Source organism: Nicotiana sylvestris, chromosome 2 (genome assembly GCF_000393655.2).
Source record: "Nicotiana sylvestris chromosome 2, ASM39365v2, whole genome shotgun sequence".
NCBI lineage: Eukaryota > Viridiplantae > Streptophyta > Magnoliopsida > Solanales > Solanaceae > Nicotiana > Nicotiana sylvestris.
The window spans coordinates 55,688,301-55,759,908 of NC_091058.1; the positions used below are offsets into that span (position 1 = coordinate 55,688,301).

General features: G+C 37.1%; 2 protein-coding genes across 3 annotated transcripts; one reads left to right on the forward strand and one right to left on the reverse strand.

Moving 5' to 3' along the window:
• The first annotated feature begins 20,514 nt into the window (after positions 1-20,514).
• LOC104218492 (transcription factor JUNGBRUNNEN 1-like) lies at positions 20,515-24,227 on the forward strand. The gene is made up of 3 exons (XM_009768990.2): positions 20,515-20,758; positions 21,369-21,655; positions 23,611-24,227. The coding sequence occupies exons 1-3, from the start codon at positions 20,533-20,535 to the stop codon at positions 24,025-24,027; spliced, it is 930 nt and encodes a 309-aa protein (XP_009767292.1). The 5' UTR covers positions 20,515-20,532; the 3' UTR covers positions 24,028-24,227.
• Positions 24,228-25,604: 1,377 nt separating this feature from the next.
• LOC104218491 (KRR1 small subunit processome component) lies at positions 25,605-34,862 on the reverse strand. 2 transcript variants are annotated; one of them, XM_009768987.2, is made up of 14 exons: positions 34,774-34,862; positions 34,565-34,630; positions 33,750-33,959; positions 33,127-33,203; positions 31,561-31,671; positions 30,714-30,782; positions 28,409-28,465; positions 27,474-27,512; positions 27,206-27,310; positions 27,007-27,089; positions 26,823-26,904; positions 26,334-26,477; positions 26,168-26,242; positions 25,605-26,051 (listed from the first exon to the last, which is right to left on the reverse strand). In XM_009768987.2, the coding sequence occupies exons 2-14, from the start codon at positions 34,575-34,577 to the stop codon at positions 25,941-25,943; spliced, it is 1,176 nt and encodes a 391-aa protein (XP_009767289.1). In that variant the 5' UTR covers positions 34,578-34,630; positions 34,774-34,862; the 3' UTR covers positions 25,605-25,940. The 2 variants fall into 2 exon arrangements, with proteins under 2 accessions (XP_009767289.1, XP_070023998.1); XM_070167897.1 differs by lacking the exon at positions 34,565-34,630 and having other exon boundaries at positions 34,774-34,853.
• Positions 34,863-71,608: the final 36,746 nt, after the last annotated feature.

Genomic DNA, 71,608 nt, shown 5'->3' on the forward strand with positions numbered 1-71,608 from the left:
CATAATGACCACAGCCATAAAATAGCAGATTGCAGATTGTTACAAGGTGAGGTAGAGCATTTGTTAAAACAAGGTTATTTAACTGACTTGTTCAGTGAGAAAGGTAAGCAATCATATATGAAGAATAGACAAGAGCCTCCAAAACCTTCATCACCAAAAAGGACAGTTAATGTGATAAACGAGGGAGAAGAGGTCAATGGTGTGATGTATACAGCTGCAAAAAAGACATCAAAAGTCATGGTTACGCATGGGAAGCGAGTTCGCCAAGTTTTGGAAAAAGATAGTATAATGTTTGATGATGTAGATGCAGATGGCGTGATAATCCCTCACAACGATGCAGTGGTAATATCTTTACTTGTACATGATATTAATGTGAAACGAGTTTTGATTGATCCAGGTAGCTCCTTAAATATCATTCTTCTGAGGGTGGTAAACGATATGCAAGCTGATGACAAGATGGTGCCCAAAGCACGCACCTTATTTGGATTCGACAATTCAAATGTTGTCACAAAAGGGAAAATAGTGCTTACTACATTTGCAGAAGGAGTTGTCAAGGATACGAAATTCCAGGTGATAGATACGGACATGGCTTATAACATGATTCTTGGCAGGCCTTGGATTCATGATATGGATGTTGTACCATCTACTTTATATCAAGTTATTAAGGCTCCTTCGCAATGGGGGATTCGACAAATCCGTGGGGATCAGCAAGCTTCTAAAAGTATCAATTCAGTTGTGAATTCGAGCATAGCGAACGATGATTCAAATAAGAAATAGAAACTATAGAATTCAGTTGAGGATATAACAACACAAACCTCAGTTGAAAATGGATTAATGGACGTAAATTCAAGACCTAATGTCATTCAAGAGCCAGAAGAGAATGAAAATATCAAAACAATAATTGAAGAACTGGAGGCTATCACACTTTCCGAGCAGTGGCTAGATAGAAAAGTTTATATTTGAATGAAGCTAAGCACCGGAATGAAAGGTAAACTTGTCAAATTTTTACTAGCTAATGCAGATTGCCTTGCTTGGTCGCATTCAAATATGATAGGTATACCACCGGAGGTGATGACCCACAAGCTGAATGAAGATCCATCGTATCCACATGTCAAACAGAAGAAAAGGAAGCAAGGATCCTTCAAAAATCATGTGATCCAGGATGAGGTATAATTATTTTTAAAAAATTGGGTCTATACGATAGGTAAAATATCTTAACTGGCTAGCTAATACTGTAGTAGTATCAAAAAAGAATGGAAAATGGCGAGTTTGTGTAGATTATACTGACTTAAATAAAGTTTGTCCTAAAGATTTACTCTCTTTACCGCACATAGATCAACTAATTGGTTCTACTGCAGGCCATGAGTTGTTGAGTTTTTTAGATGCCTATTCAGAATATAATCAGATAAAGATGGACCCTTTAGATGAGGAAAAAACTATCTTTATCACAGACAGGGGGACTTACTGTTATAAAGTAATGCATTTCGGAATAAACAATACTGGAGCCACGTACCAAAGATTGGTAACAAAAATGTTTAAAGAACACAAGGGAAAGACTATGGAAGTCTACATCGATGACATGCTAGTCAAGTTGGCACAGGCGGGAGATCATATCCAACAGTTGTCAGATACTTTTCAGATTCTCCGCAAGTTCATATGAAGTTAAATCCTGAAAAATGTGCCTTTGGTGTGGCGTCAGGTAAGTTTTAGGTTTTCTTGTTTCTAACCGGGGTATTGAAATAAACCCTGCACAGATCAAAGCCATTGAGGAGATACCAAACATACTCATGAGCAAAAAGGAAGTGCAGAGGTTGACAGGTAGGATAGGAGCTTTGGGAAGATTTATTTCCAAATCCTCGAGAAAAGTTTTAAGTTCTTTTCAGTGTTGAAAAGGCAAAATCAATTTGAGTGGACTGATGAATGTCGACAAGAACTCAAAAATCTAAAAGCATACTTGTCAAATGCACCGCTACTGGCTAAACCGAAGGATGGATAAAGGCTACTCATTTATCTCGCTGTATTAGAAATGGTGGTAAGTGCAGTATTGGTTCGTGAAGACAAAGGTAAACAATCTCCAATTTTTTATGTTAGCAAATCTTTATTGGACGTTGAAACTCGATATCCTCACTTATAAAAACTTGCTTTAGCATTAATTATGGCATCTAGAAAGTTGAGGCCTTATTTCAATATCACCCTATCTCTGTAGTGACCGTTTATCCCTTAAGGAATATATTGCATAAGCAAGAACTGTCAGGTAGGTTAGGCAAATGGGCTATAGAACTCAGTGAATATGATATTGTATACCAACCTAGAACTATAATAAAATCTCAAGTTTTAGCAGATTTTGTGGTAGATTTCAGCGCAGGGATAGTTCCTGCAACAAAAAAAGAACTGCACATATTCACCGGATCTAATCCGATTACTTGGAGCCTATTTACTGATGGCTCCTTGAATGTTAAAGGAGCGGGTTTAGGTATTGTTCTAATCCCACCTTCAGGAGAAACCATAAGGCAAGCAATAAAGTGTCATCTCATTACGAACAATGAAGCAAAATACGAGGCTATAATTGTAGATCTGGAATTGTCATGGGAACTCAAAAAAGAGTATATTATAATCAAAAGTGATTCGCAACTGGTAGTTAATCAAATGCATAGGACTTATATAGCTAGAGAGGTGCAGATGCAACAATATTTGAAAAAGGCAGGGGAATTAATCAGACAATTCCAATCGTGGAAAATCGTGCAAATGCCGAGGGACGAAAATGCGGAAGCAGACATACTGGCTAATCTCGCATTTGTCGCAGAAGTAATGAATGAGGAAATGCTACCGTAATTCATTTGTTTCATTCGGAACTCAATCAAGATAAAAATAAGGTAAATTCAATAATTTAACTTGGGATTGGAGAAACAAATTTGTTAATTTTCTGCAATACGAAATTCTACCTGAAGACAAGAAAAAGGCTCAGTCACTTCGACGAAAAGCTACCCGTTACTGTTTGGTTTGTGGAAACCTGTATCGAAAGATGTTTGGAGGGCCTTTAGCAAAATGTCTCGGACCTTCTCAAATAGAATATGTGATGAGAGAAGTACATGAGGAACGCTGTGGAAATCACGCATGAAGAAGATCCTTGGTAAAAACTCTAATTAGAGCAGGATATTATTGGGCAAAAATGGAAGAAGATACGGAAAGTTTTATGTCCAAATGTGACAAATGCCAACGATATGGCAATAACATGCATCGCCCAGTGGAGCTATTACATCCGGTTATTTCACCATGACCTTTTATGAAATGGGGGATGGATATCGTGGGACCACTACCACAAGCTAAAGAAAAGGTAGGGTTTTTATTAGTATTAATGGATTATTTTACCAAGTGGGTAGAAGCAGGTGCCTTCAAACAGGTGCAGGAGAAAGAAGTCAGGGACTTTATTTGGCGAAACATTATATGTCGGTTCGGAGTTCCAAAAAAAATCGTGTGTGACAATGGCCCGCAATTTATATGCACGAAAATCACAGACTTTTTTCAGAGTTGGCAGATTAAAAGGATAACTTCAACACCTTACCACCCTGTGACTAATGGACAAGCCGAATCGACAAAAAAAGTTATTATTAGTAACTTGAAGAAAGATTAGAGGAGTCAAAAGGTAAGTGGCTTGAAGTGTTACCAGGAGTGTATGGGCTTATCGAACGACAGCAAAAACAGGTATGGGAGAGACTCCATTCTCACTTGTTTATGGTGCTGAAGCCTTAATTCCAGTTGAAATAGGTGAACCAAGTGCAAGATATACCCAAGCAACTGAGTAATCAAATGAGGAAGAGATGCGAATAAATCTAGATTTGCTTGAAGAAGGGAGAGAAGCGGATCTAATAAGAATGTCAGCTCAGAAACAAATTATTGAGCGATACTGCAACCGGAAAGCTCATCTTAGATACTTCAAAATTGAGGACTTCATCCTCAAAAAGGTTTTTCAATCAACAAAAGCAGCCAATGCAGGGAAGTTGAGTCCAAATTGGGAAGGACCCTATAGAATTCGAAGCATTGCTGGAAAGGGTGCATACGAGTGGGAAACAATGAAGGCAAAGTACTCCCATAAAATTGGAATGTTGTTCATTTAAAGAAGTATTACTTCTAAGCACAGGTTTTGAACCCTCGGTCAGGTATCATTCACGTATGATTTAGTTTTTTCTTTTTCAATTATACTAATCATTTTAGATGATAGACAAAAAGCTAACCCTTACTAAATGATGATATTAGACCCTAAAGACACGAGGAATGCTGAATTATTCCCGGTCTAGGTTACAACCCTTTCTGATGGAGAAAAAGGTTAAGCAGTCATCATCTAAATGTATACTTCTGAGTCCCGTGTGTATTTTTCTTTTTAGGGAATGGACCAAAGGAAGAAACAATCCAGTGCTCGAGATTTCATACTTTAAAGCTCTAACATATATATATATATATATATATATATATATATATATATATATATATATGAAGATGCAAAGAAGAAAAAAAGTCAGAATCAAGCCTGAATCAGCCAAAGAGCCAAAAATCAAGCCTTCGAAAATCTTTGAAGAAACTCAAAAAAAGGACACAAGATGGATACAAGATATACTCCAAGTTCTTATGAGTTTTTAGGTTAAGGTCAATAATTAGTCACGAGATTACAAACCCGGAATTCTGAAACCTGTTATAAATAAAGCAGTTGTGAAAGGGTTGTAAATGTTGTATTACATAAACAAATAATGACGTACAAAATTTAAAAGTTCAAAGCATAAAACTTCCTCAAATTATTTCTTTTTTCTACTTCTTTCATATATTTACACCAATATGAAGATGAGACGTCATCTTCATTAGTGTCACTTATAAAAGAACCCTCTTTCATTAAAATTCTGTATCTATCAGAATCACGGAATATTAAAGGATTTTTAATGCAAAAATTAAATGTCAAAGAGTGAAACAAAAACTCAAACGTCAAAATAGGCGGAAAGGAAAATCGAGATTTATGTATTAAACTTTGCAAAAAAATAAGGCATATATTTGCCATCAAAACCCAAAACAAGATAGTGGTAAACCAATAACTATTCCAAAAAGAAGAAAAAAGACTTCCCATCAACAAGTTCTAAACAAAACCATCAAATAACAGAAAAAACTAGGAGGCATCATCCACTGGAACATCAGCAACATGAGCATCATTGACGGAGGTAGAGGGATCAGCTTGAGAAGAAGAGGCTTGAATATTGGCTTCACCAGGAGCAAGTTCATCATCCTCGGGAATACCATCTTCAGGCGAAGGAAAGCTTTGATTTTGTTGAGTTGTTTCGATTGCCTCTTTAGCTTTAGAAATCTCAGTGTTATGGTCAAAACCCTCCTGGATGGCTTCCATTAGAGTCAAAATCTGCCTTCAAAGGAGTAAGGGAACTTTCCAAGAACTTAACCAACTCTCCTCAATAAGCCTTTTTCTGGTTAAGGAGTTCCCTTAAACTCCTTATATCCTCGGTTGCCTTTGAAAGCTGCTCAGCAAATGAGGACTCAAGGATATCCTTATCCTTACCAACTTGTCTTGAAGAAGCTTTTTCAATTGCTAATTCAGCAGCGATCATATGCATTTGTTTCTCTAAGGCATCCTTCTCCTCTGCCAACACTTCCTTCTCTAGCTAAAGACTTTCAAATTGCTCTTTCTAATTGTCAACTTCGGTACGATAATCAGCAATTTGTTGGTCAGCATGAACGATTCTTTTCATGAGTTTCGTACCTATCAAGTTGATCTATAAAGAAAGAAAAGAGGTTATGGATAGAACGAAAAGAGAAGAAAAAAGGAGTAAAATCAAACTCGAACCTTCAGAGATGAATTAACAATATCATTCGTCCAAGTCAATGAACTGTGACTCTCTAACTTTTCCTTCTCCATAGGGCCTAGTAAAGGCTTCAACCATACATCGGCTTGACCCGATTTCTTTAATAAGTTCCCGCCTTCAGGAACCTCAACAACAACTTTATTCATTTTCTTCTTGCTACTGGAGGGATCAACTTCCATGTGAGAAGTAGTAGTAGTTGAAATGGTAGATGAAGTGAACGTATTCACGGGGGGAGCATCAGCAACAACTTCAGGTAAGAGAACTTGAGGATAATCGGGAATTGACGGTGGAAAAGAGATAAGGGAAAACTCTTCATAAACGGGCTCAAAGGCTTCCTCACTTTCGAAGCCATGGACAAATAGTTGTTCAGCAGAAGCAGGGGTGATCATTCACTTCTTCATTAGAAATCACTAACGGAGTATTTTCTGGTTCATCCAAAGGTCTGGAAGGAACTGAGCTTGATGTAGGGGTAGTTTCATCGTCGGAAATAACACACCTCCTGACTCAAGGCCTACGAACTAAAGATCCATCCTCTAGTTCTCTTTCTCCCTCAAAGCCACGAGCTCCGTCAACCTTCCTTTTTGAAGAAGAGCTCAAAATTCTTTCTTGAGCAAGACTCACTGTAAGTCTTGTGGATGAAATAGAAGCAGGACTAACACCACGAATAGGAAATCCTAACAAAAGAAAAGAGGCATGGTAAGAAACTCTTAAGTTAGAAAAAGAGAAAAAGAAAAAGACTAAGCGGGAAAAAGTACCGTGTGTCTTAACTTTCCAACCAAATCTCTGTGAGAGATACTTCCTGGATCTTCTCTCCATAGGGGCAACAGATAGCAACTTCTCTAACCAAGCACGGAAGTTAGGGATCTCCTCAAAAACTTCCATACTTGCTGAAAAAGCAGACACGAGTATATATGAGAATCATTTTTGAGAAAGGAAAAAGATAAGGTGCAAATACTTACGTGCAAAATTTCATTTTTCTGGAAAAGACATATTTTCTTCACCTATTAAAGCACTACTGGGAGCAGCAACGAAGTGGGCATACCAGCCTCGATCTTTGTCATCTTCAAGGCTAACTAATACTCTCTTACTTTTGGCCACAAGGTAAAAAACTCCTTCACAAAATAGTTTAGGGGAGTAAATATGAAGTAGATGAAGGAAAGTAAAAGGTATAGAAGCCAAGTTTGACAAATAACGGAGGCATACAACAGCTCTCCAAATAATAGGACCAATATGTCCTAAGCATATATTGAAGTAACGGTAGAACTCAATAATCACTATATTAATAGGAGTTTTAAAGCCTAGGGTAAAAGGATATATGTATACGAAGGAATAACCAGTTTGATATGAAGTTATTCTTTGGTTGGCACCAGGAACTAAAATTGGGAAGTCAGGTTTCCAATAACATTCCCTTCGAACGAGAGCGACAAGACCAATAGTAATCAAAGTTGGGTAACGATCAACAAGATCAATGGAAGCAGCCATGGAAGAAACTTAACTCTTCATGGATTCACTATCAGTCACAAGGGATAGCTCTTGAGGAACAATTTCATCGACAGTGGGTTCACGTAAAGATTCAGTTGAATCTTTATCTCTAGAAGAAGATCTTGGGGTTACAGAAGCCCTAGGTCTAGAAAAAGATAGATTGACAGCACTGCTTTGAGAAGGGGAACCACGGTTAGAAATAGAACCGAGACTGCGTAGCCTACCATCTCTTCTACTTCTAGTAGGTAAATTGGAGGAAGCAAACTCGTCGACAATTACGACATTGCAAGGTTTAGGGAAAGACATGATTAACTAAAGAAGAACAAGGAAAAAATGCAGAAAGGAGTAAGACAAGAAGACGAAGTAGGGAAGGCTTCAGAAAATCAAAAAGGGTGAAGTATTTATAAGAAGACACGACTATTGAGATCATTATGAAGCGTCATAATGGAACCGTCACTTTGTGAATGATGCGGTTGTAGAAAAACCCTAAAAGACACTGAAGAACTGAAGGACCAATTAATAAAAGCCACGTGGCATGATTATTAAATGAAAGTGATGAATGCCGCATCAGTTCAGAAAAGGATATGATTACATTCGAAAAAATGGCGGCAGAGAATTCCCGTCATAAAAACTTTCCACTTCCCCGAATATTCAGTAGAGAATATTCAGGAAAGCGGGGGACTATCTATATTGGTGGTGAAAAAGCGTTACACCTGGAGTACTAGACTGCTGACATGGCATGACGCGTGGGACAATTATATAGCGACACGTGGTTATCTTAATTGTTAAGGAAGAAAAGGCACGGGAAGAATACTCATGAGACGGTACTGGGCCTAACAGTTAGCAAGAAATGAATAAATAATAAAAAGAATGAAAGATAAGTGAACCGGAAGGAAATTAGGAAGGAGAATCGGAACAGATAAGAGACATTTATAGCAATAAATATGTTAGTTATAGATGTCCAAAATAATGGGCAATCAATACCATTAATGCCCATAATTAACCTAAATTATGGGGAAAAAATCGTTATTATGGTATATTCCTATATAAGGGCACAAAATTCTATTTGTAAAGACAGATCAGAGACAATATTGAAATATACTCTTTACTTTTCTGTTTTCTCGAAATTATCTACCTTGACTTTGCAATCAATTATTTTCTTAGTTATTCTTATTATTTTCCTTTGATATTGTTGAGAGAGTGAAGTAAAACTTAGTTATCAGTAACCCATTTTCTTCTAAAATTAGATTTTGATCAAAAGACATATTTTTGATTAAACAATTCTCCCTGACCAAAAAGATAGAAACACAAATAAAGTTAAGGCATCTAGTCTTGGCTTGGAGCAATTCTTCGATACACTACTAGAAATCCAAAAAAAAGTGACCAACAATTTGCGACCAAAATTGGTCTGTCAAGAAAAGCGACCAAAGTTGGTCACTAAATTGAAGAAAATTATTAAATAATTATTCTAAATACATTAGTGACCAAGGTTGGTCGCTTTTTGGTCGATAATGTGGTCAAAATGTTGACCGAACTGGTTAGACTTGCTTGGTCAAAGAAATATTGAAATTAGCGACCAACTTTGGTCGCTAAAGTAGGACCCAGTTAAAAATTTTTAATATTTATATTATTATTTAAAAAAAATTATAAAATATAAATAAATATAATTTAAAATTAGCGACCAAAGGGGAAGCAGATAGAGACCAACTTTGGTCATTAATCTGGGACCCAGTTATAAAATTTTAATAAATATATTATTATTTAAAAAAATTATAAAATATAAATAAATATAATTTAAAATTAGAGACCAAAGTTGGTCGCTTACGAAAGGGAAAGCAGATAGAGACCAACTTTGGTCGCTAATCTAGGACCCAGTTCTAACGTTTAACAATTATATTATTATTTTAAATATTATATAGAATATAAATAAATCTGATTTAAATTTAGCGACCAACTTTGGTCGCTAATTTTAATTTCTGGATAATTAGCGACCAAAGTTGGCCTCTTTTCAGGTCAACATTGGTCAAAATTAAAATCACTTTTATATTTACTATCTAAATAATATAAATGTAATCCGTTAACACTTTTGTAATACAAGAGATGAATATACTAAAATATACTCTACATGCTATATATGTAGTTAAAATTATACAACAAAGCGTGTTATATATATATATATATATATATATATATATAAGTCGAAACGTTTTGTTTTTAATATTCAATGATGCATCTGAGTAGGTTATAAGAAGATGAATCAATTTACAAGTGTATAAATCCATAAATAACCTGACCCTGTGTTACTAGAGCTTCATGTATATATATATATATATATATATATATGAGAGCATGAAGCGCTAGGAATATATGGTCGGGTTATTTTAGGGATTGATACATATATACGGATATCAAAGTGTGTGTGTATATATATATATATATATAAGAGGGAGAGAGATACACACACACACACACAGAGAGAGAAGGATGACACATAACACCAGGTGGTCTTCTTGGAAGCTTAGAAGCACTTTGATAGGACATATCCAGCTTTTGCTAGTGAACCAAGGAACATTCGGTTAGGTCTGTGTGCGGATGGCTTCACGCCTTTTGTGTATCTGCGACACCATATTCATGTTGGACTGTCTTTCTTACACCTTATAATCTACTGCCCGAGTTGTGCATGACTAGTCCATATATATTCTTAAATTGTATTATCCCCGGTCCACGTAATCCGAAAATTTTGATAGATGTATATTTGCAACCTTTGATTGATGAGCTAAAACAATTGTGGTACGATGGTGTTGAAACATATGACATATCAACCAAGAAGAATTTCAATTTGCGTGCTAATTTAATGTGGACAACTAACAATTTTCCTGCATATGGAATGTTGTCTGGGTGGATGACTGCTGGGAAGATAGCTTGTCCTTACTGCATGGAAAATAGTAAAGCGTTCATTTTGAAACATGGCCGAAAGCAATCATGGTTTGATTGTCATCGTCAATTCTTGCCTCCTGATCATGAGTTTAAAAGTATAAAAAATGCAATCAAAAAGAATAAAATGGAATATGATTCTCCACCTCTAATACTTTCAGGTGAGGAAATTTGGGAGAGGTTCCAGAACTTCAGTAAAGTTACTGAAGCTCCACCTTATAGATTCCCCGAATACGGTGTTACTCATAATTGGACGAAATAGAATATATTTTGGGAGTTGCCTTATTGGAAGGATAATCTTCTCCGTCACAACCTTGATGTCATGCATATTGAGAAAAATTATTTTGACAATTTGTTCAACACAGTGATGGATGTTAAAGGTAATACAAAGGATAACCCGAAGGCTAGAATGGACTTACAAGAATAGTGCAGGCAGCCTGAATTATACTTGCAGACAAAAAACAATGGTAAGATATTCAAGCCCAAATCAAGTTACACATTCACTTTGGAGGAAAGACGGCAAATTTGTGATTGAGTAACGAAATTGAAGATGCCTGAGGGTTATGCACCGAATCTTGGAAAAAAAGTTGATATGGAGGTAGGGAAGTTGAGCCATTTGAAAAGTCATGACTGTCATGTTTTCATGGAGACCTTAGTGCCTATTGTATTTTGTGGTTTGCCTGAAAGAATCTGGAAACCCATCATAGAGATTAGTTTGTTTTTCAAAGACTTGTGTTCTTGGGAAGAAAACCTACTCCGGATGGATCAGAACATTCGCGTAACTTCTACTAAGATGGAAAAGATATTTCCATGTGGTTTTTTTGATGTGATGGAACACTTTCCAATCCACCTTGTACACGAGGCACGACTTGGAGGGCCTGTTCAATGCACATGGATGTATCCTTTTGAGAGGTAATATTATAAGTTTGATGTAATTTTCTGTTTTATTTGAATGTTCTTGGCTAACCTGAAATTATGTAGCATAATTGGAAAATGCAAACAATTTGTTAAGCAGAGGAATAGGATTGAAGGATCTATATGTGAAGTTTATCTTGCAAGGTAAACTGCTCATTTTTGTTATTATTATTTTTAGAGTAATGTGCCATGTGCTAGGAATAGGCCCAATAGGCACACGGTCGAATGTGTGAATGATCCATTATATCCGGCTATGTCCATATTCAATCAACCAGGCTGATGTTCTAAGGATGTTAGAAAGAGAAGTTTGAGTGATATGGAGTACAAGTCAGTTACACTTCATGTGTTGCTAAATTGTCCCGAAGTTGTACCATTTCTCAAGTAAGTATTGATTTAGTAGTTATCAAAATATAAATTTATTGTGACTACATCTCAATGCAACAACTAAAAATATTTGATGTATCACAGTCACTTCGTGGGTCAATTTATCCATGATGTTGTATATACGAGATTTGATACGTGGTTCAAATAATTTGTAAGTTTATCCTTATAATATTCTAACACTATGTAGGTAAACAATGTTTGGAAGTTATGCTAACTTATGAATTTTTTTAACAATATGTAGGTAAATGATCCAAATAATGGTGTAAATTCAATTTTTGAAAGATATATCTTGGGGACCTGGGCTTCAGGTCACAACAATGTCTAAGTACGTTGTGATTGGTTATAAGTTTCATACAGAGGATTGCTCTAAAAATAAAAATAACAACAACAACGGGGTGTGGGTTCAAGGTGGTGATGGCAACCAAGTTAGAGATATTGATTATTATGGTGTGCTCAAAGAAATAATAGAACTAGAATATACAAGTTGTCCATTTAAGAAATTGATACTCTTTAGATGCAAGTGGTTTGACCCAAATCCAACAAGAGGTACAAGAGTACACAATCAATACAACATAATTGAGGTTAATCATACGAGGGAGTATGATCGCTGTGATCCTTTCATAATTGCACATAATGTTAGGCAAGCGTAACGCTCCTTATCCATTGCGGCGGAATAAGCCCGATTGGCGGGTTGTAATAAAAACTAAGCATGTAGGTAGGGTGGAAGTCGAGAATGTGTTAGATGTTATCAAAACAACATCTCCAATGTTCACCAAATAGTGGACGAACTTTTAGAAAATGATTTGGAACATCCTGAACACATATTGGAAGAAGTTGATATAAATGAAGTAAGAATTATAGAAAATGAGGAAGAAGAATCAACTGATGAAGCTCAAACTAGTGAGGAAGAAGAATTCTCGGACGAGGAACAATACGTCAATGAGCTTTAAAAAGTTGGTTTCTTTAATAACTCTCGTTTTATAGCTAGTTTCTTATATGTTTCAATATAAATATGTATTATATTATGCAGATGACAGGCAAGGGTCGAGGTAACAATGACTCTACTGGTTCTCGGGGTTGAGAAAAGTCTAGGAAGGCAAAGAAAAGGGTAGACGATAATACTGCATCTTTTCCACCCTCTTCAGAGATGCCTATGCCTATGCCTAGGTCTTATCCTCCACCCCAGGGCTATTCTAAGCTGCCACAGCATCACGATCCCTACATCTTCATGCAGACACCAGGTCTTTCATCACAGGGGCCATAGGACTATACGTCTGGCATACAGTCCAGCTGCCTCACGACCACGTGGATCGCAGCCATCTGCATCGCATGGATCTAGTCCATCCATGTCACATCCACATGGATCACATCCATCCGTGTCACAGTCACTCGGGTCACAGACATCAGTATCACAGCCACTTGCGGTCCATCAAGCTATGTCGCAATCATAGGGATCGCAGCCATCTTTATCAGCGACTCCATCTATTTCAGGCCTTCACCTGTGAGATAATAGCTCTGACCCCCCCCTCCCCTACACCTTCCACACATGCCTCTGATATACATGCTTCAGACGGTGATGCTGATGATGACGAGGAGGTACATTATGATCAATATGGCAGGATCATCATAGTCCCTGAGGGTGATGGGTAAGAGTTATTTGTTATTTTTACGTTTATTATTTTGTACAGTTTGTACTAAGATATTAATGTGTTTTTTTATTAAATTGCAGGTTCATCCTGAGTAATATTACTATGAGGATAATCACCAAAGCCACCAGAAAGCTTTATGATGGCACTTATGCGACTTGGAGTGAATTCTCATTCTTGCTGAAGGAGCAAATTTTCAATCAATTTAAGGTACAAATGTTCTTTTAAGCAGAATAATTATTTATATTTATGATATTTCCATATAATATTTAACTTTTGAAATACAGAGCAAGTGTGTATGGAAACACTGGTATAGCGCGGAAGTGGCTGCAAATTTTTATCACAAAGCTCGCAAGCGGTTGTCGCATAGTTTCTCCAAAGCTAGAAAGTTGAACCAGAAGCCTGACTGGTTGCTTCAGAATTTATGGGAGGATTTGCAAAGGCAATGACTTACCACAAAGTTCTTAGAGAAGAGCGAAAAAGGAAAGAAAGCTCGCGCATCTGAGAAGGGAGGATCCTTGCACACTGGAGGTGCAATCAGCCTAAGGACAATAAAAAGAAGATTGGTATGTAATTGCTTAATTTATTTTAATTTTCAAAATATATCTATTCTGTTTATTAACTAAAATTTATGAGTTTTCAGGAAAAGAAGTTGGGGCGTCCAATGAACCATGATGAGCTATTCAAGGAGACTCAAATTGTAAAGAAGAAGAAAGAGACAGATCAAGAAAGGTGGGTCGAGGGCCGAGCCTCGACTGTACATGTAAGTTCTCACTTTTTATTAAGTATTTTGATTTACTTTTATATAAATTTTGAAATACTAATTCAATGTAATTTTTCTTATAGGGTCGCTTCACAGCAGACGTGGAGAAATTCATACGCAGTCAGCCACCTAATGAGTCGGGTGACCCAATTCAACCTTCGGACGAGGATGCTGAAAGAATATGGACAGAGGCTGCTGGCGGTCCAAAATGGGGGAAGGTATACGCAGTGGCGGATCCAGAATTTTAAAGTCGTGGGTGCTTACTGATAAAAATTTTGAAAGAGGAGGAAAAAATTTTTAGTTATGGGTGCTCACTCAATATTTATCTAAATATTTTTATAATTACCTATACAAAATTTATTAAATTTTGTCAAAGATAATGGGTGCTTGAGCACCCAAAAATTGCATGTAGATCCGACGTTGGGTATACGGGTTTCCTACTAAGAAATTCCATCGCTATAAGTGTGGAATGCAAGGAATAGGGACTTCCTCGCAAGGCGAGCAACTTGATGGGGAGAGCCTCTCCGCTATGCGGGAGATTGTGACAAAGCTCACATCCGAGCTAGAAGCGGCCAAGGAAAGAGAAAAACTTAGAGATGCTCGGTACATTAGCATGCAAGCTCAGTACCAGGGCATGCAAGAGCAGCTCAAATCTCTCCTAGCTTCTGGAGGTTTCCGATTCCCCGGTCTCGTGAGTCATCGCCAGAGGCTTGACTTGGACGTGAGTGTTCCTTCCGTCCTCCCCGTGTTCGTTCCTCTCATCCTCCCCGTGATCGTTCCTTCCGTCCTCGACAAGTAGACCCTTCTGTATACCGTCTTGGTGATGAAAGTTCATCAGACGGTGATGATAATGATGTTGTACAAAACACTCCTTGACTTTTATATACTTTGAACTAGACAAATAGAACCGGTTTTGAACTAAGTGTAATAAGCGTTAACTTAGTTTAATTTGTTAGTTCTATTAAACTTTAATTTGTTGGTTTTAATGTGTTTTTTGAATTGTGTTGTTGTTGGTGTTGTGGTGTTGGTGTTGTGGTGGTGTTGTTGTTGTTGGGTTATTGTGGAGATTTTGATATTGAAATTATAGTTTATGAATTGAATTATATTGTAATTTAGGGAATTTGCTATGCTAGCAGGAGGTGTAGCTGCCAAAACAGGCAATTTCTGCCAAAATTATACCCAGAAAAGCTACCAACTTTGGTCGCTTTTCTATTTTAAAAAAATATTTTCTGGGCAATAGCGGCCAAGGTTCGTCGCTAATTAACCCAGATTTCCTAAAAAGCGACCAACTTTGGTCGCTATTCTATTAAAACAATTCTTGAAATTAGCGACCAATTTTGGTCGCTTATGTTTAAAAAAATTAAAAAAAAGCGGCCAACTTTGGTCGCTATTTTCCAGATTTTAAAATATAATATTTGGTTTACAGATAAAAGTTGGTCGCTATATTTTGAATAATAATAAATAAATAACGTAATTTAAATATAGAGACCAACTTTGGTCGCTAAATTTATATTATTAAAATATTAAAGCGACCAAAGTTGGTCGGTATATTATTTACTAGCGACCAGCTTTGGTCTCTAAGGTAAAGCGACTAACAAAATAGCGACCAAGCCAGTTTGGTTGTTTTTTGGTCGCTTTGTGACTTGTAAGCGACCAACTTTGGTCGCTTTTTTCCAGATTTCTAGTAGTGATACAAAATTTTCGCTATTGTTAACAGGTACACAATCAATACAGGGGCGGATCTAGTATAATAACTACGGGTTTCCGTGAGCAGTAGTTTTTGTCTAGATTCTGTATTTGTATTGAAAAATCTATTAAATGTATAGGAATATTTAGCTTGAAACCATGTCCGTTAATCCAATTATTGTTATATATTAACTTGAGATTTTTTTAGGAACCCATAAACTTAAAATTCTGGATCCGCCTCTGAATCAATATCCATGTTACTGATAAATCTACAGTTATATATATATATATATATATATATATATATATATATATCCGTGGAGTCCTCATCTTCTTCTCAATATGAGATTCATGGCTAGAATGTAGGGAGCAGCTTTCAATCTGGTCAAAGTATCCGCCTTTTGGAATCTACCTAAAAGTCATATATATGGGTTAATGGAAATAAGAAACCGAAGAAGTTTTTTAATTTCATAAATGATGATGCATGGCTACTAGAAGACTAAAGACTTCTACCATTTAAAAAAAAAAAAAAATCTCTCAGCTCTGAAACGTTAAAGTCAACTATCCCATGACTTTGACTAAAACGACACTACACCAAGTCATAAACTTATCAAACAGACGGCCCCTACAAATTAAATTATTATCTCATACTGTCTTTTATTTTCCATTTTTTCAACTTGGTGTTCCTTTTCCATAAAATTAATTAAAGCAATATTAGGTTTCGTATGTTTTGATTTATTTGTATACTTTTCAATGGTTGCGGCTGTTATTAGTCTCCTCCAGGAATAAAGAAGTTTCTAATAGTTTGTCCTTGTGTTATGAAATTCCAAGAGTGAGTGATCATCTTGCATTGTGTTGAGGTTTGAAACTTGAGAGGTTACAATGCTTCAGATGATGATAAAGTCCCACACACCTTATAAATATCTGAATGGCCTAGCTAATTGGTGCCTGTTAAATATAAATACTATGATAAAGACCATAATTTCAAACTCGTCCTCCAATCTGATCGATGTTTACCAAACATAACAAATTAAGATTTTCAGATCTGCCTGGTTAAAAATTAAGTACTACTTAATAGTAACGATACGATGTAACATTTCGATCGTCGAGTACCTTAATTATTTTAGATGTAATTTGAAGCATATCATATTAAACTTGTCATATATAGGAAATGTTGTTTTAATAACTGAATGAGTGCTTGGAAGTAAGAAAGCCTGGAAATAAAGTTAACAGCAAGAAAATATACATGGATATGATATATGAGACTCAGTTTTAAAAAGGTATCAATATTATTTAATCTAGAAATAATAATAATATCACGATCTGAAATTGGAGGATAATAATCGGTCGGCATGCACTTACCAATATTTATCTTCCACTTAACGAATCCTGGACATATATATATGGCTTCATTTTGAACAAGATTCTCTCTCTCCTCATTATAATGATTCACTTAGTTAGGTTTACTTGACACTAATTTTAATTATTTTTTTTCCAATGTAGAGGGGAGATAAAGAGGAAGGTTCCTTCACATAGATGATATTTCTACAAAGGAAAAAGTCTTTATCCTCTTCAGGGTCGACCTGACGAGTTTTGTGGCCTAAAGCCGAACTTTTTAATTTTCTTATAGTCAATAACTCCTAATAATTCTTTATTAAGTGACAATATAGCTAATCCATTTAACTTTTCTTGAGAAATTATTGATCTTAGGTAAGATTTTATCAATTTTAATTTTGGAAACTTCTTTCTACTGAAGCGACAATAACATGAGTTATTAACATTATTCCATAAGCAATATAGGCATTGAAAAAAGAATCAAATCTTTTTATTTGATCGAGTGTATCGGTTAAAATGTTATCTTCTAATTGTACTATTTTCCTTAATACTTTTAATTCTGAAAATAAATCTAAACCATCAATATCGAATTGATTATTATGATTTAAAGAACCTTCAAGATTAAGGCAAATTTCTTCAAATTTTCATCATCGAGTGATCTTAATTTTTACCGCTAAATAGAAAACCAAAAAAAAAAATCATATGCTTCGAATTGTTCAAATCTATTTTGAAGTGAAAACATAGCCTTGTCTACTATGTATATAATCAACTCCAAAGGACTCTTCGAAGATTTTGAGATGTTATTATCAGCATCCTCATCAAATTGTTACTTCCTTTATATTACATGTTTCTTATGAAATTCGAGTTCGATATTCATTTCAAGTGTAATTTTCTTGGCAGAAATTATAGCGGTTGCAAATCCTTCTTTTTTTATACTTCTTAAAGAAAGAAATCAAACTTTTTCACTTCGCATAACCTTTTTTTAAACTTATACATAGCATATTAGATGTAATAAAAAATAGGACCCCTACAAATGTGGGGCCTAAAATAGTTGATTTACTTGCTTCGACCGCCCTGATACTCTTCTATAAGTAATATACTAATTAAATAGACCTTTTTGGGTTTTCCTGTATTTTAAGTCAAGGGGTGATCACTCAAATATACAAAGACTCCGTCCATTCAAAGACCTTTTGCCCCTGAAACAACAAAGTCAATCTTCATGATTTTGACCAAATTAAAGGAACGAACACACAGAGTCTTGAGCCTCCTTAATTAACTTACATCATCTTCTTTATATAAGTATTCAACTCTAGCAAGAGACCACCAGTAATTTATTATCTTTCAGAAAGAAATAAAGAAGAAGAAAATCAATGATGGTCTGAGTTAGTCTTAGTTCTTGAACTAATAGCAGCAACTAGAACACCATTATCACTAGCATATCATAAAAATACTACATTGTTCTTCAAACCACTAGCATCACCAAAGCCAACTCCATTGAAATACCACCACAACAATAACAAATAACGACTTCAACCGCGCAACTGTTTTCTCAGTTTCTTTCGACTCTCTTCAACAGACCCCGTATAACCCTCTTAGCTTGGTCGAAAATTTCATCATTATGCCATCTGAAGTATTTGCAACCACCTCGACCCTACAAAATTAAAAAAGAAATGTGGCCAAAAAATTTTTAAAAAAAAAGTATCTTTTTTAAGAAATTCAAGGGTCTAAGAAAATCAATACGATCACTTACCAATTTACAATCATAAAATCGACAACCTGGGTTTGCAGGTCATGACCATGATATAATCAGTGGCGCATTAAACCCACAGTGACAAATATCCATTCCATTGCGATAAATTGTTGATTTTTGCGACATGAAAATGCTAAACGAGAAAGATGAGGAAGAAATCAGATAAAGATTCAAGCTTGGGCGCCTAAGCTTCAGTTGAAGGGGAAAATAGCAACTTTGAAAGGGGAAGAAGACGAAAGAGGAATTAGGGCTTTTTGGAGAGAAATTATGATCAAATCGGGTGTTTTAAAGTGGGTCTAACTGGTGGAATTTTTTTTTACCGTTGAAATATCCACCTAAGCAAAAAATATTTACATTCGTGCGCTTACCATGTGTGGAACTAACACTCCTTTGGCCGGTCATGCGTTGTGTTTAAATGGTATAGTCCAAAATAGAGTTAAAGTGTTAAATAGGAAAAGCACTAAGTTAGAGTGTCAAAATGAAATTTGGAGCCGAGTTTAGGGAGCTGTCTATATATTTGCCCTTTTTAAAACTCAAAAATGATGATACATGGCTACTAGAAGACTAAAGACTCATACCATTTCAGAAAAAAATCTCTCGGCTCTCAAACATCAAATGACTTTGAATAAATGACACCACACCAAGTCATGATCCATATATATGCCACCTTACTTTTCAAGCAAATTAAAGCAATATTAGGTTTCATATATATGTTTTGATTTATATGTATATTACTTTTCAATGATTGCGGCTGTTATTAGTCTCGCTCCTCCAAAAACAAAGAAGTTTCTAATAGTTTGTCCTTATGTAATGAAATTCCAAGAGTGAGTGATCATCTTGCATTGTGTTGCATGAGGTTTGGAACTAAGGTCAAAACATTGAGAGGTTACAATGCTTCAGATGATGTTAAAGTCCCACGCATCTTATAAATATCTGAATGACCTTCCGACTGTTTTAAAATTGGTGCCTGTTAAATATAAATACTATGATAAAGACCATAATTTCAAACTCGTCCTCCTCTGATCGATGTTTACCAAACATAACAAATTAAGATTTTCAGAGGCTGCCTCACACAATGAGTTGCATGGTCAAAAATTACTTAATAGTGACGATGATCGATGTAACATTTCGATGTCGAGTACCTTAATATTTTAGATGTAATTTGAAGCATATCATATTAAACTGGTCATAGGAAATGTTGTTTTAATGTTTTAATAACTGAATGAGTGCTTGGAATTAAGAAAACTTGGAAATAACATGAAGAGCAATAAAATATATACATGGATATATGCATGACTCAGTTTTAAAAGGTATAAATATTAATCTAGAAGTAATAATATCACGATCGATAATAATCGCTCGGCACTTAGCAATATTTATCGTCCACTGAACGAATCCTGAACATATATATATCAACTAATATAATTAAAGCATACAATGTGATTCCATATCATCAAACATATGTATAATAGAGCAGTTCACTAGTAATATTATCCGTTTTATGCTGAGGCGGCAAAGTCTTTATCCTCTTCTGTAAGTTTTATATATAATATACAAAATTGTCCTTTAATTTTTGGGTTTTCCTGTATTTTAAGTCAAGAGGTATATACAAAGACTCCGTCCATTCAAAGACCTTTTGCCCCTGAAACAACAAAGTCAATCCTCTTGACTTTGACCAAAGGAACATAGAGTCTTTAGCCTCCTTAACTTAATTAGCTTACATAATCTTCTTTATATATACAACCCTAGCAAGGAGACCAAGAAAATCAGCAAGAATTAATAATGGAAGTGGAAAAAATACACTGCAGCATAGTTACAAATAATAATGACAACAAATTAGAGGCAGAAGAAGATGATGAAGATGTTCAACTTCCAGGGTTTCGGTTTCATCCGACAGATGAAGAGCTTGTTGGGTTTTATCTTCGAAGGAAAGTTGAGAAAAGACCCATTGCTTTACAACTAATCAAACAGATGGACATATACAAATATGACCCTTGGGATCTGCCGAGTATGTCTACTTATATATTAATTACTCTTTTTAATTTCTTTAATTTGTTTTACAGTTGCGTTTTGGTTCTTTCATTTCTCTAGGTTTTTCTGAAAGAATGATGTTTAGGATGTGTTTGATATAACGAAAATATTTTCTCATGTTTGGTTAATTGAATTAATTTTCATGGACCGTGTTTAACAAATCCCGACTACAACTACAAAGGAGTTAAGAATTTTTGTAGTAACACTCGTTAATTAGATAGTAGACACAATTTAGAAAAAGAAAAGAGTTGAGAATTATTATAACTGTTCAACAAAAATATATATACTCGTTAATATTGGCTTTGAATTTAAAGCTAGTACTTCTATATATATATGATCAGAACAGAAGAAGATTTGTTTAAAATTGTACATTTTCCTGTAAAGATCTTCTTCTAAAAGGTTTTATATATGTCTATAAATTTAGAATCTATTTGGTTATGTCAAGGCATAGGAAATGTGTGTCTACGTCAAATGAATGCAAATTGTAGTAGACAACAGAATAAGAAGGGTTAGACCTTTAAGATTTTTAGTATTGAACTTATATATTGTAATTTTAAAATTTCGAGTCGTTTATTTGGATGTTTCAGAGGGTAGTAACAAGGGAGAAAATGAATGGTACTACTACTGCAAAAGGGGAAGAAAATACAAGAACAGTGTAAGACCAAACAGAGTGACGGCGGGTTCTGGATTTTGGAAAGCTACTGGTATTGATAAACCTATTTACGGTAAAGGAGAAGTCATAGGACTAAAGAAATCATTGGTGTATTACAGAGGCAGTGCTGGAAAAGGCACCAAAACTGAATGGATGATGCACGAGTTTCGTCTTCCAAACAACAAATACCTTCATGCAGCTAACAACATTGCTCAAGAAGCTGTAAGAAACTTCAATATTTCATATATCTATGTTATGTGTTTTAGTTTGACTATATATAAGTGTACACAAATTTTTTAATCTTGTGATTTTAAATATGTCTATGCGCATTGCAGCCCAACTAATCCGAATTTGCGCCGCATAAAGCTTATTTAAGGGGAGTAGTGCTCCCTAATAGGATTTTTTCCGTACACAGGACTCGAACACAAGACCTATCATTAAGGATGGAGGGATCTCATCAATCCCACTACAATCCATGTTGGTAAATTAAAAACTTACTTAATACAGAAATGTGACATTTCATTTTTAGCTCTGTTTAAAATGAAATGTCACATTTCTGTATTAAGTAAGTTTTCAAAAAAAAAAAAAAAGGCTTCACTGAACTTAATTTAGTCGTCAATCAACATGGCTGCGAGTAGGGGTGTACATGGGCCGGGTTGGTTCGAATTTTTCAATTACCAAACCAAACCAATTGTCTCGGATTTTTATACTTATAAACCAAACCAAACCAAGAAAAGTCGGGTTTTTCAATCACTGTTTTTCTCGGATTTTTCGATTTTCTCGGGGGTTTCGGGTTTTTTTCCGACAAAATCTTCATAGCATAAAATTTATAATTTGTGCTCTAATATTTCTTAGGTCCTAGTAGGATAAAACTATATAAGATGTTACCAAATAAAATAATATAAAATAATAAGAGATGAGTCATGATTATACTAAAATACTCAACAAATCGCATAAGATAAATATTGCTAATTAATAAGCCATAATAAAAATAAACATAATCTAAAAGTACTAAGCCATGCTAAAATAAGTACGACTAATAAGTACTGAGATACTAAATAATATTAAAAGCGAGTTATGCATTTTCACTATCTAAATCAATGCAAAACTAAAAAAACAAATCCAATACTATTGTCATTTCTAGTATTTGAATTGAATTATTTTTGTTAGAATTAGTATTAATTTGATTTTTCTTTAGGCTTTATTTGAGTTACTAACTTTTATAGGCTATAAAACATATATGACCATTCAAAGTTCTAAGTTCAAGCTTGAATACATTAAAAGAGAGAACTAGTAAAGAGTTTAAATTATATTTATAATTACATTACAATAATTATTTTTAAATAATTTTTAAAACTTGTATACATGTAATGTATACATTAAAAGAGAGAACTAGTAAAGAGTTTAATATTTTATGTATAAAATATTTTTAAAACTTGTATACATATAATGTCGGGCTGGTTTGGTTTCGGTTTGACTTTTTTAAGTTAAAACCAAACCAAACCAATTATGGTCGGGTTTTTTTTTCTAACACCAAATCAAATCAAACCAAACCATAGTTGGGTTCTTTTTCTCGGATTATCGGTTTGGTGCGATTTGTCGGTTTCCTTTGTACACCCCTAGCTGCGAGTAGGTTGATTATCTCAAGTGCAACAAAAAAAGTTGCTAAAATTTGTGACAACATAATAAATATGGGCATAATTTATAATGAACAACTTTAAGGAAAAAAAGTAACATTGAGTCATAGCATCATGCTACTTGACCTTGTTTTTAAACGAAACATAAATCTTCGATTTAAGTTTGCCAAGATGGGATATATAGTTGTTATTAATCGATGTATTTTCTTAAGCTAATCATCTCTCATTCCGTAATTTTGATAGTTTACGAGGATATAAACTTATAAGCATGGCAGCATTTTTGTTGCCTGACGTATAAGTAATCAAGCTTATCATAATCTATTCTAATATCAGAATCTCTAATATCATATTGTATTATATATATATGATAATTTCATCTACAAGTTTGAACTGTCAAAGATCTGGTACCATGTTGAAATATGTGATTATTTCAGCTCTAAAAGTTTAAAACTATTAAAGAAAAGACATTTATATTCACTTGTGTTCAACAATCCAACATGAATTAAATTGAAAATCTCTTTCTTTTAATATATAACCCAGGAAGCATGGACTCTTTGTCGTATCTTGAAACGAAATGCTTCCTATCGGAAATTTGTACCAGATTGGAAAGAAGTAGCAGCAGCGAAGCAGCAGCGAAATGCAGTCCCCAAAATATGCAGCAATAATATTATTAATAGTGATTCTCCAAGAAATTCCCAGATTTACATCAGTTTTAGCACTCCTCCTGTGGTTAAGCAGAATACGGCCTATATTGATGATGCTGAAAATAAGCAGCTGTTAAACGTAGGGCAACAAAGCTCAGGATCTACTAATGATGCAAGTATGCTATCTACTGTTGCAGCTGCATCCAATTCGAGCTTACTGAATAGTCCTCTCGACTTTAATGAGTGGTTAGAGAATGGGAACTGGGATGAACTTAAATCTATTTTCGACCTTTCTTTTGATCCTTTCTTTTAATTTTCTACTACTAAATATGGGTAACTGCGCATTGTAAATATATCATATCTGAGTTTTCCTGTTGGAAATAACTACTACTTATAGTATATACTGACGGTTGCCTAAAGTATTTTTAAGCTATAAGTGTATTTTAACATATTGTAGTAGGTTATTTGCTTTATTTTTCAGGTTACAAGATTATCTTCCAGGTGATGTGATAATTTAAAAAATCGTAAACATTTTTAGTATTAGTTAAACTCTTTATGTTATATCGACTAGGCTTACATGTTGGGGTTTTATGTAAACATGGAGGTGTATATATATCGTTAGTGTAAAAAAAAAAATTACACTATCAGGTCACACAAATGATATCTATATGTAAACCTCCTTATAATGTGAATATATAATCTTGAGGTTTGCTTCAACAGGTAAAAGTGACATGATTCCTTACACTGACCATGTATATCGCTTAAACTCTTTACAAAATGAATGAGATTAGCAATTAAGCATGTAATTTAGATGGCTTCTTAAGAGCCTAGTCTGTATAAGGTTTGGTGTATATATTCCATGTTCCTACAAGACGATGAAATATACCAGTTCATGTTTTATTGATTTCTGTTGCTAGCTTACCTAGTGTTTTCTTGGTCCGAAAATTTTAGTACTCGTTTCTTTTGAATCTATAGCCTCATTTTGCTTAGGATATAACTTATATACATTAACGTTATAGATAATATTTACATTATCAGTGCATTTAGCTGGTTAAAACAAGCTATTCAGTTGATTTTTGTTTTAAAACACTAGGCTTATTATAAGCAGGGGTGACATAAAATAAAACAGAAGTATCTTATTATCATTGATTGGTTCCTCAAAGCATCATCAAACTAGTTTAACAGTGGATAATATTGCTAAACGGGACTAATAATAATCTTCAACGGTGTTTCACAGCATACTTTTGAAATGGTCATTAAGCAACGTGTTCAAGACAAACTTTCCTTGACTTTAAATAAAAAGTGATAATGATTGCAACTGATTTACTTCCACAGAAATGACAACCAAGTACCACTTTAACGGGCTGCTATTTAGGAATTAGTTAAGGTTTTCAGGATAAAATGTCATGCGTTGTCCTGAAGTCAAGATTTTTTTCGTTTAAAATCTCAAGACAAAATAAGTACTAGTTGATCCCTAAAGAATGGTTGCTTTCGTAGTTCCAGCTCTTACATAAAATAATACATGCACTTATACTCAATGGAAAACCAAAAGATCATGATGCGGATGGAAGAAAACCATTCTACTCAATGCCAACTGACGATTTGTTGAACAGACTTAAGATTGTAAAATCTATTGAAGTACTACTGCCTTGAGCCATTAATTATGCTTTGATTTCTACGTTTTTTTGTTCCTAAGCAACTAAGCTCTTAAAGTTGTCTGTACTTTACTAAGCCTAATTGACAGATCAGGAACGAATCTATGTGGATGCTGTCAGTTTCCTTTTTATGTTGCAAGTAAAGAAGCTCTAACATGTCCCTATCCATTCACAGATGAGATGATGAAGAATTACAGGAAACAAAGATTAAAACAAAAGAGTAAATGATAAGCAATGAACCAAAAGAGTAAATGATAAGCAATGAGAGAAGAATAACTGATCCATGTCAGTGTAAATTACTTGTAACACATAGCAACGACATCTATCAGAGTCGGTACACAGAGCAAGACTATGGACCTCAACCATCATCACAACAAAGGGGAAAAGAGAGCGTGATCCCATTTCCAAAATCGCCAAGATACTAAGACTAGCTGACAGGCATGGATGGGAAGGTCCTCCAGAATTCTAACACCAACATGGTGGCCGAATGAAGATACAAGACAGTGACAACCCAGCAATTTACACAGCTGCAGGTTTTACAAGCACAAGCAGGCTTTCTAAGTAGTACTCCTTATCTAGACCTCTTCGATTTCTTTTTAGATGGCCTGCTGGAACCTGCAATAAATTCCTCAGCATCGATCTTGTCAATTGATTTTTGCTTCCTGAACTCCTTTGCCTTTTTCTGCAGCAAAACCAATATGAATGCATCAAATCACTAGCAATCCAAGAATCAAAGTCCAGACACAGAAGGCTGCATATTTTAATATATCTATGAAGAGCATCATATGTTTTGTTTACCTTCAATGACGATGCCATGGCAGTGATGTCATCTTTATCCACATTGGACACGTCTTGGTTATGTGTTTTTGGTTCCTGCAAAAGTGCATATAAACAATGTTCAACAGAAAATGCATAAATAGAGTGCAAAATAAAAATGGCCTGATGAGATTATGTGAATACAAACCTCAGGTGGAACAAAAGCTTCTTCCCGTTTTTTCTTGTTTTCGGCAACCCTCTCAGCCTGTTTTTCTTGCTTCTCTTCCCACTGCTTTGCTAACTTCTTCTTGTCACTTAAGAAGTATTCACCACTTTCCAGTTGTTGATCAATCTACAATCAAAAAGATTATATACGTTAGATTAAATTAACAGTGGATATATCTTAATCCCAGTCACTGTAAGAGAAGATGAGACAATTGAAAATTTAAAAATTAAAATGAATAAACCACAAAATCCAGTGAGACAATAGTGAGCAAAGAAGTAGCAGGATATACAGCAGAATTACTCTCTACAACACCACACCAATAATTGCCAAATGACAATTTACACAGCACTTAAATGTAGTGCAGAGAGTATATGATGCTTAGCATAATACTCTACACATAAAAGAGATATAGAAGAGAACGAAATAAATGGACAAGAAGTGACCTTTTATAGAATCATAATGACAACTCACCTTACTAGGTTGCTGAGGTGGTGGGAAGGGTGTATATGGTTTCTTTTCTTTGGTCTTAACTTTCTTTTGTTTAACATTCTTCCTGAACGGACAAAAACGAACAAAATAATATTTAAGCTTTGTATTTGGAACTGCAGAATAAAAAGTTAATATGACTCCAACACCATATGAAAAGATGCCTTACTTCTTAAACTGCGGAAGAAATCTGTCCCAGTTCTCATTAGCCAGAGCTGGATTTTTTGCAAGCTCTCTCTTCAGCATGAGGATCTATGGTCGCAGGGATACGTCAGGGAAAGTGAATTAACAGACCTTTTATTCATAACATATTGTAATAAATAGTTGAAGACCCTATTTAATTCATTTTTATTATCATGCTCAGTTACCTTGATATGATGTAGCGGATGCATTTTGTTCAGTACGCAGTCCTCTACAATCCTCCTCACTTGCTTTAGACCTTTAAAGGAACCCATAGCAGCAACCGTGTTTCCCTACTCAATTTTAGGCAAGATTCAGGTTCGTTCTCAACTTTTTCAAGAATATTTTATATCACACTTAAGAGTCAGTGATAAGGCCAAAGCTTTGACCTAAAAGAAGAAAATGAAAAGGACACTAAATTTGGGATTTACTTTACAAGTAGCAAGATGAGTATACCTGGACAAGAATATAGCAGCCGCTCAAAATTTCCAGGGCCTGCATCCAACGTGATACATATCAAGCTATATGGCAGAAGGTAATAACTCAGCATGATGTGTCAGTATATTCCCCAACATTCAAGCAATCTATATCTCTACGTTTTATAGCAGATTTGGTCTGGATGAGTGGCTGGCGCAGGTAGGAGGTACGACTAAACCTCACTTGGCTCTGGTCAAGGGTCATCCGCTTACCAGGCAATACTCGTGATTAACTACTAATGTAAAGGAGGAGTAAAATCATTACCCACACTCAGATAAACTAATCTACTGTTCAGTTTAATATTTTGGCAATTCAATAGTTTGTTACTGTTTGATGCTATTTTCTGTTAGGGGTTTCTTTATTGTTGTTGTTGTTGCTATTGTTGTTACTATAGTTGTCTTTCTCCCCTTTTCCTTATCGTCCTTTGTCCCCCTATTCTTTCTTCCTTCTTCCTCTTTCTTCTTCGTCTTCTTCCTTTCTCTCTTTTCACCTTTTCTTGAGTCGAGGGTCTATTGGAAACAACCTCTCTACCTCGCCAGGTAGGGGTAAGGTCTGCGTACACACTACCCTCCCCAAACCCCACTTGTGGGATTATACTGGGTATGTTGTTGTTGTTGTAATATTGCACATCCATATTACTGATTCAAGACGAATATTCTGGGAAAATCTTCCAGTTGGAAGTTGGGCCATCCACTATGAATAAATAAATGATCCTGACAGGTAAGCAAATACAGAAACAAATGCTCTCCTGTTCATGCATGGTCTAAAGAAAGAAATTAGAAAATACTCCTTGACAAAATGATCCTTGGTCAAGAGAATGGCATTTTGGCTCGGTCCTACATAACACTGGCAGTAGAATGTTCTCCTAACCAATTGCAATTTTCAGAGAATGGTGCAAAAGGCAATTCACCAACCTTTAAAGTTGACGAATTGGGGCCCACAAGATATTGTCTACGTTTAACAAAGCGCTCCTGCAAAACAAAAACAAGAGTTTCATAACATGAATTTAGACAACGCACATGACAAGGAATACCAACAAAATTCATAATCTAACAATTGAGTATTACATCCTATTATTATTACTATTTTTTCTATCTTGATTCCAATATATATGCCACTGTTTACTTTTCCAGGACATTCCAAATGTTTAACACTATTCAACTAACAATACTATCCCACAACACTCAAGCATTCAAATTTTGAACTTTTATATGAGGTCTTTCCTATGAAACTTCCGTTGCAGCCACTAATTTAATATTTTTCCACTACCACTAATATAATATATAAGTCAAATTAACATCTTAAACTCTATATCTAGTAAAACACTGTCATATAAAATGGAATGAAGTAGTATTCTACAAAAACCACCATTTAGTTCACGCAAGAGTTAGTCTAATCATGCACTGTACTCAAAAGTTAAACATGCACCTCACCTTTACATCTTGCCAACAACTTATCTCTACTTTTTGATAATAAATAACAAAACGCTAAAAGGGTTAACTAATGCCACCCACATGTTCCACGATTCATATTGAACTAATCCTAACTTTCAACTCTTAGATTAATATGCATGCCAGCCAAAGTTAGGATATGTCATTGCATCACCTAACCGAGGACAAAGGTGTGAAGGTCGAGGATTAAGGTGGTGGGTTGATCGGTAGTTGTGAGTTTCTCCTAGGTTTACCAGTAGTACTAGTACTATTCTTGTATTCTTAGTTCTTTATTACTTGTTATGTCACTCGCTTCCATTAGCTTATGACATTACTGTTGATATTGCATGTTGCTTTATTTTTACCGTTCCTTAAGCCGAGGGTCTATCGGAAACAACCTCTTTGCCTTTATAGGGTAAGGGTAAGGCCCGGGGGCGGCTCAAGCATATGCGGGGCCTAAAGCCAAAGTTTAATATGAGGCTTAAATTTTTAAAAGAAAGTTATAAGATATGTTTTTATTTGAAGTCTATTCTTCTAACATTTTGAGATACAAAGTTGTTAATAATCTTTTTTATAATCGATTTTCTCTAATTATTTCTATTCAGTTGATAATATAACCAATTCATTTAATCTTTCTTGAGATATTGTTGATCTAGATAAGATTTTATAGAGCAATAGAAGTATAGAACTATTGGAAGCTTAAAAGTATTGTTGAATACTTGAACTAATGAAATCTTGGAGAAAGAAGGTGCGTAAGAATATTAAAGAGATAGACAGAAAATATGTAGGGATTTCTAAAATATTAAGAGATTGCGGAAAAGAAAGATTGACTTGGACTTATTAAGAAAGTGAGAGTAAAAATTTTATACGCTATCTAGAGTAAAACTGAAACATTGAGAAAACTATTCGTCTACCCATTTTTAAGTATGTCAAATTATTACTTTATTTCTATATCTAAAGAGTTCTCTTTCCTTTTTTATAAAAAGCTCTACTTTTTTTTTATTAAAAGTACTAAATATTATTTTTTAAAATACTTATAAACCTTATTATTTTTAAAAAATGGGGCCCCCCAAATTTGGGGGCCTAAGGCACATGCCTTACCACTCTTCATGTTAGAGCCGGCCCTAGGGTAAGGCTACGTATACACTACCCCCAGACCCCACGTATGGGATTAAGCTATGTTTGTTGTTGTTGTTGTTGTAATCTAGGGGAAGAAAACAGCCTTTAATCAAGAGGAAGCTAAATGTTATTTCATATTTGAGTGACAAATCTCCCAAAAATAATAGGTAAGAAATATAATTAATAACTTAAATATATCTTGTAAGTTCAGAAATAATATCCATTTAACTAGTACCTTTTATGTAACAGTGATAACCAACAAGGCAAAAGGAAACATACTCACTGCATACAGTGCAACAGTTCAAGATGCCTTTGTGAAGAAATGGTCGACTGGAAAACCTTAAAATAAATCTCATGCTAAGGAGAGTGGAGGTTCAAGTCTCTTCAAGGCATACTTTTGGGAATGGCGGCTGGGTGAACAAATAGGAGTGCGGACGTGTGAAAGGGGACTTATTAGTCCTCTCATACTTTTCAAAAGAATATGTAATATTGTGAATGAGCATACTTATCAAAAAGTGTGTATATATAGTGAAGGAGCATTCTTATTCGACGAGCGTCCAACAAAGTGTTTGACAACTGTATTAATGCATGTTCTCATCAAGATCATTCACCAGATTATAAATGAAAATGAATACAAGTACTTAATTTAAGTAGGGATAGCATAGTCCACCTTGTTGCGAACCAGGCTGCCGATCTTGATGATATCACATTGCATCTCATCATTCAGGATTTTGATAGCCTGCAAAAGCACGTTTCTTTTGAAATTAACTAAAAGATGAAGAGACAATTGAATGATAAAAATACATAAAAATAGTGAAGAAATCCTCCAACTTGACATTCAAATTCCAGAGGAGACAAATTATAAGGAACAAGAACGACAAATTTGTCAACAAATGAATGTATTTTCGCTTCTCCTGTTATACTACAGATGGCGGAAAATGAAAAACAAAAATAAATACTAGAAAAGTAGAATAAAAGGACATTGAACAATATGCAATAGGGAGCTGAGTGCAGATCTGCTTCCTGTGAAACAAAATTCAAGCAGAAAGAAGATGAATTGTTCAGATGAGCAAATAACGTGACACTATCACATAACAGTGTCTCGGGAAATTGGTGGACCATTAGAGGCTCCAAATGTTGGGTATTTTACTTACTAACAGCATGTACCAAAGCCTCCCACTTTTTTTATAACCCTTTCCACTGCACGACCATTCCGATTACACATAAGATAGCCACTGGTCAAAATAAATATAAGGATGGCAAATAACTTTATAATCCAATAATGCATGCCAAGTCCAACCTTTCCTGGATTATTGAAAATAATAAAAAAGTCGAGCCTTTCCTGGTATTGAAACAAGGTGAGTACAATTCCATAAACAGAAGCAAGGGCTCACTCCTAAAACAAGGCTATTTACTGATTATTACTTTAAAAAAAAGTCTATCCAAGCATGTTAACATGCGAAATAAAAAGAGAATCAGCGATGACGAGAAACAACAGGGATAAAAGAAATACAAACCTGGGGAGCAGGGACACTTCTTGACAAAAGTTTTATCAGATCCCTAGCTTTTACTATAATATAGGGATCCCTTGTCTTCATAGTAGTAGAAACAGTCATGGATCCTTCAACCTGACCAGCAACAGAAGATAAAAGAAACAGATAATGCAATTTGCAAAAGTGCAGACTTTTTTATGAAGTAAGTAAATTGCATTAGTAAGGCATCAAGAAGATGCAGAAATACAAAAGGGATCAAAAGGCTAGCTCTAGTACAATTCCTACAAGGAGCTAACAAGGCAAAAAACCTGTCAAACAACATAAGGCTAGCTCCAAAACAGTGTCTATGCTAATATCAGGGAGCTAACAAAATTCCAAAAAATTATCAACACTCTTTACAGGGGTGTGAAAATTCCAACTTAAGCAGACCTAATATTAGTGCTCATCAGAGAGGAAACGTCGAAAAAAAATTTGGATAAGCAGTAATAAAGTAACAGCCAGTCAAGGTAATAGTTGCTGACATATCACGAAAAACTTCGAAAATTACCAGAATACAACCCCTATCAACGAAATAAACTTCTTTTTTCTACATGCTTTCTCTATGTGGGATACTTATTTCTCCAAAGCCCCTTAACAATGAAAAAAATTTCTCAGATATACATGCTTTCTCTATTTGGGCAACTTGTTCCCCAAATCCTCACCTTAACATCACTTGATTAAGTAGATAACAACTAAACAAGATGTTGAAATATGACATAGCAACCTTAACCCAATAGCATACAATTTTTTGGGGGGGGATAATGTATCGTAAAAAAAAAAAAATCATTAAAATAAGCACCAAGAAGGTACTGAGAAGAGAATGCAAAAGGGGTTACAAATCATAATCCCATGCTGTCCAAAAAGTTCAAAATTGCAACACACTGTCTAACATATGATCCTAACACCATAAGTATAGATTTCTTAAACACTATTTTTTTATTGTTAAAGGTAAGTATTTAACTTCAGCAACAAGAAGTGCTGCAAAATAAGTACAATAGATTTCGTAAACATCTATGCTTAAATGTGAGCAACTCAAGACTCCTGTTAAATACTTGAGGTTTATCCATAGCCACTTTGAATGAGGAATCCAAAAGATTTCAACAATAACTTAGATTTCATCGTTTCAACTCTGCACTCATTATTGTATGAGCAGTTGAACCGCCCTAGGCAAAGCCCCTCGTATCAGTTCCCCAGGGAGTTCCGAAAAAATCAATGTTAAGCCTGAGTTTGGGTGCCTGGTGCCCCCATCAATAAGGTCGAATTCCGGATTAATACTTTTTAGTTCAGGATTATGACCTTAAACACTCTATAATATTTTAATTCAGGAATGCAATATCCTAAAGTTAGCACAGAGCAATTTTAATTCTCGCCAAAATACATGAGTCAGAGTTAAGCAACCTTGGTTCTCAAGTTCACGGATATGAGTTAGCACCTTACTGATTAACGAATAATACATAGTTCTAGAAGTATTCTGATAGTTATAGACAGCAATGAAAATATGTGTGTGTGTGAGAGAGAGAGAGAGAGGGGGGGGAGGTCACAATGACTTACCAAGTTAAGTTCACAAGCAATTCCATGCTCTTTCAAGGCACCTTTTACAATAGGCCAACACTCTTGCAAATATTTCTCTGATAAAAAAGCTCAATTGTTACATATCCTACACTAATGTTTCGATTATTATAGGTTCGCAAGATAATGGATAGCTTAACAAAGAAGTAAAAAAGCATACTTATCAAGAAAAAGTTTAAATGCAAGAATCATCAAGTGAATAAGATTACAATTTATAAGGAGAGACTCAGTCAGGCATTAACTAATAGATTCATTGAAATCCCTAGGCATTAACTAACAGATTCATTCAAATCCCTACCTTCTAAGTGCACCTTGTGTTGTCAGTTCTCATTAACAAATCATTGAAGAAAGAAACAACTAAAGAATGCACCAATAGACATAGCAACTTCCTGCCCTTTCTTCTATTTGGTATCATCAATACATCAAGTTAAGTTTACCCATATCATGTGCCTGAATATTGGCGAACAAAAAGTTTATATGCTTCAGACAGAATTTTACACTCCAATGCATAGAGTACAAACAAGATGTGCAACTGTTGGAACTTTTCATTAAGAAAAGCAAACACTAATTTCTTTTGGACAGAGAATATATTTTTGGGACCAAACCTCTGTACTGAGGGAAGAGAGTTGAAAAGGAACTGACAACAACCATTCCACTCTCATTCCAGGAAGGATCAAACTTCTCAACCTTCCAATGGTCGATGCTTGGATCATCCCATGGCTTTGGCTTGTCATGTTTTCCCTTGTGCTTCGGCTTGGGATTCGGCTCTTCATTAACATTGGGGCTTTCCTCATCTGCCATTTTAGTTACTGGACCTGCCCCACAATTCCACAAATTATTAGTCCAAAGTAACATTACAATCCAGAATGGAATCAAAAGAGAACCAGATGCTAGTAGTCATCCGAAGCACAAAGCGCAAAAAGCAAATAGCGCTCCTGGAGCTTTAAGTGTCAATGACGCCCTTAAGACAACCAAAAAAATTATGTAACATATGCTTGCAAACTAGGAAGGGAAACTAGCAAAGGGTAAACAGGAGACAATATCAAGGGTAGACACATAAATTGGGTTTCCAGTAGCAAAAAAGAGACAGAGCTAAGTATTACAACAATTAAGAGCAACCTCAACAATTGAAGTATAGCTTTCACTATAAGAAATTTGTTTCACCAAAATGAGGCTTTTGAAATCCAACTTATAAGCCTTTTCTATATTCATAAGCAAAAAACATAAATTGTCATTGAAAGCAAACAGCAAAAAAAAAATCAAGAAATCAGCTGCTTTGTTCTCCATAAGACATTATTTAAAAACAGCTCTTTCAAAACCAAATACGCCCACACACATAGCTGCTTAAAAATAAACCATAGCCAAACTATTTAAGGAAAATGCGAAGCTGAAAAAAGGAGAAAAGAGACAAAGTTCACACCTCGACGATTCATAGTTATCTTCACTAACGAAAACTATGATTCACAGCAATTAACAATAAGTTCCCCTACAAAAAGTAGAAAAGAGAATAAAAGAGTTTCAGCATATAAATTGGATTCCAATCAAACAAAGATCAACAAATTCAACAGCAAAAAACAAAGTATCAGCTAAAACGAGAACAAGAAGAGAATGAGGAAGGAGAAAACATACCGGTGGGGTTGGAGAGGAGGCTGCGTACTAAAGCAGAGACAGAGAGAGACGATGGTTGCTCCTTTTTATGGTACAAACCCTCTGGGAATTTATAATAGCAGAGGGCGTTTCAAAAATGGTCCTTTATTTTTTGGAATATGTTTAAAATAATTCCTTAAACATATTTCTGGTAATTTTGGTTCTTTAAATTTGCTAAAAATGAACACTTTTGATCTCCATAAATTATTCAACAAACCCTAATGGTTTGATTTGATTTGAACTATCAATGAAAAACGATTTAACAAGTAACACTAATAAAGCCCCGACAAATTCAACAAAATGAAATACAAAGAGTTGCACCATGAAAGGGAAAGGCTTTGACGCACCATATTTTCCTTACTTATATCCAACTTAGTTTTTTTTGTTCGATTTCGCTTCCTTTCAACTCTGACCACCTATCGATCAATGGCTATATTTCATTAGCCTTTGGTCTTCCTCTCTTCATGTTTTGACTAGGGCGTCATGCAAATACGATATTGTTGTCGTTTGTGTATATTTCATGTATTGATGTTTAATTGCTAATTTAAAGGCGGAGATCCAACCTGCAAAAAGAGTATGAAAGCAAAATATAAGTTAATATCACACAATGATGTAGATAATAAATTGAGTCGAGAAAATAAAATTAAGACCGAAAAATATTGTAACAATCGTAGTATTTTATTTCAAATATTGGAGTGTTACAATCTCTATAATTCATCTGATTCTACTTTCTAATATAAATTCAAGGGCCTTTGAGCTTGATCTTGAATTTTAATTTGATTTATCCATCGCGAACACTTTGATTGTTGCCACGAAATTTATCACGAACAAGTAGTCTTGATCTTGAACGCCTTGTGTTTGATTTGACTTCGTTCTTGATCTTGAATACTTGAATTGTTCTTTGTTCTTGAGCTTGAACTTGATTTGTTTTTCGTTCTTGAACTTGAACTTGAACTTGGTTACTTGAAGCCTGAAACTTGTAGAGAAATTTGCGGCGTTTGATCCACGAGCTCTCTCTTGCTTCTTGTTATGACTTCTGGTGTCTTTTCTGAGTTATGAAGACCCCTGTTTATAGTTGTGGAAGGGAGGAGTTGTGATAAGAACAAACTTTTTTCGACCAATCAAATTGAAGTGTGACATGATCGTATTTGATTGGCCACAACATGTCACATGCACACGTGGCAAGGTTTCATTAGCCTTTTAATGTGACTTGGCATGCATTGTCATTTTGACACGTGGCATGGTCATATTGGCTCCTCCATTTGACGTGGCGTGCTACGTCATTTGACATGTGACACCAAAGTGGGCCTCTAGGAAGATGATATATTGGGCCTAATAAAGTGAGCTCATCACTTTAGCCCAATTAAATGGGCTAGCCCAATGGATTAAGACTTACTTATTTAATCAATATATATATTGAATTATGTAATTAATCCAATTATATTAGCCCAATAGATTTATTTGAACTAATATATCTTGAATTTAAAATATAGTCCAAATTATTTTACAAAATTTATATGCCTACAAATGCCCATACTTTAACACTAGTCAAAATTTTAAATTTTTGAAGACTAGGCTTGAAGTATAAATTCATTTTGACATACTTCCTCTGAATGATAGCTTAAGAGACATTAATCCTTGCAAAACTGAATCATTTCAGAGCTTACGGACTTATGGTCACGTAATTCGTTAAACATTGCTTCTGAAATGTCCCAATTCAAACTTATTTCAAACAGAACAAATGACCCATTTATAATTTTGAAGTTCATGTCACATTCTTTCTGGAATCCTTATTTTGTAATTGAAACTTTTATCGTAAATCGTGCCAATTTCATGCGCCTGACATATATATTACTCAAATAAACATGGAACTTTGATATATAGTAGTTCATCACATTGATAATTCCTTATAAAAGTCACACATCCATACCAATTTTAACACGGACAAATTTACGCCGTCTTCAACTAGTATTACTTAGAATCCATCCAGGAATCAACTTACTTGTCCAACTTCAACTTGGGAACAAAATAATTAGGCCACGCCATTGCAGTTGATCCCACATCGCCGAGCAAATCTTCAATCCTGTACTTCGTTAATTATATATACCTTGTGTTCTCATACTAATTGTGTTATCAACCAGCGGCATCCTCAAGTCAGTTCGACTTTGACCTTTGACTATTAGGAAGCCCTAGTGCGAATGTGATTTCTTCCTTCTCCTTTTTCTACGTATTTTTCTTCTGTGTTTTTTTTTTCTTGTTCTTTTCCCTTTTTTTGTAGGTCCAGTAAGAAGGATATGTCTGTGTTTAACGAGATAATCCATGCATGAAGAAGACAATCTTAGAGTGTAAGGGGATGGGTACTCTTTCCCGCCCGAATATCGGAGAGATTACTCTCATGGCCCAATTATCGGAGAGATTACTCTCAATATGGCTCGACTATCGGAGAGATTACTCTCAATGTGTCTCGACTATCGGAGAGATTACTCTCAAAATGACCAGACTATCGGAGAGATTACTCTCAATGTGGCTCGAATATCGGAGAGATTACTCTCAAAATGACCCAACTATTGGAGAGATTATTCTCAATATGGCCCAACTATCGGAGAGATTACTCTCAAAATGATCTGACTATCGAAGAGATTACTCTCAAAATGGCTCAACTATCGAAGAGATTATTCTCAAAATGATCCGACTAGCAGAGATATTACTCTCAATGTGGCCCGACTATCAGAGGCCATTTCACCCATTTAGACCTTTGTGCCCATTCTAATATTCTTAATTTGAACTTTGATGATTTTTTTGCAAACTGAAGAGATGGCAAATTTCAGAGACTATATTTCACCTTCCTCCAAACTTAGATATCTTGTAATCGAGACTGAAGATGGCGTAGAACAAACCAAGCTCTTAGTTCACACCCCGCAAGTTGACCGGTATGTAGCCTCATGGCCTTCATTGAGGAACTCCCTTTATAGAGAAAATTGGACCTTGGAGCACAAGTCTACTTCTAATCCATTGTCCAAGATGTGGTCTCTCCAATCGCCAATCCATTGCCCCGCAAACATTGCTAGCACCCTTCCAAACTTAGGGCATCGCATAATTCAAGGCGAAGTACATTGGGGAAACACAACAACAATCGAGGGCGAGTATCGTCGTATTCCAGGATATTGGGAATGGGATGAAGATGTACTTGGTGGAAGCCAACAAACCTTGAGTACAACAAAGATTTATGATGTTGTATATGCCTCACTTTTCACTTATGATCGAAACTTGAACATTTTACAAGCATTTTATAAGGATTGGTGCCCCAAGACGAACACGCTTCTTACATCAACTGATGAACTATCTATCTCTCTTTGGGACTTACATATCATTGGAGGTCTACCCATTGCGGGCTCTCTGTATGAAGAAGTGATACCTGAGATAAGAGAACTTATCGGTTTGGATGAAAAACAGATGAGATTTATTCCTCGATCTTGCGAGTATTTATTAGTTGTCTTCCACCACCTTAAGGAAGGTATGGGTGTTAACCAAAAGGTCTCCTTAATCAAGTGGACAAATTTTTGGTATAAAAAAGCTTTAATATAAACTTGCCCCACTGCGACAGGAAAAGAAATACGCGCACCTAAAGTCGACACATAATCCTAGCGGAGTTATTCCCGAGACAACTAGGTGGTCGAGTGATCAATAAGCTATATTCTCCAAGCTTAGGGTGAGGTCTGGCAAGAAAGATGAAACATATAGCAGCCTTCTTAACAATTTGGCTATGTGCCTTTGTGTTTCCCTATAAGGCAGAGAACTTCATTCGTCCTGAGACTTTTAAGATGGCAAATATGATGGCAAGCGGGCGAAAGATTAGCCTTGCGATCCCATATTTGGCGAGTATTTATCATGATTTGAATAAGATTTCATGTTCTTCCCAACTTGATCATGTCAAAGTTTGTTTTCCCATCTATTATGTTTACGACTGACTTGCACATTACCTCAAAACTCATTATCCACTTACTAAGGGGAAGTCTGTCCCTTTGATGGTGGCACACTCAGGAGAGGGAGCTGCGAGGTATTTTGATGAGAAGGATGCAAGAAAACACATCCACAATAGGGAGGATATAGTTTGGACACCAACAATGTTAACCAGTTCTCGTACTTATTATTATGTGGATAATGATGTCCCTCAAGAGTTGGAGTCAAATTACTTCATGAGCTTATATTTTAATTACCTCCCTTTGAGGTATGATAACTCATTCATCATCGAGCCATATAGCCTGCATAGATTTGGTCATCAATTTGAGTTTTACCAGAACGTCCCCAGTTTTTTGGAGAATGATATCTGTAGCGCCTCTCTAGATGAATGACTCAAATTTTAGAGGATTTGCACACTGTGTCGGTCTATTTCACGTGTGGTTTTTCCCCCAATGGGAGATCATGTAGAGAAGCCTTTCTCCACCAATTATATGTCTTGATGGGAGAAAACGTATTGGAAGTTTCTTGAGAGAAATTTACAAGCTCTGGTAGACAATTTTAGGCTAAAATCTACTATTCTTTTAGGCGGTGAAGATCAAGGTGTTGGAAAGACACTCTCAAAAGTCAAAGAACCACCAACTCGAATCCCAAAAGTAGTTACACAACATAAGAAAATGAAACTTAAATCCTCAAAGGAAGCTTTGAAGGAGGTGGTTTGCACTTCAACAGATATAGAGAAACACCCTCCAATTCTTTCATTTAACATTCGAGTTCCTCAAGATACAAGCCAGAGTACCAATAAAAATCAAAATTAGGAAAGGAAACGGCTAACCCAGTAGAGATCGTAGAGGTTCCAAGTGTTGATAGTCCCTTAAGAACACATACAGCTTGTAACAAAGAGGTAAAATACAATCACCTCGCCTTTTTCCCTTTTTATTTTTTTTATTTACGAATAGCTTCACTATAAATTACTTACTTTCTTTGCCTTTTTCTTATGCAGTTAAATGCCATTGGGCATCCGATGGTATCCTCACATGACAAGCCACAAGTGAGTGATGAATCTGTTGGAGGGCCTACGTCTAAAGTGAAGTCATCTTCAAAGGCATCATCTCTTCCTCATGACAAATACCTAAAAAGACAAACTCCAAATGAGATAACTTGAATTCCACCAATGACAAATATAGCGGTATATATGTTTGAAGGAAAGAGCATTGTCTTTAATCGCAAAAAGGAATTCATCTTGGGACTTTGGGAGGATATTTGCAATAGACTCTTCAAAACTCGTGCAAAATTGCTCTCACCTTCTAGAGAGCAAATCATTGAGATTTTTCGAGGATATGAAGAAGACAAATATTTTGGATCATTCTCCATTACAGGGTCTACTAGATTCTCTTTTCGCGCTTGCCACATCATATGACCAAGAGCGATCCAATTTGGCTGATAAGACAACTGGAGATGAGAAACTAGAGCTGATTTCCAAAGCTAAAGAGCATCTCACATTGTTCAAACTTGAGGCAAGTGAGAAAGTCAAGAAAGCTTCCTCTAGTGAAAAGAAACTGAAGAGAGTTGTGAAGAAGTTGCAAACATTACAACAAGAGAGGGAAAACCTCGAAGGTGTTATAGGAATGACTCAAAAGGAGATTGGAGAGATTCAGGTAAAAGTTCCAGCTGCCAAGACTGAGGTCTCTTCATATGACAATGTAAATTTGCTGACTGTTAATGATTCGGCCAATTTGGAGGAGAAGAAGAAGAACCTAGAGACTAGCTGTCAAGAATTGATCAACTACAAGCTTTGTTTAGATTAGGCTATTAGCATTATCTTCCGTTTTATCTTTACGTTAGATTGACCTAGTGGATATTTATTTCATCTTAATTAAGATTGCTTCTCTTTTGCATTACATCGCCCGACATTTATCTTAGTTGCATAATTTTCAGCTTTACGTGTTTGTAATGAAATATTCATATCTTGCCGTGGGAGAGTCCAAATAACGAACCGTTTAATTTCTCAAAAATTAGACTTCAATATATAAAATATATCCAAAACTTAGAATCAAACACCTTCAGAATCGCCCCACATGATACTTTTGAAACCAACTATAGATGTCACCGTGTTGAAAATTTCAGATTTCTACAGTCTCACCAAAAAAAAATCACATCTTGGTGTAGAAAAGTCAAAATCACGAACCGTTTGATTTTTTTTAAAATGTAACTTGCAAATAGCATATCCAAAATGCAAAATTTAATTCCATAAGGATAGTTTCATATAATGGTTCTAAATCAATATTAATTTCTGACGCGATGATGATTTTAGATTTGCACGACTTCACCAAAGCCTTTGTATCTTGATGTAGGAACGTCGAAATCACAAATCGTTTGATATATTGGGAACTTAACTTCCAAATCTATAACATATACAAAATGCAAAATTTGATGCCATAAGGATAGTTTCAAATAATATTTCGAAATCAATACTAAATTCTGACACACTAACGATTTCAGATTTGCGCGACTTTGCCGAAAATTTTGTATTTTGAAGTAGGGACATCGAAATGATGAACCACTTGATTTCTTGGAAACTAAACTTCAAAATCTAAAACATATCTAAAATTTAAAGTTTAATGCCTTAAGGATAGTTTCATATGATAGTTCGAAATCGACTTTGGTTTCTGATATGCCGACAGTTCCAAATTAGTGTGACTTCACCAAAATCTTTGTAGCTTGGTGTGGAAGCCTCAAGATTGTAATACCTTTTTAATTGTCAGAAATTGAAATTAAAGAGCTTCATTCTCACCAAATATCTTGGGTTCAAGTCTCACTGAATTTGAAATATCGTGAAGGTACACCAAAAAAACATGAAGGTTTGTCGAACATGAAGGCATAGAGAATCCCCAGACTTCAATGCAAATGCTTGGTAGCCTCCTAAAAGATATTAATCATTTCATTGAAGACATTAATTTACCATATCGTCTTGCCCCCTTTAAATCAAATAGGATCCAAAGTTTAACAGAAGAATGGTATCTCAGCTTGATTTTCAAGTGCCGATAGAATGGATTACATTCCATCGTACTTCATTCGGACAATGATTGGGGGATTATGTATATTTTGAACTTATGTGACTGAACTCAGAATGAAACTCCAAGCTTCCTACATACCTCAATGAAGAGGGTCAAGTCATATCGTAGTTCAGAATCGGTGATTTTTTTTATTATTATTTTATGTCCTAACTTTTGCCTAGCCTGCCTCTTTCAAGGTTTTCAATGTAGCGGACTTTTTTTTGGTGGGAGTCGTACGCAGTTTAGACTCATGCGGGCCAGGAGTGTAGGAACATGCAGTTTAGCCTCATGAATCAAGGAGTGTCATGACTTGCAGTTTAGGCTCATACGTCGAGGAGTGTTGCAACTTCAAGGATAATACTTCTTCAAAAACATGCCATTTATAGGGCCGATTCTCATGCCATTTGCATCAACCAGCTTGTAATCCCCACTCGAATAAGCTTCTTGAATGACATATGGCCCATCCCATTTTGAAGTGAACTTCCCTATAAGTTTATGGGAAGTAATAATGGGTCTTCTTATGGCACTACTACTTGAAAGGATCTTAGGCGAACTCTTTTATTGAAGGCGCGAGACAATCGAGCTTAATAACATTCAAGACTCTGTTGAGCTTCCAAACTTTTCTCATAAAGAGCCTCCAACTCTGCTAATCGAAGTCGAGCATTTTCTTCATCAGTGATGCCTTCTTGAATAGCTAATCATAATGAAGGTATTTGATGCTCGAGTGGTAAGACGACTTCAACTCCATAAACGAGTGCATAAGGGGTCGCTTGTGTTGGCGTGCGGTGAGTTGTCTTATATGCCCACAGAGCTCCATCCATATGGTCATGCCAATCCCGTTTGGATTTGAAGACGACTTTCTTTAACAAGTTGCATAGAGTCTTGTTGAATGCTCTCCGCTAAACCATTGGCGGCAGCATTGTACATAGAAGAGTTACGTTGCTTGAAGCCAAAGAGTTCACAAATCTTGTTCATCAACCTATTGTCAAACGGCTTGCCATTATCCGTTATTATGTAACGAGGAATGCCAAAGCGATAGACAATATTTACTTGGATGAAACTTGCAACATTTTCTTTCTTTATCCTTTAGAGCAACAACTTCAGCCCGTTTTGAGAAGCAGTTAGTTGCATCCAAAATGTATAGGTGCCCACTAAAGGACTTTGGTAGTGGTCCAACAACATCCAATCCCCAAGCGTCGAACGGTCAGGATACAACAGTCGGGTGTAACACTTCAGGAGGTTGATGAATAAAATTCGCATGGAATTGACAAGCCTTACATCTTCGAGCGTAGTCCAAGCACTCTTTTACCATCGTTGGCCAATAATATCCCATCCTTTTTATATAGAAGTGAATCTTTGGTCCAGACTGGTGTGACCCACATACCCAGAATGTGCCTTTTGCAAAACTTGGAGTGTTTCTTCTTCCTCTAAGCATCGCAAGAGCACTCCCTTGAATGACCTTCTGTATAGAGTATCTTTGTAGTAAAAGAAGCGAGGTGCACGACGACGGATTTTAGTCCTTCTCCTCGAATTTTCTGGAAGTATCCCATAACATAAGTAGTTGATAATGGGTTGTCGCCATTCTTCTTTCTCAACTTCAGAAATAGCGGCAAGATGCTTGAGTTCATTTTCTTTATCTTCAGCCTTATTTGGCAGCGATACTACCCATTTTTGGCAGACAGTAACTTGCGCTTGATCAGGCAGGGTTAACGATAAAGCTAGGGCAGCTAAAACATCAGCCTTATTATTTTATTTCCTTGGCACACGCTGAATAGTCACATTACCGAGCCACCCCATTAAATTTTTAGCGTAATCATGATATGGGCGTAGTTCAGGCTTCTTGCCCTTGAAACTACCTAAAAGCTGATTGACCATTAACTGGGAGTTACCAAAGACTTGCAATTACAATTGCTTCATATCAACGGCCATTTCAAGCCCAAGTATTAATGCTTGATACTCAACAACATTATTGGAATAGAGTTGTGTCAAGGTGAAGGAGTAGGGCAAGACTTCACCTTGGGAAGTGACAAATACTATGCCAGCACCAGCTCATCCACGATGTACAACACCATCAAAGTACATCTTCCATGGAGGTTGAACTTCAACGGCCATTGCGTCCTCATCAGGTAGTTCGTCAGTTAGCTCCCAGCCATCAAATATCGGATGATCTGCCAATAAGTCTACTAATGCTTGTCGTTTTACAACCTTTTGAGGGATGTACAAAATATCGAACTATTGAAATTTGAGGTACCATCTCACTAGTCGATCACTAAGAACAGGTTTTGACATCACGAACTTGATGGGAATTGCTTTAGAAACAAGACGGACAACATGAGCTTGAAAGTAATGCTTCAACTTTTGAATTGAGAAGACTAGCGCCAAACACAACTTTTCAATTGGCGAATAATTCAGCTCGTTTGGTGTCATCATCCTACTCAAGTAGTAAATAGAGTTTTCTTTCCCCTCACTATTTTCTTGGGCCAACAGTGCTCCAACCGACCTTTCTTGTGCCTCAATGTATAGTATCAATGGCTTTCTAGGTATAGGAGCTGCTAAAATTGGAGGCTTCATCAAGTAGGTTTTGATACTTTCAAATGCATTCCTACAAGCTTGGTCCTACTTGAAAACACCTTTCTTCATGATGCGACTAAATGGTTGGCACCTCCCAGCTAGGTTCAAGATGAATCTTCTAAGGTACGCTAACTTTCCTTGTAGACTTTTCAATTCGTGAATATCCCGAGGCTCGGGTATTTTCAAGATTGCGTCTACTTTGGCTTGATCAATTTCAATCCCTCGATGACAATGAAACCAAGAACTTTCCAGAAGTAACTCCAAAAGCGCATTTCAATGGATTCATCCTAAGTTGGTACCTCCGGAGAAACTCAAATACCATTCTCAAGTGGTCACCCCTCTTTCTTGATTTTACCACCAAGTCGTCCACATAACATTCGACATTTTTGTGGAGAAAGTCATCAAAAATATTCTGTATAGCCCTTTGATAAGTAGCACCGGCGTTCTTCAAGCCAAAAGCCATTACCCTGTAGCAATAAATACCTTTGGGTGTGTATAATGTAGTAAGCTCTGTCACACCTCCTTTTTCCGCACCCGAGAGGGTACAAGGAGTTTTTTTCCAATTAAAGGACAATCGAAAGGGGATTTATTTGTTTATTTCAGAGTCGCCACTTGGGAGATTTAGGGTGTCCCAAGTCACCAATTTTAATCCCGAATCGAGGAAAACAGTGACTCTATATTACAGTCCGCGTACCAGAAATCCGGATAAGGAATTCTGTTAACCCGGGAGAAGGTGTTAGGCATTCCCGAGTTCCGTGGTTCTAGCACGGTCGCTCAACTGTTACATTCGGCTTGATTATCTGATTTTATACAAGTGTGAACTTATGTGCAAAATTTAACTTTTAACCGCTTTTATCATTTACTGTTATTTTATAAGACTTGCAACGTCGTGAAAACATATCTCGAACCATGTTACATCAATGCACCCGTGGTTGTTGACATATCTCGACTCGGTTGAGATTTGGATTTGGGTCACATAAATGTGCACCCGAATTAAGGAGAATAAATTATTAAGACGCGCCTAAAGCAACTAGCGTATTGTTGTTTTGGGGAAGGCCGAAAAATTCGCTAAACGGCCTGTCCCGAATTCTAAGTGTTTAATATATATATACAGTTAGAGGGCCCCGCAGCTGTGTACATTTTTGTTTGACGAGGCTCGTCTCATTCTACTTTTAAAAGGAATTTGCGACGTCATGGACATGCATCTCGAACCACGTCACAATCAATGTACCCGTGATTAGAAATACATTTCGAATCCGTCGAGATTTGGATTTGGGTCACATAAATGCGCACCCGATTTTAAGAAGGTAAAATTATTAAATACGCGCTTAAAGAGGCTATCGCGTTATTATTCTGGGAGGGCCGTGAGGTTTGCTAAACGACCCATCCTGGAAAACTGAATGCTTCGATAATATACATTTAGCGAGGGCCCCGTAGCTTGTGCGTTTTTATTTGTCGAGGCTCATCTCGTTTTTATTTTAAAAGGATATCCTATAGCAACTACGTTTCTTGTCGCATTTGTCTCCATTAGTTGAGAATAAAAAAATGACCCTACTCAATTACATGCTTGCAGGTTATTATAACGGAATTCCGAGTGCCTTTGCAGAGTAAGAAAACATGGCCATGCACATGGGCAGCTAATCGAGCATTGTGGGCCCAAACCCAGCCCACACAGTATCGGCTGGACCTGGGCCGATGCCTTTCTGATGAAAGCCTGCTGGGTTCGTTTGATCCGGGATCGACCTTCGTGAGGTTGAGAAGTGCAGGCTTGCACCGTTTATTTTAAGGCAATGGTTTGCCAATTATAGGAGGACAATTTATCAAAAGGACACAAAATTAACTAACATGGATAGTTCTATGTATTTAAAGACATGCTAACCTTATAAAACCTAAGATACAACCTACTGCATTGGGGACCCTTTTATCTATCAGCCTACATATACAAACTAACATTCAATCACCATATATTGATATCTACTGGGCACACAGGCTACCTTCAGTATCTAAACAAGAATGTAAACTATTATACATTAAATGAGGTTCAATATAACAGTCTATGTACGAAATAAACAACTTCAGCTCTTCTCTTTTATATTCATGCTTAAACTCTCAAGTTACATTGGCACTGTTAATCGCGTACCTGGTATAGCAAAGCAGAAGAAGAAGGAGAATTGTCAGCTGAGGGGTATGCGGCAAATACAACAACAGCAGATAAACAGCAATAACACAGCAACAATCCAACAACCACAAATGTTTTCCACAGCCCACAAACAACCAGCAATATTTCCCAGAACAAAGAAAACCAGCAAATAGTCGAGCACCAAATGAGCAATCCCAGGAAAGAGTGATGAAACAACAGCAATACCAGAGTATTCAATGCAGCAACACCAACAGTTCAACAATCACAAGCAGCTCAGTCAATGCAAACCACAGAACTTGGCCGAGACAGCTTGACCAATATGAACTCTTATACAACTTTTCAGACAGTGTTTGGTTACAGTGTTTACTGGAAATTAACTTATGTTTTCAGTCTTTTTCTTTAAACTCACAAGACCTCTCCTCAGACTAAAAATTTTCCAGCCTTTTGTTTTCTCTTTTTTCTGAAGACTAAAAGTCCAGCCCTCTTTAAGTTCTCAAATGGCTTATTTATAAGCCAAAAACCAGTGCAGTTAAGCTGCCTTTTTTGCTGCAACTTGCAGCCTGCCCATACTCTTTAAAGCCCATGCCTAAGCATCTTTTGGTGTCAGCCCCCTTTATTCCCACGCCTGGTTTTGTTTAATCAGGAGTTATGGGCATCATTTTTTATTCAATTTAAGTCCCATACTCTTATGTCTTGTTCCCCATTGGCATTAATTTAATCCCAAATTAGTACCCTACTTGTCAGCTCATTTAAACTAATCATTTTTGTTCTTTGCAAACCCCAGACTACCCCTGTTAAACCCTGGTTATCACTGTCTTGACCCTTTGCAGCATCAGGGCATTTTTGAACTGATGAAAGTTCAAATTCAGGACTGCCTAGACTGAACCTTTCAGTCATTTTTCAATGCAAACAAACTATTTCAAACAATGCTGGGGCCTTCAATCAGTGGCAAAGTATCAATTAGTCATGCGACATTATTAGCTCGTTTGATTCATTAGTTATAGAAACTAATCAACGACATTTATCGAGTCGACTATACTAATTATAGCAGGTAATAATCAGTCGCTCACATAAACAATATGTTCAGGGACCTAAAGGGCATCAGACAATTTTGTGTTCAATTACTGGGAACCTATATAAGTTTATTCATTTGACGACTAATCTAATCGAACATGTTCATCACAGAATACATTCAAATCATACACAGAAAACAATTGACCAAATAAAAGGTCTTTACAGAGATGAAAGAAATCCAAAAAAAATAACAAAATAACAACCAAACACAAAGAGATATGCTGACAACTTATTTAGAAATAAAACAAAAGAAAGGAAAACTTACCAAAATGTTTAAATCAAACAGACCCAAATCTGATTCAACTTCGAATTTTTGAGGCCGAACAAACTTTAATCAGGGTGTTCTCACATGAGAACACCTTGATTAAGGTCTATTAGACCTCAAACCCATGTCAAAACTGGCCGGGTTCCCCAGGTGCATGTGTTTCAAGTTCTGGATTTCCAGATCTGGATTTTTAGGAGTTGTGGGTAGATTCGGACCAAACCAAGCTTGGTTTGGTCACGAGGAAGGTCAGGGGAGTGTCTGGTATGAAGATGGGATGGTTTGGCATAGATCCGGGTTCGACTCAAATCTTCAAATGAAGATTCGAGACGAACGGAAGTGATTCGAGGCTCGTGGTTAGTGGATTTGTGTTCAGGACAGTGAGGTGGTCCTAGGGTGTTCAGGAGGTGGCCACCGGCGTCCATGCCGCCGGGTTCTGGTGAAAGGGAAGCTAGGGCGGCTGCTAGGGTTTGGGGGGGGCTTCAGTGTTTGGATGAAGACGATGAGTGGGGGGGGTTAGAATAGGGGGCGTGGGGTGTGATAGGAGGCTTATATACGGGGAGGCTGATTCAATCCTGGCCGTTGGATTGATTAAAATTGATGGCCAGGATTGGGGAGGCTAGACCATACGGTGCCGTTTGGTTAATCAAGGGGTCGGTCAAAAACGGGAATGGGTCGGGTCATGAGGGCTAATAAGGGCCATCGGATCAATGGAAATGAACGGCCCAGATTAACCGTCCCTGAAACGACGTCGTTTCAGGAGGTGCCTGGGCAGGCCTGGTCTGGACCGGACTTGTGCTGGTTTGGGCCCATTTTTTTGTTTTATTTCCTGGGCCTAACCCGTTTTTCAATCCCTCTTTTTGTTTTCTATTTTATTTTTTCTTTTAAAACAAAAAATGAAATAACAAACAATAAAATAATGAAATTAAAACCAACAACAATGCAACATTTTAACACAATTATCACAAAAAATATTTCGGTAAGTTAACTAAAAGCCTAGAACGAACGATGCACATATATTTTTTGAATTTTCTTTTACTGACCGAATTATGGTTTAATCACCCTGACATGCATATTTTGTATTTTGTTTGTTAATGATTAAATGCAAAATGGACAGATCCACAAATGACTAACAACACATGTCACGAAAAACTCGAACAATTGTACAGCGAAATCATTTGTCACTATTTTTATTTTCTTTTGGAGCGATTGTTCGTAAAGCAAAAATCACGTGCTTACAAGCTCTTCATTTTTCGATGCCATGCAACTTTGGTTATAGCCTGACGAATCATCCATAAACGACATTGCCTCATACCTAGTAGTAGCATCTATTATCAACTCTAGAATAGGAAGCGGGAATTCATCTTTGGGACAAGCATTGTTGTGATCCCTGAAATCGACGCACACTCGAATCTGGCCATTCTTCTTCCTTATAGGGATAATACTTGAAACCCACGTTGGGTATTTAACTTCACGAATAAAGCCAACTTCGATGAGTTTGTTCACTTCGGTTTCAATCAAGGGAACCAAGTCCATCCTAAAGTGCCTTTGAGCTTGTTCAATAGGGCGAGCATCATTCTTGACTGCAAGGAGATGGACTGCTACTTTCGGGTCCAAGCCATGCATCTCTTTGTAACTCCAAGAAAAGTCATCTCTGAACTCCTTGAGTAACTCAATATAAGTGATTTCTTCATCAACTTCTAGTAAAACACTTAGGTAGGTGGTCTTGGTTCTTCATCAGTGCCAAGGTTAACTTCTTTTAAGGCATCAAATGTCGTCTTCACTCCTTCTTCAAGTTTAGGTGGATCATCTTTCGCATCTTTATCTTTTTGAGGGCCCCCATCGTTGAAGGATATGTGATAACACGGTGAAACATCCTCCAATTCTGCATTATCCTCCATTGAAGATGGGACACCATTCTCGCCTTGTACAGTAACATGATATGAAGAACTCACACTTTCTTCATCTTCGTCACGTTCCTTAGTGTAGACCACAGTATATGGCTTTACCTTTAGTACTTCTTTACATGAAACCATAAGTTTTATTTATTGCCTCATTCTAGAAGGAACCAAACTTTGGAAATCCTTAGAGAGCTTCTGGATTTTGGGCGAAACGGGTTTTCTTATGCTTTGAAAATTTCTCTGGAACTTGTTCGCCTTCTTTAATGGACCTAGTCTCTCAAACACAGAAGTCCTCACAGTTGATTTTCCAAGTCGATCAAAGACAGAAGGCTTATTAGAAGTGGCTGATTCATCTTCTACAGTGATATAATTGCTGCTCGCTCTTCTTATAGAGATGCATACTGGTGACAATTGCTTGTATCCCAAACCTTCACATGGTTGTCTCGTCGCAACTTCTGATGGTAGCTTCCCTAACTTTGACGGCTCATTATGATCGTATCTAGCTTTTGCAAATAACCTGTAAGCGTTAGAATCAAAACCTTCATCTGTTCGCTTTGTAGGGAGTGCCACATTCTGCAGATGATTTTGGGCCACAAACCCTGCAAGTGGCTTTGAGGACAACTTTACTGCCTCAATTCGTTTTACTGGAAGAGTTAACTCCTTTAGCATGTTAGTTTAGAGATTAGATTATTCACCTTCATCTTTATTCCTTTTAGGGACATATTGGAGCGCAGGACTTACTTTCTTGCCATAATACGCAATATTCCCTCTATAAGATTTATTCGCGTTGGGTTGTACTTCCTCAGTAACAATTTTGGCTTCATCAGTAGTCACCTCTTCTCTTTTAGCTGTGGGCTCGTTATTCTTGATTTTCATGCCATCATCAGCTTTTAGCTTTTTCATAATGCAGTTCTTTAAGTAGAACTTTGCATTGGCAAAGTGTGACTCAACCTCGGTGAATGGCTTATCATCAACAACTATCTTCTTCTCGACTTCACCCTCGTAGTATTTTATACATTGATGGTAGGTAGATGGAACTACTTTATTCTCATGTATCCAAGGTCTTCCAAGCAAGACGTTGTTTGAAGTCTTTGCATCGATCACATGCAGCCATGCACTTGATTGCATATCTTCAATGGTGATTTCTAGTCTAATCGCGCTTTAGGATCTTTGCCCCCCTTGGTTGAATCCTTGGATCATCACACGACTTTCTGAGAGTTCGTTCATAGGAATACCAAGTTCTTTCACAATGCGAATTGGCAAAATGTTCACTGAGGATCCTCCATCAACCAAAATTTGATTTACCCTTTCATCACGCATATAGCCAACCAGGTACAATAGACGGTTATGAAGAATGTCGCCTAGCATAATATCGTCACTTGTGAATGTGACTTTTTCCTCACAAGCATTAACTTCTTGAGGAGTGGAGTTGATGAGCTTTTCCGAAGATGGCTCCAACAGTAGGTCATCACTCTTTTCTTCCCCTTCGTCAGCATGGCAACAAGAGGCATCGGTACCCTTATGGTAAATCTTCATGCGGAACCAACTTGGTGAAAACTCCTCTAATGTCACTGGATTTTGTGACTTTTGAGAGTGGTACACCTCCACGTTTGCTTTCTTTAGGTGCTTAACTCGATTCTATCTCCTTAGTCTTTTTACCATCATTTTCCTTGTTGGTTGTTCTACTGATTCTTTTCATGGGCTTCTTCTGTGGTGCCTACGACGAGTCACCAATGTCCAACCTTTATCATCATCAAGTTGATTGACTTCATCTTTGTCGTTATCCAGTAATTCTTCATCTTTACTTTCTTTAAAACCACATAATTCATCCGGACTGAATGAGCCAAAGGTGATAGAGACTTGGTTTGTGCTTGCTTTCTTATTTTCAAACACGATCTTCTTTTCGCGACCCAAGTCCATAACTTTGTCCTTGAAGATAAAGCACTTCTCTAGAGGGTCTCACAAGTCGATGGTATTTGCAGTCATTTGGGTCATTTTGTTTTCCCAGCTTCATTTGGTCGCTTCATCTCCGGAAGCTCAATGAGATTTAACTCGAGGAGTTCTTCAAAAATAGTTGGCACATCAGAATCTGGAAATGGGTACTCTTTCTCTTGAATTTCTTTTAGAGTCAACTTTCCACTTGGTTTATCTTGAAAAGAAGTGGATTTCACACTCTGCTTCTTGTTCACCTTCGTCATGAACTTTATAGGTGATGTGTTGACATTCATAGCTCCTTTGCTTTCAGACTTGGGTACGAACTTGCCCTAATTACGGACTTCTTGTTTGCCGTTCCCTTTGAGAGGTTCATTGATGGGTGGCCTTTCATTTCCAGTAGAGGCCATGCTTAATTCCATGTAGTGGGCACGAGTTGCAAGTTCTTTAAATGTGCTAGGCTTGATACCTTGCAAGATGTAGCGCAATCCCCAATGTGATAGGTTTTAAATGTTCTTGCCTTATGTTTTGATGATCTAACAAACTTACTGTTAAGAACCAGAGAGGGAACCTGACCTACTCGGACTATACTGCAAGCTTAACGAATTCTAACTAAAGGTGAACTACTACAAATTCAGGAGCTAGGAACCCAAACAAGGATCTGATACCCTTATTGTTCCCTCATCACAGTACAAGTCAATTGGTCACAGCTGGAAATGAAGTGACTGACTGCACTGTTTTTGCCGCAATACACTGTCTCCAGTGCCCACTCATTCTCTGACCAATTAAAATGCTCACACCATTTCAAGTGATGTGATCAATGTGTACCTACAATGAGTTTATACAAAACATCACTTGAAGATTTCAGTTTCTCATTCAAGCTTCTTGCAAAAATAGAGAAATCAATCCTCACAAGCTTGAAGAACAAAGTTGAACGTAACTACTGACCAATTCCTAAAAGATACCTTGTTATTGTCCTAGTTGAGTTGTAACTTTGTGATTGTACTTATTGTATCTCCTAAACTGCTAGCTAGAAGCATTTGATTAGGAATCCTCTTGTAAATTCGTAAACTCCTTGAGTTTATGTTGTGACTAGGTTTAGTCATAAGCAAAAGCCTTTGTAACCGTAGAGTGACAGAGTGTCTTGTGGTGAGAGCATCACAAGTTAGTAAAAGTTTTTGTAACTAGGAAGTCACAAAGTGGCTTGTGGTAATAGTACCATAAGTTAGTTGAGTAAATTCTTTGTAATGGAAGTCATTGCAAAGTGGCTTGTAATAGGTTTTTTACAAGTTAGTGAAGTTAAAAGCCTACATCCCCTTGTGTGAGATTTTTCCACGTAAAAATTCTCTACCTTATTTACATACTATTTTATTAGCATTCTCAGCAGAATCTTATAGATGACCAGGTACTCTACTGTTTAGTGGACTCACACAAACTAACAATTGGTATTAGAGCAGGTTCCTCCTATCAGGCTAACACCTAGGAAGGATCCTCATGGTTGCTCCACCAAATTTTGAAGAAGGTCAATCTACATACCGACCACCCATGTTCAATGGACAATACTATGGGTGGTGGAAAACAAGAATGCACGATTTTATCATGGCTGAGGATTATGAGTTATGGGATATCATATGTGATGGTCCTTATGTTCCAACCCAGGTACTAGAGGAACTTCCATTCTCAATGACAAAAACCAGCAAAGAATACACTGAAGCAGACAAGAAAGTTGTGGAAAAGAATTTTCGTGCCAAGAAAATTCTAGTATGTGGAATAGGACCTGAAGAGTACAATAGAATCTCTACCTGCGACACTGCCAAGGAGATATGGGAAGCTTTGCAAACAGCTCATGAGGGAACTACACAAGTAAAATAGTCTAAGATTGATATGTTCACTACCGAGTATGAACTCTTCAAAATGAGGGACGATGAATCCATTCAAGATATGCACATAAGATTCACTTTCATCATACATGAGTTACACTCACTTGGTGAAACTATTCCCAGAAACAAGCTAGTGAGGAAAATCCCCAGCTTTCTGCCTAGCTCTTGGAAAGTAAAGTTAATGTTATTACTGAACCAAAGGACTTACAGGAGCAGACCATAGAAGAGCTTATCGGAAACTTAAAGACCTATGAGTTGAAGAGAAAGATAGACAGTGAAAGAAGAGAACCAAAAAAAGAAAAATAACCTTGTACTTAAAGTTGATAACACTGATTCAAGTGAGGAAGACAGTGACATGGCTTATTCAACCAAAAAATTTCAGAAGATGGTCAGAAGAAATGGAGAAATGCTAAAAAGGGACGGCTCTAACAGACCAAAAAACAGTGATCTTTGTTACAAGTGTGGAAAGCCTGGACACTTCATGAAAGATTGTCCTCTCTTGAAGCAAGAATTCTGTAAGAACTACCATGAGAAAACAACTAAGACGAACCTGGTTCCTTTCAAGGACTTCAAGAGAAAAAGATCCGCTGACAATATGATGAGACATGCTCTTGCAGCATGGGGGGATTCCTCTAGTGAGTCTGAAGATAAACCTGATACTGGTGATAGTTCTATGATGGCAGTTGAAGGCGAGGAGATTGGATATGACTCAACTTTTGCTTTGATGGCTTAATCAGATGATGATGAAGACAATGGCAATAAAAAGGTAAATTTCAGGGATGTTCAGAGAAATCTGAAATCCTATTATTCAAAAAAACTCATGTCTTTAGTTGATGTATTAATCACTGCTTTTCATAGTCTTGTAGAGGATAGGGATTCTTTGACCTTAGAATTAGGAGAATCTGAACAAACTACAGATGACTTAGTGGCTGTAGTTACTGACCATAAGAAAACCATTGAAATTCTCAAAAAAGAAAAAGGATGATCTGTTGGCAGAAATTACAGACCTAAGGGAAACAATAGTGAAACCATTGACTAAATTAAAACCTGAAAATTCTGGAAAGGGGATAGCCAGTGAGGAACACATTAGGCTTGAAAATGAGGTGAAAGCTATGCTAGGATGTCTGCTGAAATTGAGAAAAACGAGCAACTCCAAACTAATCTGGAAAGAGTAAAGAATGATCTTGAAAAGTCCCTAAAGTGGACCTGGTCCTCAGAAACTACCACTGCCTTGCATACTAATGGTTGCAAAAACAGGCAGAGAATAGGGTTCCAAAGGATGAAAACTCCTCATAACCCTCACAACAAGTACGTCATTGTCTCTGATAACTGGCTTTGTACCTAATGTTGGAACATTGGGCACTTCAAGGAAGATGTCCAGGCCAAGAATCAATCGGTTCAAAGAAACAAGGTGTTTGATGAAAAAGTGACTACAAAAGAGGGACCAGGTTCCACTCACAAAAAATGCACATTACCTGCATGGACTAAGAGAACTCTTATTCATCCTCTTGCCTACTACAAGGGACCCAAACTTGCTTAGGTTCCTAAAACTAACTCTTAATCTCTTATACATGGAATAGTGAAAGGAAGCGGTCAACAATGGTTCATGGATAGTGGGTGTTCAAAGCACATGACTGGGAACACCACAGACTTTCTTTCACTAAAACCCCTGCAAGGAGGGAATGTAAAAAGGGGGTACATTTTTGGAGTTGGAAAAGTCAGGAAGTCACTCACTCATTCTATTGAAAATGTGTACTATGTCAACGACCTTAAGTACAATCTCTTGAGTGTTTCTCAAATATGTGTTAAAGGAAACAAGGTGGAATTCTTGTCCAAAATATGTACAATCACCGATCTTGTGACCGGTGAAATAGTACTTGTGGCCAAAAGATACAAGAACATCTATGTTGCTGATTTCGAGTCCTTACAAAGTGGTGATCTGAGTTGTCTGAAAGCTGTTGATGATGATGCTGAACTATGACACAGAAGACTAGGCCATGCAAGTTTTTCTCATCTGAACAAACTAATTCAGAGGGACCTGGTCCATGGTCTGCCTATGTCATAATTCAAGATGCAAAAAATCTGTGATGCCTGTGCTAGAGGAAAACATGTGAAGTCTTCTTTTAAGTCTAAAAGAGATGTGAGCACCTCAAAGCCACTAGAGCTTTTGCATATAGATCTGTGTGGACCTATGAGAGTGCAAAGTAGAGGAGGAAAAAAATACATTTTCGTGATCGTGGATGACTACTCCAGATTCACATGGACTCTGTTTCTCAAAACCAAAGATGAAACTATTGAGGTGTTTGTGGCCTCTATGAAGAAAATCCAGGTAAAGATGGAGTCTAGAGTCGCATGCATTAGATCAGATCATGGGACAGAATTTGACAATGTCAAATTTGATGAGTTTTGCAATGAAAATGACATCACTCATAACTTTTCAGCTCCCAAAAATCCCTAGCAAAATGGAGTAGTAGAAAGGAAGAACAAAACTCTGGAAGAAATGGCAAGAACAATGTTGATCGACAGTGGAATTGCAAAGAACTTCTGGGCTGAAGCCGTCAACACTGCCTGCTACTTGGTGAGCAGGTGCATGATCAGATCACATGTGAACAAAACCCCGTATGAATTGTTGAATGGAAGGAAATCCAAGCTGACTCACCTAAGAATATTTGGGTGCAAATTCTATGTTCTCAACAATGGAAAGGATCGACTTGGTAAATTCGATACCAAGAGTGACGAAGGAATATTTCTGGGCTACTCTTCTCAAAGCAATGCTTACAATATATATAATAAACGAACTCAATGAGTTGGGGAAAGTGTCCATGTTATTTTTGATAAGTCTTATCCATCCTGTGAGAATAGTGCTAAGGAAGATCAAAATGGAGAACCCTTACTAGTTCCTGGTGAAGTCATTAACATGACAAATGGAAAGGCAGATATGATGAGTCAAGTAAAGGAGCTAAATGAAGACAATGCTGCCTCATCTTAAATAGAACCAATCACTTCATTTACAACCACTGAAGCTGAAGAAAGAGTGGTTGATGCAGTTCAGGGAACTCCACTAGCACCTCAGAAAAGGACAGAGTTAAATCAATCAAACATACCCTCTTCCTCTCAAAATGAACCTCATGTGTCTAATTGGAGACACCAAAGCTCTCATCCAATGGAAAACATTATTACTCCTGTAGATTCCGGAGTACAAACCAGGTCAAGAGCTAGAAATTCATTTGCCTTATCAGCCTTTCTCTCCCAGATAGAACCCAAAAATATCAAAGAAGCCTTGAAAGATGTAGATTGGATTACAAACATGCAAGACGAGCTACATCAGTTTGAGAGAAACAATGTGTGGCACCTGATACCTAGACCCCCAGATCGAACCATTACAAGAACCAGGTGGGTATTCAGAAACAAGCTCGATGAACATGGAATTACCACAAGGAACAAGGATAGGATAGTGGTCCAGGGCTACAATCAGGAGGAAGGGATTGACTATGATGAAACGTTTGCTCTAGTGGCTCGCATGGAAGTTATTAGAATTCTAATCGCTTTTGCATCTCATATGGAATTCACCTTGTTCCAAATGGATGTCAAGAGTGTATTTTTGAATGGACTCCTTAAGAAAAAAATCTATGTGAAGTAACCCCCTGTAAGCACGTGATTTTTGCCCTACATGAGAATTACTCCCGAAAATTTCCAAAAATAAAACAATTTTTTAATTGTTTGCAATTGTTGTGAATTTTGTGTTATTTTTCTTGTATTGTTTGCATTTTGTCTGTGCATGTTTATTTGCTAAATTAATAATAATAAAAAAAATAATACAAAAATATGTCGCATTTGCATTTGATATTTAATATAGTTTTTTTTACAAAATGAAAAAATTATAAAAAATAATGTACGTTGCATTTATAGCATTTAATGTCCAAATTGTGTGATTTTATCGTTAATCGTTATTTTAATTGTATGTTAATTATTATTAAGAGTTAATTAGTATTTCCAGAAAATTTTGGGTTTTATAATTTAATCTTAGCATTTTTAGCTTTATTATTTAGGAAATTGAATAAATAGAAAAGAACAAAAATGAAAGAAGACCGGATTGAGCTTTTTCTTCAATTTTAAACCACAAGCCCAAAGAGTTTTCCCCATGAACCGGTTTATTTCAACCCGGGTCGACCCGGTCCGCCCCATAACCCCAAATGAACTAACCACTCCTATCTTCATTCCATTTTTTCCTAACCCTAATCCCATCCCCCCCTCTCTCTTTCTCTCCATCTTCTCCAAGCTTCCTCACGCCCCCATCCATGGTTGCCCTTGCATCGTCTTCTTCGATGCAAGCACTCACACACATCTCCACAACCATCCACACTCGTCGACCACCAACAACCCCGCCTCGTCGTCGAAACCATGAACGACCAACAACCCCGCTTCGACGAGTTCCAGCCATGAACGACGTGAAGCAGCCCCAAACAGCCTCGTCGCAACACAGCACCACCCCCCTGCTTCATCTTCTTCATCGACCACCATGAACAACCAGCCATGAACGACCGGCCAGGAACACCCTCCACCATCTTCCTCCTCCAGTCGCAGCTCCAGCCATGTCCGCCTATCGCAACAGCAACGACGTGAAGCAGCTCGTCGTCGCTCCATCCCTAGCACCACCCCACTGCTTCGTCTTCACGACCCAAACGACGACCAGCAGCTCCCTCGACATCCATGGCTGCTCTGCGGCATCGCCTTCTTCATCGCACATCACCCTCATCCATCGTCCTTATTGCAAGAGACGAGATCGTCCAGTCATGGATCGTCCGTTCGAGTTCATGTCCAGTCGCCAGTTTAAGTTCGGATCCGACAAGATCGCCCGTTCGTTAGTTCCATTCGTGATTCAAAATCGAGCTTTTCAATGGAGTTTCTTTGATGTTGAAAATAAAAAAGTTTCTATTAAGAGGTCATATTCTAACTTTGCTCATCTTTCGATTTTCAGATCTTGCGTCGTGGGTATATGAGTTGTTTTGTTCGATTTCCTTCATTCCAGTTTTATGACTCACGTGATACTGATATCTTGGCCCTTTTACTTGTGATGTTTGTTTGTTTAATTGTTGAATCACATAAGAAGTTTTACATAGTCGTTTATCTCCATTAGTTGTCATATTATCTCGTTTCCGTTAGTTGGTTTGTATATTCGTATTGTTGTAGTTTGCTATTTGTTGAAATGGTTCCAGTTTGCTCTTTGTTGTTGATCACGTTGTTTGGTTCCCTGTTCGTTCAGGTTTTGTCCAAGTTAAATCACGATTTTATTCCCAATACAGTTAGTTTAGTCCCTTGCATCTGTGTGTCAATCGTAGTCTGAAATCTGCCCGTATTAGTTCAACATAGCTTCGTTTTGAATCATTCATCTTTGTTGTAATGTTGTTGGATTTAATTTGAAGATCAATTGATTATTGAGTTTAGTTATTTGAATCTGTTTAGTTGTTCTATTTAAGTTTAATTTGAATTTGAGCTCAATGATTTGAATATACTTGTTTGTTATTGTTGTTGAAATCTGAAAGTAGATTTGTTGTTTAAAAATATTGTTCAGTCAAAATAATTCGAGTTGTTTCTTTGTTGTTCATCATTTAGTTTGAGTTTGTTCATAAAATTTGATTAGGAATTGGTTATAGCTGCTATATTTTGGTTAGAATTGATTAGGTGAATTGGTTATAGCTGACAGGGTAGATTGGTAAATTGCAGTATTTTCAGGGGGTAAAATGGTAATTTCAGTAAGGTCGGAAGGGTATTTTTGGAATTGAAAATCTGAACGATTATTTATTTTGAGTGCTTTGTCCATTAAGATTAAATAATATTTAAATAATATTAAAATAGTACATGGTGGGGGACAAGACATAATGTAGTGGGGGAATAATATAATTGTTTAAGGTAGGCATAGGGGACAAGATATAATGGAGGGGATAATGTATTTGTTTAATATAGCGGGGGACAAAACATTAGGTAGTGAGATTAAAAGGGGGATTTGTGGAAGATAGTGGAATTTAACTTTATAATGCTGAAAGTTGGTAATAAATAGAGGAGACTTGGACAGAATTTAGAGAGAATTAGCTAGAGATTGAAGAGAGAGAAAATTCCGAAAATATTAAGACTTCCAAAAAATAAAATAAAAATAAAAAAACATTCTGGAAATTTAAAGAGAGTAGTATACACCTGATATACAATCTAAATATTCTGATATACGGATTCAGAAATTAAGGGTTAAACATTAACTAGTCTTTCAATCTGAAAAGATTCCCTTTGCTTCTGCCCGTTAATTGTTGTTGGTGTCTCGGGATTTTCGTTTGATTTGTTCCTTGAGTTTGGTTGGTTGTTTGCCACTACTTCACTGGTTTGCTGGATTTTTATCTTAATTTAAAATCTGTCACTGGTTTCTCGTTGCTGGTTGTTACTGGTTGTTGGGTGTCGCTGTTGTTGTATGCTACTGCATTCCTGCTGATCTTCCTTTTCTTTTGCTTCCAATATCAGGTACACAACTGACACGCTGGTTACTGTAAACTGAAACATGAAGCATGAATATGAAATGAAGAGTTGAAGTTCTGAATTTATCTTAATTATATTCTGAATTTTATTTGTATATATACATTATTTAGCTTACTCTAATCAGAATCATGTAGTTGTTTAATATATATAGTGGAACATCTGACGTTAGCTTAGCGGACGAACTATCTATGTATTGCCTAAAAAATAAATAAATGGTGTAGTAACTCTGTCTAGTTAATTCGTTATTGTTGGATGATTATCATGTCTCAAAAAGCATGTTAGCTGATTTAGACTATTCTTAAACATTCAACAGTTAGTTCATTAAACGAATAGATCGTTTCGGAACTTGTAAGAATATTGTTTAGCTAAATACTATTGGTTAATTTCAGCATGTAAATGGTTTAGGATTAAAATTAGATTGCCAAGTTTTTTTTTAATTTGACAAACTGTGAGCATGCCTAGTATAATGTAACTAGGTAGTAACATGTGAATGAGATGACCCGGGTCCAGTTTTGTACCATACACATTGGGTCTGGGCCCGCATTGGCAACGGACTGCCCTGCTTGCATCATTTTCAGATTTTACGAATCATATTCGGAATCCAACTATAATAACTCGTAAGCATGTAAATAAATTAGGACCTTTTCTCTTTCATTTTTTAGAGACAAATTTAATAGAAAAAATGTAGGCACTTTAGGATTATCCTGTTAAAATAAATGAGATGAGCCTCACCCAATAAAACGCATAAGTTGCGGGGCCCTCAATAAAAGGTTAATAATTGTATAGACTTCGGGATCGGTCGTTTAGCAAATTTCACGCCTTACCCCAAAAATAATGATACGCTAGTCGCTTTAGGCCCGCCTTTAACAATTTATTTTCTTAAACTCGGGTGCACATTTATGTGACCCAAATCCAAATCTCAACAGAGTCGAAATATGTCGATAACCCCGGTACATTGATGTGACGTGGTTCGAGATATATTTTCACGATGTTGCAATTCTCTATAAAAATAATAATAATGATAAAAGCAGTTAAAAGTCAAAAATTCGCACATATGTTCAACATGTATTATATCAGATAATCAAGCCGAATATAACAGTTGAGCGACCGTGCTAGAACCACGGAACTCGGGAATGCCTAACACCTTCTCCCGGGTTAACAGAATTCCTTATCCGGATTTCTGGTGCGCAGACTGTTAAACAGAGTCATTCTTTTCCTCGATTCGGGATTCAACCGGTGACTTGGGACACCATAAATCTCCTAAGTGGCGACTTTGAAATAAATAAATAAATCCCGTTTCGATTGTCCTTTAATTGGAAAAAACTCCCTTCCGTGCCCCTTTGCAGGCAGCGCGGGCAAAAATGGAGGTGTGACAGTTCTGGCGACTCTGCTGGGGAATAAACCCAGAACCACTGGTTCAGGGTTAGAAATTTGAGCTTAGACAAATTGTTATATTTGGTTTTATCTGATTTTGTTACATGTTTGGGCCCACTGTGCTAAATGCTGCTTTTACCGCTTTGATATTATCTGAACTGTCTATAAACTGTGCCGAAATCCTTCTCTTCTTACCTCTGGGGATGTGCTTACTGGTTGAGACTCCCTATTCGGTTAGTGTCATACCTTGAAATAAAAGAGGCTCGGAAAGTTTCTAAGTCGGCTGGCCTTTTGGTTCCCGGAAAGGAGCTCCTTCCTCAACTCGAGTTGTCCGCTCGGGTACACTGTCTAGAACATATACCAAGGTTGAACCTAGAATAACGTGACTTCATGCCGGATCCCTAGTAGGAACGCTTATTTGCATCACGCTGCATTTGACTTAGGGGACTCAACACAGGGGTTGGGTCCGTCTAAGACTAGCAACCTGAAATGAAAAGACCATCCTGATGCATCCTATTTGTTTTCCGTGCATTTATATGTCTCGTGCCCGCATGCTGACCGACTTTTGAATATCAGGAATATTATGAAATTGAGGAAAAGAAAAAAAAGAAGAGAAATAGCGGTTAGGGAGTTAATTGTTTATTTTGAAAAATCCAATGCCCAAATACTGTCGAAACTCTGCCGAAATTTTGAGAAAATGAAAGAAAATATATATTTTATTAGTTTGTTTTACTAAAAGCAAAGGAAAAATAGAAAAAAAAAAGTCGTTGTTCTGTCTTGTTTTCAAAAATAGAAAAGGAAAATAGTTTATCTTGCCATGAAAAATAAAAATGAAAAAGAGTCTTATTTTTAAAATAGTTTTTTTATTTTTTATATAAAATGCCAAAAAGGAAAAGAGTCGTGCTTTGAAAGTGGTTTTGTTATTTGCTGCCAAAAATGAATGAAAAAAAGTCCTGTTTTAAAATAGTTCAGTTAAATTGGCGAACTACGCTGGTTTGATTCTCACCGGATGTGAGATACGTAGGCAGCCCTAATCGGGTCCAACCTCCCCTTTTGCTAAAATAGCCAAAAAAAAAACTTGTCAAAATTTTAATTTTTGTCATAAATAAGTCGGGTGATGCCGTTTCTTGGCAAATATAGCCGAATGTTCCCGAAAGGGACGCCGGAAGGCTGACTTTGCATAAACGGCCACCTTAGGTCATTTTTTAGTTTTTCGGCCAATTAACCCACATAGCCTTAGAATCTTCGTCCCCGAGGCGCTGAAAGGCCGTGTTTGCAAATATCTGGTTTTCTATTTTTGAAAAGAAAAAAAAACAAGAAAAAGAGTCATAAATAAGTCGGGTAAAGCAGTTTTTGTCAAAAATAGCCGAATGTTCCCGAAAGGGACGCCGGAAGACTGACTTTGCATAAACAACCACCTTTGGGTCATTTTTTTAAAAGATTTTTGCCAATTGACCCACGCAGCCTTAAAATCTTCGCCGTCGAGGCGCTGAAAGGCCATGTTTGCAATATTGGGTCTTCTATTTTGAAAAAATGATAAAAAGAGTCATAAATAAGTCGGGTGATGCTGTTTTTGTCAAAAATAGCCGAATGTTCCCGAAAGGGACGCCGGAAGGCTGACTTTGTATAAACAACCACCTTGGGTCATTTTTTTTTAGGATTTTGGCCGGTTAGCTAACGCAACCTTAAAATAGTTGTCCCCGAGACACTGAAAGGCTGTGTTCGCAACACCAGGTTTTTTTATTTTAATTTAAAAAAAACAAGAGTCAGCGGCCAGGTGAATACCGTTTGGATTTTTGGTCAAAATAAGCCGAGCCAGCTTCGGCAGTGTCTTAAACCGTTCTTGCCGAAATAGCCTTAGAGTATCTTTTAGTTGTCGAAAGGCTATTTTCGTAAAAGAACGGACAAGTTTGTAAAGTGTCATAAAAATAATCCTTCCCGACCTCAAAATTCATTGGGAAGGGGCCACGTTTGCAAAAACAACCATTTGGTTAAAATTAGCAAATAAGGAAAGGAATCTGGCCGTTTGTTTTTGAGTTTGTAACTTTTTTGATTAGGGTGTGGTATGTTTTGATTTTCAAGTTTGTAGGTCGTTCTTTCGTCAAAATCTGTTAATATGGTCAGTTTTTAAACCGTTGTAATCATGTTTGTTTTATTATGAAAAAAAATATATATATTTTATTGTTGTTTATCCTTTTTAGGCCGAACTACGCAAGGTCTGATTCATGCGGGGTCATGATACGTAGGCAATCTCCATAAGATTCGACCACCACTGAAAAAAGGGAATAATAGAAGAAAAAAGAAAGAAAAATAAAGGGAAGTGCGGGAGATTTTCAAAAGGGCACAATTACAAGAAGCCGGAACGACGCACGTAACTGAAGTGAATGCATGATAGAATGGTTCAACTACTTAGGTGCATTGCATCTCTGATATATGATTATCTGTCAAAATTCTCTAACACTAACGTGATGGCTTCACTTTGTTGTGTTCATATATAGAAAAGTGGTTGGTTGTGGTAACTCCTCCCTGCAAAGTAAAAAAGGACAATGACACAGAACCTCAGAACCGAGTGGGTCGGTACCGATGACCGGCAACAACTGGTCGAACGGAACAACGAGTTGGTAGAAGAAGTGAAAATGGTGAGACAACATGTGGCAGACATGCATCGGGCGTGGATGACTGGGAAAGCACCACCCCCGCCACCGTCAAGCTTCTTGAACTCTGTCCTTACCCAAGCGCCCAACACCATAATGGATGATCCCCCATACTCTCCATCCCAACCCACTTATGATAGCTTTCCCAGCCACCCGAGTAGCTCCATCACTTGTCAACGCTACTCCCCTCCTCGACACTACTTCTCTCCACGAGACTTCCAAAGACATGCTTTACTTTCCAAATACCCAGCTCCACAGAAGGCCTATCCACCCTCACAAGCCTACCGGAAACCCCCTGGATCAGGTTTCCGACCCAATCAAGCATTTAGGAATGAGAGGTTGCTGAAACGAGGAAAGGCTCTCACCCCTATCGGAGTATCTTATGCAAGTCTTTTTGAAAGGCTAAGGCATGCTGGCTTGATTGAGTCGCTCCCCGCATATACTCCAGATCCACGTGCAAGAAACTTTGATCTGGCAGCACGATGCGCATACCACTCTAATGTCAGAGGGCACAACATTGAGAGCTGTCGTAATCTGAAAAGGGAAGTAGAAAAAATGATCCAAAAAGGGCAGATTTTGATCAATAACAGTGACATGGAGCACTCGAACCCTATCGAGAACTTGTTGACGGAGGTTGATGATGTTGAAGCTGGTAATGGTCTTAGCAGTATTGATGCAAAGCTCAGTGGCTAAGATGCCAGGTTTGATAATTGGGAGGGCGCTTCGTTCCTTGGTTAGCAAGAGAGAAGCTTTTGATGGTTTATTTTGTTGTCATTTTTGTTCTCCGGATTATTAGGGTTGTAATTCGGATATTGTCTTGCGTCAAACTTTCCTATCTTTCCATTTTGTCATAGCGGTTTGTTTAAGTTTTGTCCAGGCTGTTTTAGGATTTTATTCTGGTTTGTTTCGTTTGTTTTGTTATCCAAACCATTTCACTAGTAATCTAATGCAAAATCCGGTCTTTTATTATTTCTAGTCATCTTTTTGTTTGGTCCTTTTATCATTTTTGTTCAGCGCCGATTCTGGTGACATGACATGCGCACACAGTTTGGGCTGATCTTAAAAGATAATCATAAAACCATTGGGAGGTGATCGGAACATTTAAAAGGAATAAAGATGGTTTGAGATTATTCGGAGCTCGAGTCATGTGGAACTGGGGAAAATAAAACAAAAGAAAAAGGCAAATATATGCATATGGTTATCAAGTTCGGCACAATCAGAAGATGTGGTGAATATTTAATGGTGTTGTTTGTGCTTGGCGTGTTTTGAAGATTGGAATGACGAAGGCATTTTATTCTGCTATCTAAACACTTTCTCCTTCGTTAACTCTTTGAGCCTTATTTGTTTTCTTTCATATCCCTCCTTCGGAATCAGTAGAAGAGAGTAGAAACACAAACATAAAAAGATAAGAAAAGAAAAGAAAAAGAAAAAAAAAAGAAAAGAAAAGAAAAATGATAACAAAAAACAAAAAGAAGTCAGAAGAAAATGGAGGAATTGTGAACTACGTTCGACCTGATTCCTCAAAGAGGATACGTAGGCACCTCACAGCTCGGTCATAGTGTAACAAAAACTTAAAAAATCCCCAAGCAAGAAACTGGGGCAAGGGTTGCGCTTGTTGTAAACAAATATGGTTCCGAATGTTGTAATTTTGAACCCCAAATTGATTTGTTTTTTAGCCTTTAATACCCTTTCTTTCTAGCCTATCCAAAAACCCACATTACGGTCCAAAGAAAGACCTTTCGATCAGTCCTCAAAAGATGCCAAGTCAGACAAATGAGAGAGTCTTATCATAACATAACACTCTGATCTCCAGCAGAAAAGACTTCGGCCCCCTGCAGAAAAGAAATAGAAAGAGAGTCTTATCGGTAACACCCCAATCCCCAACTAGAAAGTAATACAAATAAGAGAGTTTTATCAGTGAAAACCTTCACGGGCACCATAAGGCGATGAAAGCTGAGAGAAAAACCAAAATGAGAGAGGCTTGATAGTGAAAACCCTTCGGGCACTACAAGTCAAATAAGATTGAGAATCAGATGGGGAATCGCCAAATGAAGATATTGAAAGACGATTGACGGCAGAGGATAGGCCACATGTGCATGTCATGACCATTGGAGTCGGTATCTGCGTTTGATAGGTTTTTATTTATAGTTTTTCTTGTTAAAGATTCCTCTTTTTCCTTTGTCTTTTATTCGGTTCCTTTTTATTTATCTTTCTCCTTTCATAGAAAAATTCCCCAGTAGAGTTTGTTTGGTCAGAACAAGTGAGAAATGACTTCAAAATCTGCCATCAACTTTCCAATTATGCAAGACCAGATCTGATTAGAACATCCAAATGGTCTATGTCAGGAAGGAACAAGTGTGATGCCAGTGTCAAGAAAGATATCCCTAACAAAACGAGATTTACAAAAGGATGGACGAGTGTCAAGAGGGATATCCCCGCCGAAATTAAAGGTTATAAACCTCAAGGCCAAGGCCTGTGGACAAATCAAGAAAGAACAATACGGAGAGCAATGGGCATGATTTGAGAAATTCATATAAGACTAAAAGGTCGTGAAAATGCCAGTTTCCGAGCTATGCCACAAAAGAAGAGGGATATCCTCAGCAGAAAAGGTTGTTTTCAGTGGCACGAATGAACAAAGAATGCGGTTTATCAGCAAAACATTGCAAAATCCTCAAGGGGAATCAACTATCATAGAAAAGATACCTGGTCAGATGGAAAAACAACGTTGAGAGGTTGGTGAATAAGGAATCGACGATAAGGTCAGAAGTTATCACCGAAGTTTCAAGATAGTCGAACGACGCAAAGCAGGGCAAGTCGTTCTAAGACCAGCATGAATATCATCCCCAGCAAATAATATCATCCCAAACAAATTTTGATAGTGTAATAGGAACACAGAGCAGGGAAGGAGAAAGGGAAAAGCCATCCCCAGTAGGAGTATCACAACTAACCACCACGTTTTAAACTAACAAATTTTGTTTGATTTGAAACAGGTAAAGGAAATGGCATTGATGACGGAAATGCATGCCACAAAGGAGATTATCAAACTGGGGCAGAAAATTTTCTGGAAGTCAGATACCCATTTGGGGAAGAATAAAGATAGCACCTGTCTCAAGGGAAGTGGTCTTTGAACCAGTGTTACCCCCAGCATAACAAAATTTTAATGAAGGAAGTTGTTCCCTAGCGGACAGAACAAAAGGATGAAACTTGGGCTCAGAAAAAGCAAAAGCCAAGTTTCGTTCCCAGCAGCCTTCAGAAGAGTGAAGCACTAGTTTGGAAGGAATCAAAATCCCCCATCAGTGTTATCCTCGACAGCGTTATCCCCAGCTGATAACATTTTATCCCCAGCAATGTTGAGAGAGAAAAGTTTTGAAGGAAGTAGTTTTGGAAAAAAAAGGGAAGAAAGGAGATTCCCCCAATAATATTATCCCCCAACAGGTAAGTAAATAATTCTCCAGCAGTGTTATCCCCAACAGTCTCGGGGAAAGACAACACGAGATTTTAAAGGAGAAAGCCACCCCCAGCAAGGCCACAAATCGGCCACCATTTTAAAAACTGATAAAATTTTCTTTGCTTGAGAGTTGAAACAGGAACAAAGCAGCGCAAGGGAAAAAGAAAAGAAAAGAAGAAATTACAAAGGTAAGTTTCTCAAACCTTTGATCTTTACATTTTCCTCCTAGGATAAAAGTCCTAGTCTGATGGATTTCCCTCCCGATACAATCTTAGTTCGATGAATTTTCTCCTAGGATCAAAATCTAGTTCGATGAATTTTCTCCTAGGATAATTTGAAAAAAAAAAGGAGAAGAAGTTTGAATTTGAAAAAAAAATGGAGTCATTTTTTAGTTTTTTTAAGATTATCAATGTTCAGTTATCGTTAAAGTCAGGAGCCCGCCTGGAGAATGGAGGTGTTAAAATTTAAGAAATTGTTGAAGTCAGGAGCCCGCCTGTAGAACGAAGGTTGTTAAATTTTAAGTTGAAGAGGTCAGGAGCCCACCTGGAGAATGGAGGTGTTAATATTTTAAAAGTTGTTGAGGTCAGGAGCCCCCCTGAAGAACAGAATGTCGATTTAAATTTCAAGTTTTAAAGTTGGGAGCCCGCCCATATAACAGAGGAATACATTTCAGTCTTTACATTTAAGTTGAAGAAATCGGGTTCATCCGCTCTCGAATAGGATATTTTGGGTTCATCCGCCCTTGAATAGGATATTTTGGGTTCATCCGCCCTCGAATAGGATATTTCGGGTTCATCCGCCCTCGAATAGGATATTTCGGGTCTATCCGCCCTCGAACGGGATATTGAATTTAATCTTTTCTCCAAAGGACGTTTAATTTATTTCGACCCGAGTGGTCCTGCTTGTATGAACATTGCCAAAATATATGTCAATGGCAATTTATTTTCAAAGTTGTTTTTGAGGTCAGGAGCCCGCCTGAAGAGAGGAATGACGATTTATTTTCAAAGTTGTTTTTGAGGTCAGGAGCCCGCCTGAAGAGAGGAATGACGATTTATTTTCAAAGTTGTTTTTGAGGTCAGGAGCCCGCCTGAAGAGAGGAATGACAATTTATTTTCAAAATTGTTTTCGAGGTCAGGAGCCCGCCTGAAGAGAGGAATGACGATTTATTTTCAAAGTTGTTTTTGAGGTCGGGAGCCCGCCTGAAGAGAGGAATGGTGATTTATTTTCAAAGTTGTTTTTGAGGTCGGGAGCTCGCCTGAAGAGAGGAATGACAATTTATTTTCAAAGTTGTTTTTGAGATCAGGATCCCGCTTAAAGAGAGGAATGACGATTTATTTTTCAAAAAATATTGTCGAGGTCAGGAGCCCCCCTGAAGAACAGAATGACGATTAATTTTCAAAGTTGTTGAAATCTTGCCCGCCTGAAGAAGGGAATGACGATTTATTTTTAAAAAAAATGTGGTTGAGGTCAGGAGCCCGCCTGAAGAGAGGAATGGCAATTTATTTTCAAAGTTGTTGATGAGGTCAGGAGCCCGCCTGAAGAGAAGAATGGTGATTTATTTTCAAAGTTGTTTTTGAGGTCAGGAGCCCGCCTAAATAGAGGAATGGCGATTTATTTTTCAAAAAATATTGTCGAGGTTAGGAGCCCCCCTGAAGAACAAAATGACGATTAATTTTCGAAGTTGTTGAAATCTCGCCCACCTGAAGAAAGGAATGGCGATTTATTTTAAAAAAAATGTTGTTGAGGTCAGGAGCCCCCCTGAAGAACATAATGATGATTTATTTTTTAAAAGTTGTTAAAGTCAGGAGCCCCCCTGAAGAACAGAATGACGCTTTATTTTCAAAGTTGTTGGTTGAAGTTGGGTGCCCGCCCATATAACAGAGGAATACATTTCGAGTTAGTAAAGCAGAGGAATCCAACCGGAATCCCTAGCGGGAAACAACAAGAATCCCCAGCAGAGGAAGGAAGTCCAAGACTCGATGGAAAAATAATGCGAAAAGGAAATAAGCAGTTCGAGATCGGCAGTCAAGGGAGAATACAAGACAAATCGGAAGTAAAGAAATACCAGAGGAGTCACCGAGACATCAAAGCAACAAGAGACACAAGAACATGATCTAGATAAGATTTTGTAATTCATAGACTATGGTCTAGTCTAGCTTCTTGTTTTCTTTCAGCATGGAGTAATAAAGAGATTAGCAAGCAGTAAAAACAGCATGCAACAGTAGTAACATTGCAGTCTCATGGTAGTTCCAGCTACCAAACTTCCCGAACTACATTAACCTGATTCCCTTCTAGCCAGGGATATGTAGGAAATCTTTGAAGCAAAGGTTAGGTTAAACTTTTTTCAAAAAATGCTTCACACGGAGTACTCGGATGGGCAAAAAATCACTCACTTTATCTTTGCACGAAAACTCTTCGTGTCTTCGGACAAAGAGGGGCAGCTGTAAGCACGTGATTTTTGCCCTATATGAGAATTACTCCCGAAAAATTCCAAAAATAAAACAATTTTTTAATTGTTTGCAATTGTTGTGAATTTTGTGTTATTTTTCTTGTATTGTTTGCATTTTGTCTGTGCATGTTTATTTGCTAAATTAATAATAATAAAAAATAATACAAAAATATGTCGCATTTGCATTTGATATTTAATATAGTTTGTTTTACAAAATGAAAAAATCATAAAAAATAATGTACGTTGCATTTTTAGCATTTAATGTCCAAATTGTGTGATTTTATCGTTAATCGTTATTTTAATTGTGTGTTAATTATTATTAAGAGTTAATTAGTATTTCCAGATAATTTTGGATTTTATAATTTAATCTTAGCATTTTTAGCTTTATTATTTAGGAAATTGAATAAATAGAAAAGAACAAAAATGGAAGAAGGCCGGATTGGGCCTTTTCTTCAATTTTAAACCACAAGTCCATAGAGTTTTCCCCATGACCCGGTCTATTTCAACCCGGGTCGACCAGGTCCGCCCCATAACCCCAAATGAACTAACCCCTCCTATCTTCATTTCATTTTTTCCTAACCCTAAACCCATCCGCCCTCCTCTCTCTTTCTCTCCATCTTCTCCAAGCTTCCTCACGCCCCCATCCATGGCTGCCCTTGCATCGTCTTCTTCGACGCAAGCACACACACACAGCTCCACAACCATCCACACTCGTCGACCACTAATAACCCTGCCTCGTCGTCTAAACCATGAACGACCAACAGCCCCGCTTCGACGATCTCCAGCCATGGACGACGTGAAGCAGCCCCAAACAGCCCCGTCGCAACACAGCACCACCCCGCTGCTTCATCTTCTTCGTTGACCACCATGAACGACCAGCCATGAACACCCTCCACCATCTTCCTCCTCCAGTCGCAGCTCCAGCCATGTCCGCCTATCGCAGCAGCAACGACGTGAAGCAACTCGTCGTCGCTCCATCCCTAGCACCAACCCACTACTTCGTCTTCACGACCCAAACGACGACTAGCAGCTCCCTCGACATCCATGGCTGCTCTGCGGCATCGCCTTCTTCATCGCACATCACCCTCACCCATCATCCTTATTGCAAGAGACGAGATCGTCCAGTCATGGATCGTCCGTTCGAGTTCATGTCCAGTCGCCAGTTTGAGTTCGGATCCGACGAGATCGCCCGTTCGTTAGTTCCATTCGTGATTCAAAATCGAGCTTTTCAATGGAGTTTCTTTGATGTTGAAAATAAAGAAGTTTCTATTAAGAGGTCATATTCTAACTTTGCTCATCTTTCGATTTTCAGATCTTGCGTCGTGGGTATATGAGTTGTTTTGTTTGATTTCCTTCATTCCAGTTTTATGACTTACGTGATACTGATATCTTGGCCCTTTCATTTGTGATGTTTGTTTGTTTAATTGCTGAATCACATAAGAAGTTTTACATAGTCGTTTGTCTCCATTAATTGTCATATTATCTCGTTTCCGTTAGTTGGTTTGTATATTCGTATTGTTGTAGTTTGCTATTTGTTGAAATGGTTCCAGTTTGCTCTGTGTTGTTGATCACGTTGTTTGGTTCCCTGTTCGTTCAG

Bases quoted from the DNA above. Each gene is read 5' to 3' on its own strand.
- LOC104218492 (XM_009768990.2), top strand. From the start codon at position 20,533: ATGGAAGTGGAAAAAATACACTGCAGCATAGTTACAAATAATAATGAC. The intron at 20,759-21,368 runs GTATGTCTACTT...TGGATGTTTCAG, and splicing joins TGACCCTTGGGATCTGCCGA to AGGGTAGTAACAAGGGAGAA. The intron at 21,656-23,610 runs GTAAGAAACTTC...TATATAACCCAG, and splicing joins ACAACATTGCTCAAGAAGCT to GAAGCATGGACTCTTTGTCG.
- LOC104218491 (XM_009768987.2), bottom strand. The intron at 33,204-33,749 runs GTTTGGTCCCAA...CTTTTTTATCAG, and splicing joins TCTCTTCCCTCAGTACAGAG to AGAAATATTTGCAAGAGTGT. The intron at 30,783-31,560 runs GTTTGTATTTCT...GTGCTTTTGCAG, and splicing joins GAAGTGTCCCTGCTCCCCAG to GCTATCAAAATCCTGAATGA.